Source organism: Argopecten irradians, chromosome 5 (assembly GCF_041381155.1).
Source record: "Argopecten irradians isolate NY chromosome 5, Ai_NY, whole genome shotgun sequence".
NCBI lineage: Eukaryota > Metazoa > Mollusca > Bivalvia > Pectinida > Pectinidae > Argopecten > Argopecten irradians.
In genome coordinates, this window is record NC_091138.1 from 2,732,849 (window position 1) to 2,793,796 (window position 60,948).

At 33.2% G+C, this 60,948-nt stretch overlaps 1 protein-coding gene across 1 annotated transcript; it reads right to left on the reverse strand.

Annotated features, from left to right (window-relative positions):
- Positions 1 to 25,673: 25,673 nt before the first annotated feature.
- On the reverse strand, positions 25,674 to 40,989 carry LOC138324199 (uncharacterized). Its single transcript, XM_069269279.1, has 3 exons — positions 40,882 to 40,989; positions 38,767 to 38,815; positions 25,674 to 26,272 (listed from the first exon to the last, which is right to left on the reverse strand). Exons 1-3 carry the CDS (start codon positions 40,987 to 40,989, stop codon positions 25,674 to 25,676), a joined length of 756 nt encoding a protein of 251 aa, XP_069125380.1.
- Positions 40,990 to 60,948: the final 19,959 nt, after the last annotated feature.

The window sequence follows — 60,948 nt, forward strand, 5'->3', positions numbered from 1 at the left end:
GTAATCTTTCCCATTTAACTTACACTATGTAATCTTTCCCATTTAACTTACACTATGTAATCTTTCCCATTTAACTTACACTGTGTAATCTTTCCCATTTAACTTACACTATGTAATCTTTCCCATTTAACTTACACTATGTAATCTTTTCCCATTTAACTTACACTGTGTAATCTTTCCCATTTATTTTACACTATGTAATCTTTCCCATTTAACTTACCTTGTGTAATCTTTCCTCATTTAACTTACACTATGTAATCTTTTCCCATTTAACTTACACTATGTTATCTTTCCCATTTAACTTACACTATGTAATCTTTCCCATTTAACTTACACTATGTAATCTTTCCCATTTAACTTACACTATGTTAATCTTTCCCATTTAACTTACATTGTGTAATCTTAACTTACCATTATGTTAATCTTTCCCATTTAACTTACACTATGTAATCTTTCCCATTTAACTTACACTATGTAATCTTTCCCATTTAACTTACACTATGTAATCTTTCCCATTTAACTTACACTATGTAATCTTTCCCATTTAACTTACACTATGTAATCTTTCCCATTTAACTTACACTATGTAATCTTTCCCATTTAACTTACATTATGTAATCTTTCCCATTTAACTTACACTATGTAATCTTTCCCATTTAACTTACACTATGTAATCTTTCCCATTTAACTTACACTATGTAATCTTTCCCATTTAACTTACACTATGTAATCTTTCCCATTTAACTTACACTATGTAATCTTTCCCATTTAACTTACACTATGTAATCTTTCCCATTTAACTTACACTATGTAATCTTTCCCATTTAACTTACACTATGTAATCTTTCCCATTTAACTTACACTATGTAATCTTTCCCATTTAACTTACACTATGTAATCTTTCCCATTTAACTTACACTATGTAATCTTTCCCATTTAACTTACACTATGTAATCTTTCCCATTTAACTTACACTATGTAATCTTTCCCATTTAACTTACACTATGTAATCTTTCCCATTTAACTTACACTATGTAATCTTTCCCATTTAACTTACACTATGTAATCTTTCCCATTTAACTTACACTATGTAATCTTTCCCATTTAACTTACACTATGTAATCTTTCCCATTTAACTTACACTATGTAATCTTTCCCATTTAACTTACACTATGTAATCTTTCCCATTTAACTTACACTATGTAATCTTTCCCATTTAACTTACACTATGTAATCTTTCCCATTTAACTTACACTATGTAATCTTTCCCATTTAACTTACACTATGTAATCTTTCCCATTTAACTTACACTATGTAATCTTTCCCATTTAACTTACACTATGTAATCTTTCCCATTTAACTTACACTATGTAATCTTTCCCATTTAACTTACACTATGTAATCTTTCCCATTTAACTTACACTATGTAATCTTTCCCATTTAACTTTACATATGTAATCTTTCCCATTTAACTTACACTATGTAATCTTTCCCATTTAACTTACACTATGTAATCTTTCCCATTTAACTTACACTATGTAATCTTTCCCATTTAACTTACACTATGTAATCTTTCCCATTTAACTTACACTGTGTAATCTTTCCCATTTAACTTACACTATGTAATCTTTCCCATTTAACTTACACTATGTAATCTTTCCCATTTAACTTACACTATGTAATCTTTCCCATTTAACTTACACTATGTAATCTTTCCCATTTAACTTACACTATGTAATCTTTCCCATTTAACTTACACTATGTAATCTTTCCCATTTAACTTACACTATGTAATCTTTCCCATTTAACTTTAACTTACACTATGTAATCTTTCCCATTTAACTTACACTATGTAATCTTTCCCATTTAACTTACACTATGTAATCTTTCCCATTTAACTTACACTATGTAATCTTTCCCATTTAACTTACACTATGTAATCTTTCCCATTTAACTTACACTATGTAATCTTTCCCATTTTAACTTACACTATGTAATCTTTCCCATTTAACTTACACTATGTAATCTTTCCCATTTAACTTACACTATGTAATCTTTTCCATTTAACTTACACTATGTAATCTTTCCCATTTAACTTACACTATGTTATCTTTCCCATTTAACTTACACTATGTAATCTTTCCCATTTAACTTACACTATGTTATCTTTCCCATTTAACTTACACTATGTAATCTTTCCCATTTAACTTACACTATGTAATCTTTCCCATTTAAATTTAACTTACACATGTAATCTTTCCCATTTAACTTACACTATGTTATCTTTCCCATTTAACTTACACTATGTTACCTTTCCCTTTAAACTTACATTATGTAATCTTTCCCATTTAACTAACACTATGTAATCTTTCCCATTTAACTTACACTGTGTAATCTTTCCCATTTAACTAACACTATGTAATCTTTCCCATTTACTTACACTTTGTAATCCTTCCAATTTTACTTACACTATGTAATATTTCCCATTTAACTTACATTGTGTAATCTTAACTTACATTATGTTATCTTTCCCATTTTACTTACACACTATGTAATCTTTCCCATTTAACTTACACTATGTAATCTTTCCCATTTAACTTACACTATGTAATCTTTCCCATTTAACTTACACTATGTAATCTTTCCCATTTAACTTACACTATGTAATCTTTCCCATTTAACTTACACTATGTAATCTTTCCCATTTAACTTACACTATGTAATCTTTCCCATTTAACTTACACTATGTAATCTTTCCCATTTAACTTACACTATGTAATCTTTCCCATTTAACTTACACTATGTAATCTTTCCCATTTAACTTACACTATGTAATCTTTCCCATTTAACTTACACTATGTAATCTTTCCCATTTAACTTACACTATGTAATCTTTCCCATTTAACTTACACTATGTAATCTTTCCCATTTAACTTACACTATGTAATCTTTCCCATTTAACTTACACTATGTAATCTTTCCCATTTAACTTACACTATGTAATCTTTCCCATTTAACTTACACTATGTAATCTTTCCCATTTAACTTACACTATGTAATCTTTCCCATTTAACTTACACTATGTAATCTTTCCCATTTAACTTACACTATGTAATCTTTCCCATTTAACTTACACTATGTAATCTTTCCCATTTAACTTACACTATGTAATCTTTCCCATTTAACTTACACTATGTAATCTTTCCCATTTAACTTACACTATGTAATCTTTCCCATTTAACTTACACTATGTAATCTTTCCCATTTAACTTACACTATGTAATCTTTCCCATTTAACTTACACTATGTAATCTTTCCCATTTAACTTACACTATGTAATCTTTCCCATTTAACTTACACTATGTAATCTTTCCCATTTAACTTACACTATGTAATCTTTCCCATTTAACTTACACTATGTAATCTTTCCCATTTAACTTACACTATGTAATCTTTTCCCATTTAACTTACACTATGTAATCTTTCCCATTTAACTTACACTATGTAATCTTTCCCATTTAACTTACACTATGTAATCTTTCCCATTTAACTTACACTATGTAATCTTTCCCATTTAACTTACACTATGTAATCTTTCCCATTTAACTTACACTATGTAATCTTTCCCATTTAACTTACACTATGTAATCTTTCCCATTTAACTTACACTATGTAATCTTTCCCATTTAACTTACACTATGTAATCTTTCCCATTTAACTTACACTATGTAATCTTTCCCATTTAACTTACACTATGTAATCTTTCCCATTTAACTTACACTATGTTATCTTTCCCATTTAACTTACACTGTGTAATCTTTCCCCATTTAACTTACACTATGTAATCTTTCCCTTTTAAGTTACAATGTGTCCTCTTTCCCATTTATTTTACACTATGTAATCTTTCCCATTCAACTTACCTTGTGTAATCTTTCCCATTTAACTTACACTATGCAATCTTTCCCATATAACTTACACTATGCAATCTTTCCCATTTAACTTACACTATGTAATCTTTCCCATTTAACTTACACTATGTAATCTTTCCCATTTAACTTACACTATGTAATCTTTTCCCATTTAACTTACACTATGTAATCTTTTCCCATTTAACTTACACTATGTAATCTTTCCCATTTAACTTACACTATGTAATCTTTCCCATTTAACTTACACTATGTAATCTTTCCCATTTAACTTACACTATGTAATCTTTCCCATTTAACTTACACTATGTAATCTTTCCCATTTAACTTACACTGTGTAATCTTTCCCATTTAACTTACACTATGTAATCTTTCCCATTTAACTTACACTATGTAATCTTTCCCATTTAACTTACACTATGTAATCTTTCCCATTTAACTTACACTATGTAATCTTTCCCATTTAACTTACACTATGTAATCTTTCCCATTTAACTTACATTGTGTAATCTTTCCTATTGTAATCTTTCCCATTTAACTTACACTATGTAATCTTTCCCATTTAACTTACACTATGTAATCTTTCCCATTTAACTTACACTATGTAATCTTTCCCATTTAACTTACACAATGTAATCTTTCCCATTTAACTTACACTATGTAATCTTTCCCATTTAACTTACACTATGTAATCTTTCCCATTTAACTTACACTATGTAATCTTTCCCATTTAACTTACACTATGTAATCTTTCCCATTTAACTTACACTATGTAATCTTTCCCATTTAACTTACACTATGTAATCTTTCCCATTTAACTTACACTATGTAATCTTTCACATTTAACTTACACTGTGTAATCTTTCCCATTTAACTTACACTATGTAATCTTTCCCATTTAACTTACACTATGTAATCTTTCCCATTTAACTTACACTATGTAATCTTTCCCATTTAACTTACACTATGTTATCTTTTCCATTTAACTTACACTATGTTATCTTTTCCATTTAACTTACACTATGTAATCTTTCCCATTTAACTTACACTATGTAATCTTTCCCATTTAACTTACATATGTAATCTTTCCATTTAACTTACACTATGTAATCTTTCCCATTTAACTTACACTATGTAATCTTTCCCATTTAACTTACACTATGTAATCTTTCCATTTAACTTACACTATGTAATCTTCCATTTAACTTACACTATGTAATCTTTCCCATTTAACTTACATTGTGTAATCTTTCCCATTTAACTTACACTATGTAATCTTTCCCATTTAACTTACATTATGTAATATTTTCCATTTAACTTACACTATGTAATCTTTCCCATTTAACTTACACTATGTAATCTTTCCCATTTAACTTACACTATGTAATCTTTCCCATTTTAACTTACACTATGTAATCTTTCCCATTTAACTTACACTATGTAATCTTTCCCATTTAACTTACACTATGTAATCTTTCCCATTTAACTTACACTATGTAATCTTTCCCATTTAACTTACACTATGTAATCTTTCCCATTTAACTTACACTATGTAATCTTTCCCATTTAACTTACACTATGTAATCTTTCCCATTTAACTTACACTATGTAATCTTTCCCATTTAACTTACACTATGTAATCTTTCCCATTTAACTTACACTATGTAATCTTTCCCATTTAACTTACACTATGTAATCTTTCCCATTTAACTTACACTATGTAATCTTTCCCATTTAACTTACACTATGTAATCTTTCCCATTTAACTTACACTATGTAATCTTTCCCATTTAACTTACACTATGTAATCTTTCCCATTTAACTTACACTATGTAATCTTTCCCATTTAACTTACACTATGTAATCTTTCCCATTTAACTTACACTATGTAATCTTTCCCATTTAACTTACACTATGTAATCTTTCCCATTTAACTTACACTATGTAATCTTTCCCATTTAACTTACACTACAATGTGTAATCTTTCCCATTTAACTTACACTATGTAATCTTTCCCATTTAACTTACAATATGTAATCTTTCCCATTTAACTTACACTATGTAATCTTTCCCATTTAACTTACACTATGTAATCTTTCCCATTTAACTTACACTATGTAATCTTTCCCATTTAACTTACACTATGTTATCTTTCCCATTTAACTTACACTATGTAATCTTTCCCATTTAACTTACACTATGTAATCTTTCCCATTTAACTTACACTATGTAATCTTTCCCATTTAACTTACATTGTGTAATCTTTCCTATTGTAATCTTTCCCATTTAACTTACACTATGTAATCTTTCCCATTTAACTTACACTATGTAATCTTTCCCATTTAACTTACACTATGTAATCTTTCCCATTTAACTTACACTATGTAATCTTTCCCATTTAACTTACACTATGTAATCTTTCCCATTTAACTTACACTATGTAATCTTTTCCATTTAACTTACACTATGTAATCTTTCCCATTTAACTTACACTATGTAATCTTTCCCATTTAACTTACACTATGTAATCTTTCCCATTTAACTTACACTATGTAATCTTTCCTATTGTAATCTTTCCCATTTAACTTACACTATGTAATCTTTCCCATTTAACTTACATTGTGTAATCTTTCCTATTTTACTAACACTATGTAATCTTTCCCATTTAACTTACACTATGTAATCTTTCCCATTTAACTTACACTATGTAATCTTTCCCATTTAACTTACACTATGTAATCTTTCCCATTTAACTTACACTATGTAATCTTTCCCATTTAACTTACACTATGTAATCTTTCCCATTTAACTTACACTATGTAATCTTTCCCATTTAACTTACACTATGTAATCTTTCCCATTTAACTTACACTATGTAATCTTTCCCATTTAACTTACACTATGTAATCTTTCCCATTTAACTTACACTATGTAATCTTTCCCATTTAACTTACACTATGTAATCTTTCCCATTTAACTTACACTATGTAATCTTTCCCATTTAACTTACACTATGTAATCTTTCCCATTTAACTTACACTATGTAATCTTTCCCATTTAACTTACACTATGTAATCTTTCCCATTTAACTTACACTATGTAATCTTTCCCATTTAACTTACACTATGTAATCTTTCCCATTTAACTTACACTATGTAATCTTTCCCATTTAACTTACACTATGTAATCTTTCCCATTTAACTTACACTATGTAATCTTTCCCATTTAACTTACACTATGTAATCTTTCCCATTTAACTTACACTATGTAATCTTTCCCATTTAACTTACACTATGTAATCTTTCCCATTTAACTTACACTATGTTATCTTTTCCCTTTTGAGTTACAATGTGTCCTCTTTCCCATTTAACTTACACTATGTAATCTTTCCCATTTAACTTACATTATGTAATCTTTCCCATTTAACTTACACTATGTAATCTTTCCCATTTAACTTACACTATGTAATCTTTCCCATTTAACTTACACTATGTAATCTTTTCCCTTTTGAGTTACAATGTGTAATCTTTCCCATTTAACTTACACTATGTAATCTTTCCCATTTAACTTACACTATGTAATCTTTCCCATTTAACTTACACTATGTAATCTTTCCCATTTAACTTACACTATGTAATCTTTCCCATTTAACTTACACTATGTAATCTTTCCCATTTAACTTACACTATGTAATCTTTCCCATTTAACTTACACTATGTAATCTTTCCCATTTAACTTACACTATGTTATCTTTCCCATTTAACTTACACTATGTAATCTTTCCCATTTAACTTACACTATGTAATCTTTCCCATTTAACTTACACTATGTAATCTTTCCCATTTAACTTACACTATGTAATCTTTCCCATTTAACTTACACTATGTAATCTTTCCCATTTAACTTACACTATGTAATCTTTCCCATTTAACTTACACTATGTAATCTTTCCCATTTAACTTACACTATGTAATCTTTCCCATTTAACTTACACTATGTAATCTTTCCCATTTAACTTACACTATGTAATCTTTCCCATTTAACTTACACTGTGTAATCTTTCCCATTTAACTTACACTATGTAATCTTTCCCATTTAACTTACACTATGTAATCTTTTCCCATTTTACTTACACTATGTAATCTTTCCCATTTAACTTACACTATGTAATCTTTCCCATTTAACTTACACTATGTAATCTTTCCCATTTAACTTACACTATGTAATCTTTTCCATTTAACTTACACTATGTAATCTTTCCCATTTAACTTACACTATGTAATCTTTCCCATTTAATTTACACTATGTAATCTTTCCCATTTAACTTACACTATGTAATCTTTCCCATTTAACTTACACTATGTTATCTTTCCCATTTAACTTACACTATGTTATCTTTCCCATTTAACTTACACTATGTAATCTTTCCCATTTAACTTACACTATGTAATCTTTCCCATTTAACTTACACTATGTAATCTTTCCCATTTAACTTACACTATGTAATCTTTCCCATTTAACTTACACATGATCTATCTTTCCTATGTAATCTTTCCCATTTAACTTACACTATGTAATCTTTCCCATTTAACTTACACTATGTAATCTTTCCCATTTAACTTACACTATGTAATCTTTCCCATTTAACTTACACTATGTAATCTTTTCCATTTAACTTACACTGTGTTATCTTTCCCATTTAACTTACAATATGTTATCTTTCCCATTTTACTTACACTATGTAATCTTTCCCATTTAACTTACACTATATTATCTTTCCCATTTAACTTACATTGTGTGATCTTTCCCATTTAACTTACACTATGTAATCATTCCCATTTCACTTACACTATGTAATCTTTCCCATTTAACTTACACTATGTAATCTTTCCCATTTAACTTACACTATGTAATCTTTCCCATTTAACTTACACTATGTAATCTTTCCCATTTAACTTACACTATGTAATCTTTCCCATTTAACTTACACTATGTAATATTTTCCCATTTAACTTACACTATGTAATCTTTCCCATTTTAACTTACACTATGTAATCTTTCCCATTTAACTTACACTATGTAATCTTTCCCATTTAACTACACTATGTAATCTTTCCCATTTAACTTACACTATGTAATCTTTCCCATTTAACTTACACTATGTAATCTTTCCCATTTAACTTACACTATGTAATCTTTCCCATTTAACTTACACTATGTAATCTTTCCCATTTAACTTACACTATGTAATCTTTCCCATTTAACTTACACTATGTAATCTTTCCCATTTAACTTACACTATGTAATCTTTCCCATTTAACTTACACTATGTAATCTTTCCCATTTAACTTACACTATGTAATCTTTCCCATTTAACTTACACTATGTAATCTTTCCCATTTAACTTACACTATGTAATCTTTCCCATTTAACTTACACTATGTAATCTTTCCCATTTAACTTACACTATGTTATCTTTTCCCTTTTGAGTTACAATGTGTCCTCTTTCCCATTTATTTTACACTATGTAATCTTTCCCATTCAACTTACCTTGTGTAATCTTTCCCATTTAACTTACACTATGCAATCTTTCCCATATAACTTACACTATGTAATCTTTCCCATTTAACTTACACTATGTAATCTTTCCCATTTAACTTACACTATGTAATCTTTCCCATTTAACTTACACTATGTAATCTTTCCCATTTAACTTACACTATGTAATCTTTCCCATTTAACTTACACTATGTAATCTTTCCCATTTAACTTACACTATGTAATCTTTCCATTTAACTTACACTGTGTAATCTTTCCCATTTAACTTACACTATGTAATCTTTCCCATTTAACTTACACTATGTTATCTTTCCCATTTAACTTACACTATGTAATCTTTCCCATTTTACTTACACTATGTAATCTTTCCCATTTAACTTACACTATGTAATCTTTCCCATTTAACTTACACTATGTAATCTTTCCCATTTAACTTACACAATATGTAATCTTTTCCATTTAACTTACACTATGTAATCTTTCCCATTTAACTTACACTATGTAATCTTTCCCATTTAACTTACACTGTGTAATCTTTCCCATTTAACTTACACTATGTAATCTTTCCCATTTAACTTACACTATGTAATCTTTCCCATTTAACTTACACTATGTAATCTTTCCCATTTAACTTACACTATGTAATCTTTCCCATTTAACTTACACTATGTAATCTTTCCCATTTAACTTACACTATGCACTAAGTTAAATCTTTCCCATTTAACTTACACTATGTAATCTTTCCCATTTAACTTACACTATGTAATCTTTCCCATTTAACTTACACTATGTAATCTTTCCCATTTAACTTACACTATGTAATCTTTCCCATTTAACTTACACTATGTAATCTTTCCCATTTAACTTACACTATGTAATCTTTCCCATTTAACTTACACTATGTATCTTCCCTTTACTTACACTATGTAATCTTTCCCATTTAACTTACACTATGTATCTTTCCCATTTAACTTACACTATGTAATCTTTCCCATTTAACTTACACTATGTAATCTTTCCCATTTAACTTACATATGTAATCTTTCCCATTTAACTTACACTATGTAATCTTTCCCATTTAACTTACACTATGTAATCTTTCCCATTTAACTTACACTATGTAATCTTTCCCATTTAACTTACACTATGTAATCTTTCCCATTTAACTTACACTATGTAATCTTTCCCATTTAACTTACACTATGTAATCTTTCCCATTTAACTTACACTATGTAATCTTTCCCATTTAACTTACACTGTGTAATCTTTCCCATTTAACTTACACTATGTAATCTTTCCCATTTAACTTACACTATGTAATCTTTCCCATTTAACTTACACTATGTAATCTTTCCCATTTAACTTACACTATGTAATCTTTCCCATTTAACTTACACTATGTAATCTTTCCCATTTAACTTACACTATGTAATCTTTCCCATTTAACTTACACTATGTAATCTTTCCCATTTAACTTACACTATGTAATCTTTCCCATTTAACTTACACTATGTAATCTTTCCCATTTAACTTACACTATTGTAATCTTTCCCATTTAACTTACACTATGTAATCTTTTCCATTTTAACTTACACTATGTAATCTTTCCCATTTAACTTACACTATGTAATCTTTCCCATTTAACTTACACTATGTAATCTTTCCCATTTAACTTACACTATGTAATCTTTCCCATTTAACTTACACTATGTAATCTTTCCCATTTAACTTACACTATGTAATCTTTCCCATTTAACTTACACTATGTAATCTTTCCCATTTAACTTACACTATGTAATCTTTCCCATTTAACTTACACTATGTAATCTTTCCCATTTAACTTATACACTATGTAATCTTTCCCATTTAACTTACACTATGTAATCTTTCCCATTTAACTTACACTATGTAATCTTTCCCATTTAACTTACACTATGTAATCTTTCCCATTTAACTTACACTATGTAATCTTTCCCATTTAACTTACACTATGTAATCTTTCCCATTTAACTTACATTATGTAATCTTTCCCATTTAACTTACACTATGTAATCTTTCCCATTTAACTTACACTATGTAATCTTTCCCATTTAACTTACACTATGTAATCTTTCCCATTTAACTTACACTATGCACTAAGTTAAATCTTTCCCATTTAACTTACACTGTGTAATCTTTCCCATTTAACTTACACTATGTAATCTTTCCCATTTAACTTACACTATGTAATCTTTCCCATTTAACTTACACTATGTAATCTTTCCCATTTAACTTACACTATGTAATCTTTCCCATTTAACTTACACTATGTAATCTTTCCCATTTAACTTACACTATGTAATCTTTCCCATTTAACTTACACTATGTAATCTTTCCCATTTAACTTACACTATGTAATCTTTCCCATTTAACTTACACTATGTAATCTTTCCCATTTAACTTACACTATGTAATCTTTCCCATTTAACTTACACTATGTAATCTTTCCCATTTAACTTACACTATGTAATCTTTCCCATTTAACTTACACTATGTAATCTTTCCCATTTAACTTACACTATGTAATCTTTCCCATTTAACTTTACCTTACACTATGTAATCTTTCCCATTTAACTTACACTATGTAATCTTTCCCATTTAACTTACACTATGTAATCTTTCCCATTTAACTTACACTATGTAATCTTTCCCATTTAACTTACACTATGTAATCTTTCCCATTTAACTTACACTATGTAATCTTTCCCATTTAACTTACACTATGTAATCTTTCCCATTTAACTTACACTATGTAATCTTTCCCATTTAACTTACACATGTAATCTTTCCCATTCAACTTACACAATGTAATCTTTCCCATTTAACTTACACTATGTAATCTTTCCCATTTAACTTACACTATGTAATCTTTCCCATTTAACTTACACTATGTAATCTTTCCCATTTAACTTACACTATGTTATCTTTCCCATTTAACTTACACTATGTTATCTTTCCCATTTAACTTACACTATGTAATCTTTCCCATTTAACTTACACTATGTAATCTTTCCCATTTAACTTACACTATGTAATCTTTCCCATTTAACTTACAGTGCGTAATCTTTCCCATTCAACTTACACAATGTAATCTTTCCCATTTAACTTACACTTTGTAATCTTTCCCATTTAACTTACACTATGTAATCTTTCCCGTTTAACTTACGGTGTGTAATCTTTCCCATTCAACTTACACAATGTAATCTTTCCCATTTCACTTACATTATGTAATATCTTCCATTTAACTCACACTATGTAATCTTTCCCATTCAACTTACACTATGTTATCTTTCCTATTTAACTTACACAATGTAATCTTTCCCATTCAACTTACACTATGTAATCTTTCCCATTCAACTTACACTATGTAATATTTCCCATTTAATTTACATTGTGTAATCTTTCCCATTAAACTTACACTATGTAATCTTTCCTATTTAACTTACACTATGTAATCTTTCCCATTTAACTTACACTATGTAATCTTTCCTATTTAACTTACAGTATGTAATCTTTCCCATCAACTTACACTATGTGTCTTTCCCATTTAACTTACACTCTGTAATATTTCCCATTTAACTTACACTATGTAATCTTTCCCATTTAACTTACACTGTGTAATCTGTCCCATTTAACTTACACTATGTAATCTTTCCCATTTAACTTAAACTATGTAATCTTTCCCATTTAACTTACACTATGTAATCTTTCCCATTTAAGTTACACTATATGATCTTTCCCATTTAACTTACACTATGTAATCTTTAATATTTCGTAACGTCTAACGAGTGTCCGACACATTCCCTTTAACACACATAATCATCGCGGTTTAAAAACAATAAATAGATTTCCACCAACAGCGCATTCAGATGTCAATTATTAGAGGAAAAGATACAGTATTTTAAATAAATTAATTGTCTAACGTACGATACGCTGTGGGTAGCTGGACAACCTGTTTACGAGGTATCGTGTATAGATTCCTCTGTATTTTTTTTTTTTTTTTTTTTGGTTTCCGAGTTATGTTAATGGTTTGATTGAAGATCCCAGAATACAATATATATATTACAATATATTGTACAATATGCAATATATCATTTCTAAAGAATACAAATAAATTAATGTTATTTATTATTTCTGGAAAAATAATATGCTTTCTAAATTACAGATTTAGGTTTCTATAAAATTATATTGCTGCTGCATAAAAAGTAAAATTAAACTAGCCGTTATACAGCGTCAAAATTCGTCTAATGCAAGATTGTCAACACATTTGCTGAAATTAAGCAGTATCCAACAATATTGTCATTTTGATGACCAATTACGTATCCCAATTCGTTTATTGTGCTATAATTACCATCGAATTCCAATAAACACTCCTTGCACTTTCCTTCCTAAAGCGAAGTTTGACATTTCTGATTATATGCCAGCAGAAGAAGATTGCCTATTTTATCGAGAAGTAATAGGGCATACAAATGTGGAATTGTTGTTAATATCAATGGCATTAAATCATTGTATGGTAGGCTATTGATGAAAGCACATACAGTCAATTTGAATGGTTTTCAAAGGTTACTGTTTGTTCATGCTGTTTCTTCGATATTTGCATATAGTTTCGTGAAACCCTTGAATTAGTTCACGCTCATACACCCATGATAATTACAAAATGTTAAGGAGAAATTAATTACTAACTACTTCTAATGCACACAAAAAATGAAATATGTGTGCTGAGAACATATTCAAGCGCAATTACGCGGTAACCATTTTTAAAAGTATGAATATTTTGAAGTGTACATCAAATCTCCAGCCGATAGAGCAGTCCAAAACAGTGTGGAACATTTACGGGAGCTGTACATCAATACATCACAACGATACATTACCTTATAAAACATTACATTTCAGTCTGTGTACGATGCAAAGAGCAAAGGGGTCGAACTACACTGTATGAATTCCGGAAATAGCGATTGCCAAAGCTAGAAATGTTGTTTGTTGAAGACAGTGAATTGTGATAAAGGGAGTAAAGAGGTGATAAGGAGATGGATATAAAACAGATATAATTAATGTATTCTAAGACCAACTTATGATAAAACTGAACATATTCCATTAACAACGCTAATTTATATAAATTATACAAATGGATCGAAGCAATGCCGTTATCATGCCTTGAGTTATGTTTTCCTGCTTAATATATACATTAATTTAATTTACACGTAGACCTCAGGGGCGGATTTAGGTTTTGAGGTTAGAGGGGGCGTGGGACAAAGCAAATCAGGCGAGGGGTCTGGGGGCCGCCTAGGCCCCCAGAAGCTCTCGAATAAATGGTGCAAAATCCTGCATTGTGAGGATTTCATGAACACATTTTCCAGAAAATAATTGAAGCCATTTATGGATGTTTATTTATGGTTTTCGTGTCAAGTGTCATATTTTTTATTTGAAGTTTTGATTTATTTTTTTTTTTACTTACAGAATTGCAATATCAAAATCTTAATATTTATATGGACTTAAGCGAAGAAGGGCGGGGGTCTGGGTGGGGGCCGCCTAGGCCCCCAGAAGCCCTCAAACAAATGTACACTTTTTCCAAAAAATAATTGAAGCCATGTAAAAATGTTCGTTTATTATTTTTGACGTCTAATGTCATATTTTGAATATAAAGTTACAGAATTGCACTGCCTAAAATCTGAATATCTATTCATAGAGGCACGAAGCAAAGAAAGGGATGGGGGTCTGGGGGCCGCCTAGAACGAATATACGTACCCGGCCTACTATGCCTTTAGGCCGGGTACGAATTGGTCCCTATATGTATCGTAGTGGAGCACTGCCTCCGAAAATCACTCGGGCACAGTTTTTCATACTTTTTTGAAGGTTTTGAAGTAATAGGGAACAATTGTAGCTCTAAAAAAGACACAATTTTCAGTCTAAAAGTCTTTTGAGCTACAATATTGCAGCTAGGGGTCGCCTATTGAAGGTTTTTATAGGACTAATGAAAGTGTATGTGAACTTTTTAACGATATAAGCTTTTATTTCTATACATTATCTGTCAGATTAGATAATTCATTTTCCCTAACTTACACAATCTTTATAAGATCTTTATAATTGGTCTTGTCTATGGCCATACGGTGCCAGGAACTATTGCTATCATCCTGTTTTCTAATAGGGAGCCTTTTGTCATGTGCATTAATTTTTTAACATCGTTTGCCTATCTTATAACATTATCGTTATAAAAAAATATGTTTTTGTTGAAACAAAAAAGGAAGGCATCTGGCCATGGAGTACACCCAGACCCTAGAGGCTCTCATTTTCTGTCGCATTCCACTTTTTTCTTTACACACATTTTCTTAGGACAAATAAAAGGCTTCTAGAAGCATTCGGCGTCAGTAGTGATCTTGTAACTGGCGTTTTGAAAGTACGCACACATTTGTGAATTGATAGTCGGATTTAATACAGGACTTTAATGCTTATTCAAAAATGTGTAATATATCATTTACAACCTGGAAAACGAAGGGCATGACATATAGTCAACCAGCGAAGACTCATGGCCAGCTACAATTCCTTCCACCCACCCCTCCCCCTTTTCTTTTATTGCTAAGGATATCGAGATATAACCTGTCAATATTGAATATTAATGACAATAAATTATCTAATATATTGGGATTTTATCGGGGTTTTTTTTTTGGAAAAAGTAAATACTTGAAGGGATTTACATTGTACCTTTTAAGCGATGGAGATAAAACCTAAACTTACACGAAAAAAAATATATAATTATTCCATTGTGCCTGGATACAAGTATGTTCATGCATGTATGTACCACAAAGTCGAATACATTTAGATTTTAAAATGATAACATCAAACGGTAATGGTAGGAAATGGAGCTTTCTGTCTAATTCTCACTCTTTATCTAATTCCTTAATTTTTTCCCTTTCTCCCTCTTTTTTTTTCTTTCTTCCTTCTTTTCCTTCCATCCCCTCTTTCTTTTTCCCTTCTTTTTCCTTTTTCTTTTTCTCTCTCTCCTATTTTAGGGGGGGCGTACGCCGGGTCCGCCCCCCCTTGAATCCGCGCCTGGACCTTAATCTAAAAAACTTATGTTCACTTTAATAAATCTTTTCTTCATTTAAAACAGGTATTCAAAGATAATAAAAAGTAGTTTCACTGTATGTTGACAGATATTTCGGCAACAAATCCTAATAGGTTGCTATTGAAAGTCACGATTGTACACAATCCTTGCATTAACTTCATACCAATTACGTTTGAATGTTCCTTCATGTGTTCTATTTTATTATTGTCAATAGTTTTGAAACGTTTCAAAACTCTTTGGATTTATTATTAGATATGCATCAATTTTGGAAGCAGGAATGAAAGTGATGGTGATTAGTGACAGCTTATGTGAGTTTAAGGACAGGATACCAATATTTATCATTCTATATCAATTGGAACAATTAACGACAAGCTCAATGACTAATGACTAATGTTTTTATTAATTTCTGCAGTTGTATTAATAGAGGTTACACAATGGGTGGTTGTTGAATATTGAATTTATTCCACACGAGTGAGTTATTTTTTTAAAGTTACAAAAGACACGAGCTTTAGCGAGTGTCTTTTGTAACTTTTAAAAAATAACTTACGAGTGTGGAATAAATTCAATATTCAACAACCACGAGTAGTGTGACCTGTTTCTACCACAATAATATTCGGTTTTAGCAGATAGAAATACGGCAGGGATACGGTAACGTGTATTTACCGAAATATGCAAATAAGGTGTAGTAATATTTTCATCAGCAAAAAGACTCTAATTAGTATTCAAAAGTCATCGTTTGATTAAAAATCCGTCGATATCAAATTCTTCTAATTGGGAACATCTTTAGGGTCAATTAATACTCATTTAACGCCTTATTGAGTTCAAATCTTCAAAATTGCTTCCAGAAAATAAAACTCAATGTCGGACTACATGTATGCATATAAAAGCATTCGCACGACACGGCATCGTCTATTTCCCGCCAGATAATCATCAAGCCATTACCGTCAAGATCAAGTTTGTTTCATACACGTTAAAACTACATGTACGAAACTCATCAGTAAAATTCTTGTCCGGCAAGATGTATAATTAGTACTAAAGGTCAATTTAACATGTATGAAAACGTCACGTATTTTGACACAATGACCACGGCGCATACGCTTTCCAACAGCAGTTTTGGACGTCAAGCAGAAATCACAACATAGAATGACGTCATTTGATTATTGATGACGTTGACAATGATGACGTGACACTGGGAAAGAAGTAGTTCGGTCAAAGTTCACCGTGTCAGCCAATCAGAATGCGTACAGAGTTTATACCACGTGTGGTATAAACAAATACCACGTGTGGTATAAACAAATTGTTAATCAACAGCTTCAGTGTTTATTCAATGTCCTGAGAGTTGAATAACACCCCCTGTTGTGGTAGAAATCTTTATAATCATTACATGTAACCTCCAAATATCAGTACATACACGCCTCAGGTTTAATCTTTTGGTTCGGCGATGGCTATTTCCAGTATTCCTACAGTGGCAGTTCGACCCCTGTGAAGAGACTACATGGGAAACTTGATATTGTCTGCTGCATCTGTCTTCAAACCTCTTTTTGATATAAAGTGCGGCGCTTGGCAAGAACATCAACTATACATTTGGTGCATAAGTACTTTATCACGTAATCCATTTTCTCAAAGAAATACACATTGCTATGCGGGGAACTAGTATTAAAAGATATGTATGGTCGACATCGACATCGCGTATAAGCTTTTAAACAAATATCCATCATTATTTGCAACAGACTTTTTATAAAAAAAAAACCCGTATCGTTTTGTTATAAAATAAATATGTTCCAACATTATTTTTGGTACTATATCAAAATTCAGATGTAAATACTGTACGACGACAGAACAGTGGCATTAGCAGGTGAGACAAAGCCTAGAAATCGGCATAGTCAGGTAGTCAGGTAATCTTGTGTTTGGCTCTATTGAAGGTTTCATATCATTTTAAATCTTAAGTATGTAGCATAATGTATCTAAACAATTGTCGCTTGATCCCACAGCACCACGATTCATAGAAGCATGGTGCATATTACGGGAGCATTCTAAATCTCTTTCTACCACAATACGTCGTGTTATTAATAAATTCTTTATAGAATTAAGATTTTGAATAGAAATGAGTGCCTATTTGCTTATGATTACATCTCATATGTCAGTAAATAATATTATCTTATCCCGGTCTTATTGTAGATGATTAAATCTGGTGTTATTGGATATGGAATTTATTTCACTCTTATGAGTTATTTTTGAATTTATAAAAGACGCTCTTTAAAGCTTGTGTCTTCTGGAATTTAAAAAAAACTCACTCGTGTGAAATAAATTCCATATCCAACAACCACTTGTTGTGTAACTATATAACACCCTGTGTCATCTGTACTATTGGATGGTATCGTTAATATGAAGCCCTCTAAATGGTCATCTCATCGCGGTCATGCCAGTAAAAATGTTCTTACTTAGCCAAAACTAGCATCTAGATCTATTAAAGGAAGCCATGAATTTGTTATACTAAGACATGTAAAGTAAATAATAACATATTATGTCCAGGTTGGTCTAGAATAGTCCAGTATATGGCTGTGATTGGTGTAACGTTACTACATTAAGGTGACCTGAGTCTGACCTGTTTAACCTTGACACACAGGTTATATGTACCAGGACACCAGATCATTGTCAATAGACATCTATTAAGACTGTTAGAATAAGATTTAGGATTGTTATGTGTATTAGGGGATATACATTTTTCCAGGAGATATCGTCTCAAACAATGTCTTTTTAAATGATCTTACCCCGGTATTGTCTCTTTAACGCCAGTCGACAGCTCGTCCTACCCGTAAACGGGGAATATATCTTATTTCACAATGTTATAGCCTTCATCAACTTCCCTACTATCAGTCAACAGAGAGAAATAAAGAAGGCATAAATTTCTTTGTCTTTTTATTGCAAGGGTAATATTCAACAGAACGAGACAGCAGAGAAAAGGTTGCGATTGTTTTTTTTATTTCTTTTTACAAACAAAGCCCTCATGACATTAATAAAGTGTGTTTAATTGGAATGTTACAGCTGGTCAGCTGAATTGCTATTAAACATGCTTCTGTCAAATTAATGTTAAAAGTTATTGAGTTATGAGCTAACAGTGCAAATATATTATTTTCAAATTTCTTTAAAACTTAACTCATAATGACATAGGAACAACAGTTAATTGTCCATCTGCTGGTTATCACCGGTAAGTTAATTATAATGATGTAGTTATATAACCAGTATACAGTATATCTCTAATGTATCATATACGGGTGTACAGATATCGGTTAAATAATAACATACATCACTCACCACAAATAATTGTTCAATTTATTGTGAAAAATTCACAATGCATCATCTTTCCTAAAATAAATAAGAGACATTTTCGGAAATTTTTAAAAGTGTTATATAATGCTTTTTCGATACCAAACAACCTGCTGTTTTGGCAAACCATAGAGAGAATGTAACAAAATAATAAAACATACTGATGTTTGTCCAGGTAATAGTCGACTCAATGGTATCATAACTTACTTTTTTTCAGAATATCTCTTTTAATATCTTTATCTTCTGGAGTTGTCCGCCCATTTTTGGATTTCAAAATTTAGCCGAATTACTGTCAGTATCTTTTTGTTTGACTCACACAACTGAAATCTATATCAAAGTAATAGATTTTGTCGTTTTACATGTAAACTGCTTAGGATAAAGAACTCTTAATAAGCTTCTATAATTGAGTCAATATATGTCAATATTTGAGTAAATATTAATTATTACGTCAATACTAAGGATAAAAATTGGTGTATGGTGTAGACATCTCCAGAAAGGAGAAGATCATATTAAGGTTCTGTCGACAACCTTGGATACTTTACTCGTACATAATGACTATTTACGAATTGATAGGGACCACAATATTCAAATTATATATAGTCTGAGTCTGTTTCTCCGGTAATTATCTGACAAACAACTGTCATTTGAAATTATAGATAATCGCCGTCTCGTGTATGCAGTGTCAGAATTTCTGAAATCGCAATGCTCATAAAAGGAGCATACAAATGTTTTTGTAACCGACGAAAAGAAATTCAGAATGAAAACTTACCAAGAAATTACTATTTGATCAATATCATAATTATTGTACAGGTAAATAATCTTACTCCGACATGGACCTATTTCTAAGTCTTACAATGTATTTGTATATTAAAGTCCATGTACGTATCGGGGAAGTGATGAGTGAGCTTGTACAAATAATAACTGTCATCACACAAAGTAACAATTATCGAAGTGAAGACCTGAGATTAGGAAACCATTTCCTAGCCATGGGTCTAGACAGGAAGTGGCACACTAGATGTAAACTGGACTAAGAATACGCAAACACGCATTTGGTACTGTGCTAAAGATGACTGATATAATAGAGCGTGAATTATCGGAATAAACTCGCGCCACACTACTGACATTTCACAATAATGAATGTTGTCATTCAAAACATTATAATTCTGATAAGCTTGTATCACGATAAACAAATACGCTTCTATAGTTTGACAAGAAACCCTGAAGCAGTCGAATTATGTTAAAATACATCATGTACAATGTATGTTTGAAAAGATAATGATATATTCTTGAAGTTCATTGTACGATAAAGTCATGACACAGCTACATCACCGACTGAAGTATGTAACCCTGGCTAGGTTCAAATAGAACATACTCATTAGCAAATGCTATTATAATGCTAAGTCAAAATTATCAGGCATTCTTGAAACCATATTTCTATGGCAATTTCTACTGCTAATTTTCAAAAATAATTATCCGGTGTTTTGAAAAACTAATTTAGTGAATGATCGAGACACTGTGCGCCAAAGGGGCTTGGAATCTTAAATAAGATTACACAGTAAAACGATAGATTGAATCTGAAATATAATTAGTGACAGAGTGCAGGTTAACGCCCTAGCCTGTTGTTATTCGGTTTATTTCGGGTACATTTACGTAAGCTATCCTATTACACTCCACAACACGATTAAGGAATGGCGGCGGAAATACTGGGGAAAACCCAAACTAACTAGACTGACGTAGCGCGCGATATTGGTGACGTCGTCTCAAAATACATATATGCTCTACTTAAAGCGTTGTGGCTTTCTTTCTTTTCATATACCTGCATCGTATTATATATCACTGAAAACGGTTTTTAATGTACTTTGATTTTATTGGTAATAAATTCGGAAAAGCGAATCATAAAAACATTTTAATCGCGTTTAATTTTTCCAAAACACCAAGATAACGGCATGTAACGCGTAACATTTACCGGAGTGTTCGTTTCTAAAAATGATCTAAAATCGCACTAAACATACGCAAAAATAAATGAACATGATTCAAAGATGCGTTATTATATGTCAAATGACATTCATGATCTTTCAATGGTGTTAGATGATGTACGATGTTGTAAAACCGTCATTATTCGCCTTTGCCAAAATGTAACGTTTAACCCAGAGAAAACGATGCTCAATTTCATAGCAATATTGAGAGAAAACTGTAAGTTATTTCAAGTATTTGAAATAATATACGAAATGTGTTTTTATTGAATTTATCATACATATGATATAGCCCTGTTATAAGGATGCTTTCACTTAAAACACAGAAAATAAAAAAATTCCGTAATTTGTCCACCCAGTGATTTTCTATTACTTTTTGAAAATCTAGCGATTTTAGTGACATTCATAAGCATATTAGGAAATATTGAATATCGATATAAAATCATATTCGCAATGTGTCATAACTGAAAATTTTATAACACTTTTTATTTTGATTCTGCGATCAATAAAATTCCGTAAATTGTCCACTTATATAACGACGTAAGACCAAACGTCACGACGACGCGTTACGTAACGTCAGTTTGAAACATGTCGAATTACATCTATAGGTCTAGGCCTAGCTAAAACTGGGTTTCATAAAGACAATTACTTAACATTTGAAGCAAGACTATTAGATTTGTAGAAGACATATGCGTTGTCATTCAGTGAAATGCGTTCAAGCGTCCGGAATTGCCTTGCGTATCGTTCAAACCACAAATCACGTGAATAGTTTCAACCAGTCGTATGCGCGTTTATCGGCTCGGGAATAGCGAATAGTTGCACATTCAAAAGCGTACGCAATTTCAATCATTAATACCGCAAAAATTTGGCATACAAAACTGTAAAATAAAAACAGCATTACATTTACGTATATAGCCATGACCTACATGTACATAGCCATAGTCTTAGGTTAAAGTGAGTGGAAATTTGGTATTTGGTATCTTAACTTAATGATACTATTTTATTTGAAATCACATGAGCTAGAGAGTCGTTACTTTATACATGTACATGTATATTCCAAACGTCAAATTATGCTTTCTTGAACTACAATAGAGTGTTTTTAGACACAACTTATCATAGGTTTGAATAGAAATCTACATAAGCATACTTTTAAACATTACAATTCAAGCAACTAACAATTAGACGTGGGATGTCTGCTTCCGGATGAAACATCTACATCAGACAAAAAATGTCTGTTTAGGGTTACCCGACCGACCTTATTTTTTTACCCCCGACCCTAATTTTTTGTACCTAAAAGGATACTCCTATTAATAGTTTTACGCTAGGCCAATCTAATCTGTTAATACCTTCTTTCTTAGTCAAATCTCCAATTATTCATTGTTAAATAAAGAGTCAAGAGTAAAAGACACTTAAATGTTTGATCATTTTATTGATAAATAGGAGCTATATATCTGTTTAGTAAACAGCTCGCTATTGCATCTGAACTTGACAAAAAAAAATATATGAATATATATAAAAAAAAATCGCTACCTACCGACCCTATTTTTTGCCAATGTAACCCTAAACAAACATATTTTTTGAGCTTATATATTCAGCTATAACCGTGTATGTTCCAGGGAACGTTTTACGAAGCTACAATGTATCAAGATATAGTGTTGTTGTCTTTCGTTGGTTATACAATTGTATGGTACTGATTGAATTTAAAAACATGTTTGAAACCTTTTATCTCCAAGTGTATGCTAACAAATCTTTGGTACAAAAGTGTGACCAAGTCAAATCAGTAGATTTCTTTGAAGTCAACATTGTTTGCGCTACACCACATGGAGTCTAACCAATCGAGGCAACTTCCCAGAGATTTCATTGGCTGTCGTACATTATTTTAACCACTCGGCCATCGCGGCTCCGTAAGTTCCAGTAAGCCTCAATAAAAATAGTGAACATAGTCATGAGGAAGTAAAATTCACTCCTATACGCATAGTCTAGCCTGTAAATGTTCGTTATTTATAATAGTGTATCATTCTTTTGTTAGTGGTACATGTATATATTGGATAACGGTAAAATCAGCATTATGATAATAACTCGTCAGAAAAGCACCGTCAAAACGACGTCATTATGTGTTACGCAATATGTCACCAACATCGCGCGTTACGTCTCTGTCTTCAGCCTTGGATACTTCACTTACATAATGACTATTGTCGAAGTAATCAGGACCACAATATTCAAATTATGTAGAGCAGATCCGTACCAGTTGTATCGATACAAAGATGTTGTTTCTCAAATGGAACGCGCCGTACCAGCAGAACTGTACCGGTACAAGTGGTTCGTTTTCAGAAGCGTACCACTTGGTTCCGAAATGGCGGACTCGAGATTTTTCATTTGTAATCGAAATGTTTTCTTTTTTAAAAACAAGACAGAGATTATTTATGATAAAATTACATGGATTATTTATTTCAATGTATTCCGAAACTATTTAGATATTATTTCTATATCTATTTTATAGTTAACAACGAAAATTCATGGCTTTTATATTCGAAGCGTATCTTTCATATGGGTGCCGCCATCATGGAAAAATCCAAACGCGTTCCAATTGGCGGTACCGAATCAATTTAGTACAAATGGTACGAATCCGCAAATGGAGCCCACGGAATAGTTATTTATAATAACAGATGATCGCCGTCTCGTGTGTTCAGTGTCAGAATTCATAGCAATGAGATCAGGATGCGTGACAATGGTCGCCGATTTATGAAATCGTAATGCTCATAAAAGGAACATGCAAATGTTTTTGCAACGACTACACTAATAAAGACTGAATACTTTCTTAGTTATTTCAATACATTCCTACTAGAACAATATCATAATCATTATGTGGAATTTGTTCATCCGTTCTATTGTACAGGTAACTGATCTTACTCCGACATGGACCTATATCAGTTTTATTTCTATCAAAATCTTTGTACGTATCCGGGAAGGGAGAAAGTGATGAATGTGCTTGTACAAATGATAACTGTCATAAATATAAATGCTAGCTAAGAAATTAGCTTATTTTATGCTTGTAACTCATATCAAGCTATATCATTATGTTTTGTAATTATTTTAGAATGTCTAATTTGGATTTCAAAAAATTATTGAAGTTTGACTCTTTAAACTATGATATATACTGTCTTATATTTTGGACAAGGAATCTTTAATAGAATCAATATCTTTTCTGATTGGCTGCTGATGACGGAATGATAATGCAGGCTTTTGATTGGGTAGTGTGGCCTGAGGGTACGCATCCCTATTCTCGATCAGCAGCCATCTTTGATTTTCCTTTCAAGCACTAGAATATTGGAAAAGTTTTCAACCCACCCTTAACCCACCCTGCGGTTTTTGGGTCAACCCCACTTAGGCTAACATAATTTTGATAAAATTTTATTCTTTAGTTGTAGTGATTTTGATTTTGTATTGATAATCGTCATTTCTTGTTTTAATCCACATGGTGGATCATTAACAATAAATTTAAATGTCACCCTTTTTGGGGTGGCCATTTCAATTTCATTTAGTGTTGAGTTGTTCTTGATATGTGTGGAGGGGCATAAAACAACGATTATATTACTGAAGACCTGAGATAAGGAAACCATACAAACATTCGGTACTATGCTATATAAAAGACTTAAAATATTACCTAAATACAATCCCTGGATTGCAGCTCCACAGATGTCATCAGCCAGATCCATCTCTCCCTGAACGTTTCGACTCCTAACCTGGAACGTCCTCAAGATGGCGAGTCGACAGTGATTGGCCAAATCACTGCCAGTCTGTGGATAGCCTCCAGCTCATGTCTTGTCGTCTCCACCACAGCCAGCTGGACGACTTCTCTGCTGTTCTTGACATTCGGTCCACTGCTGGTCTCCTGTCTCTGCCCTTCACACCCAGTGCTGCAAACATTCTCCATGTTGAATGTGCAGGAAATCCTCTGCATCTGATCTCCACTGGGAAGACCCAAACACTCCACCCTAGGGCCCTGATGTCTCCTGCCAATTCTACATACTTCCCCTTCTTGCGCTCGAATGCCTCCTCACATCTTTCTTCCCATGGAACTGTCAATTCCACCATGACCATCTTCTTTCCCTGCGTTGACCATAAGAGGATATCTGGACGCAGATTGGTCTGGATGATGTCGGGGAATAACAGTCTCCTGTCTAGATCGACCCTCATCTCCCAGTTCTGTGCGCCGTCAATGATACCCCCCTGGTGAACAGTTGAAGAAGTGTGTCCTCTCTCCCCGCCTCGTACAAAGTTGATGAATGTACAACCCTTAGCGGGCTTCCGCTTCTTAATCCTCTCCCTCTCCAGTATATCAGCCAGTTCCCTTAGCACCTTGTCATGACGCCATCTGTAGCGTCCTTGCGTAAGGGCGACATTGTATCATGGCCAAACGAATTTCAAACGAATGAGCACACAAAACCCTAAACAAATACATTTGACAAACCAAACTGGTTGTCATAGAAGATCTAAAACAAAGCTCCCACACCAGGTGTTTTCATAGAAGACCTAATACAAAGCTCCTACACCAGATGTTGTCATAGAAGACCTAAAACAAAGCTCCCTCACCAGGTGCTTCATAGAAGACCTAAAACAAAGCTCCCACACCAGGTGTTTTCATAGAAGACGTAATACAAAGCTCGCACACCAGGTGATGTCATAGAAGATCTAATACAAAGCTCCTACACCAGATGTTGTCATAGAAGACCTAAAACAAAGCTCCCACACCAGGTGTTTTCATAGAAGACCTAAAACAAAGCTCCTACACCAGGTGTTGTTATAGAAGACCTAAAACAAAGCTCCCACACCAGGAGTTGTCATAGAAGACCTAATACAAAGCTCCCACACCAGGTGTTGTCATAGAAGACCTAATACAAAGCTCCCACACCAGATGTTGTCATAGAAGACCTAAAACAAAGCTCCCACACCAGGTGTTTTCATAGAAGACCTAAAACAAAGCTCCCACACCAGGTGTTTTCATAGAAGACGTAATACAAAGCTCCTACACCAGGTGTTGTTATAGAAGACCTAATACAAAGCTCCTACACCAGGTGTTGTCATAGAAGACCTAAAACAAAACTCCCACACCAGGTGTTTTCATAGAAGACCTAATACAAAGCTCCTACACCAGGTGTTGTTATAGAAGACCTAAAACAAAGCTCCCACACCAGGTGTTGTCATAGAAGACCTAAAACAAAGCTCCTACACCAGGTGTTGTTATAGAAGACCTAATACAAAGCTCCCACACCAGGTGTTGTCATAGAAGACCTAAAACAAAGCTCCCACACCAGGTGTTGTCATAGAAGACCTAATACAAAGCTCCCTCACCAGGTGCTTCATAGAAGACCTAAAACAAAGCTCCCACACCAGGTGTTGTTATAGAAGACCTAATACAAAGCTCCCACACCAGATGTTGTCATAGAAGACCTAAAACAAAGCTCCCACACCAGGTGTTTTCATAGAAGACCTAAAACAAAGCTCCCACACCAGGTGTTGTCATAGAAGACCTAATACAAAGCTCCCACACCAGGTGTTGTCATAGAAGACCTAATACAAAGCTCCCTCACCAGGTGCTTCATAGAAGACCTAAAACAAAGCTCCCACACCAGGTGTTGTCATAGAAGACCTAAAACAAAGCTCCCACACCAGGTGTTGTTATAGCAGACCTAAAACAAAGCTCCCACACCAGGTGTTGTCATAGAAGACCTAATACAAAGCTCCCACACCAGGTGTTGTCATAGAAGACCTAAAACAAAGCTCCCACACCAGGTGTTGTTATAGCAGACCTAATACAAAGCTCCCACACCAGGTGTTGTCATAGAAGACCTAAAACAAAGCTCCCACACCAGGTGTTGTTATAGCAGACCTAAAACAAAGCTCCCATACCAGATGTTTGTCATAGAAGATCTAATACAAAGCTCCCACACCAGGTGTTTTCAAAGATAGTGCCGCTCAAATCATCAGCATTACTTACAATACCAAAATGGAGTTACCAGCCAAAATGAATTTTCGCAATTTGACTGTTGGTTAAAGATATTCAAACAAACCTTTATAAGGGACCACAAACACGTCCCTGAAGAGTACCTTACTATTATTACTCGTCTAAACTAACACGTTTCTTCTTGAAAATTTCACTATAACCGAGCCTATAAAATTACAAGGAGATTAAAACTATTCACAAACCTCAAATGTAGTTAGTGCTTATCATGTTCCTGGTTTTCATTATTTGCATATTTCATGTTATTCGATAAATTCCCGTTCTTAAAGATTAGCTTTCTATATCATATTAAAAGGATCATGTGGATACCAAACGGAAACCAATTAGCTCTTGTGCGTGGCTCGCATGTCCTGAAATTATAAAAGGGCTTCTGTATAAAAATGCTTTGAAACTTCCTTGTACTTGTAACAAACAACTCATTAATGAGGGTTATTCGTGGGTAGAGTTATTATAAAAGACTCTCTCATAGGTGAATATGAAGGATATGGATATTTTTCTCGAGAGTCACAAGATGTAGAATCTCAGGCTTGCACATATAAAAAAAAGTATTTTTCTCACATACATGAAATGTACCTCGACGTTTTATTGAAGTTTTACAGCAGCTGTGATATTCTGCCATTTTGAAATAAGTCCGATAAAAAGCCACTACAAGTCAATTATTCCTCATACCTACGGGTGTAATACTGCTTGCCCTCGTGCAATACATCCATGCACCAGGAGGCTGTATTACATGGCTACAGCTTTGTGACATCACGTCAACAAAATGACTATTTCCTGGGTAATTTTTTTTTTTAATTTTTATTTTAAAAACTAGGCTGGTTTTACTATAAAACTATAGGTAGGATTTGCGTTGAAAATATAAGGCAATTTTCTTATATAACGAATCAACTTGCAGTCGTGTTTTTCTCGAACTAATTTAAAAATGGCTGGATATCGTAACTACAAAATTCCCAAGTAACGTCGAGGTATGAGAGAAAAATACTCTTTCGTATATTGAACGGAACGATAAGGATATTCTACCCTCGGTATTACAAATTGTTTGATTTGATTGTTTTAAAATCATCGACAAGCCATGGGTTATGCAGATTTTGTGACCCTCGGGTAGAATATCACTATCCTTCATATCCATATATAAAAGAGCCTTATAGTATTGCTTAAGCAGTTTTAACGAATCGTATCTGTTAATGATCGCCCAGGGTCAATACAAATATCGTCACAATGGTTATCAGCCTTGAACTCGATCCAAATAATGTGAAGGTCAATGCTAACCCTGACTGCACTCGTCACCGACCGACGGGGATTTCAACTTCTCGCGGTGCTTAATCAATGCCCAGTGTTATCGACACTTAATTTCTTATTTTGATGACCTCAGCCTAATTTTGTAGTGGTGGTTTAATTTTCAGTGACGAGTCTAATTTTCAGCAGCTGAATCAAATTGGGGTGGCCTCAGTCTAATATTACTGCAATGGCCCAATTTAAGCGATGACCTCAGTCTAATTTTATAGTGGTGGTCAAATTTTCAGCAACCGGGCAACCGGGACTAATGTTGGTGACATCAGTCAAATATTATAGGGACGTACTAGATCTCGACGACACGAACAACTATATATATGTCTGACTAATTATCGTCCTCGATTACTGTTCCCACATGACCTTTACAAGTATAGCGTCCATAATTTCTGTACTCACATGACCTTTACAAGTGTATCGTCCACGATTTCTGTACTCATATGACCTTTACAAATATATCGTCCACAATTTCTGTATTCATATGACCTTTACAAGTATAGCGTCCACAATTTCTGTATTCATATGACCTTTACAAGTGTATCGTCCACGATTTCTGTATTCATATGACCTTTACAAGTGTATCGCCCACGATTTCTGTATTCATATGACCTTTACAAGTGTATCGTCCTCGATTTCTGTACTCATATGACCTTTAAAAATGTATCGTCATCAATTGCTGTAATCATATGACCTTTACAAGTGTATCGTCCACGATTTCTGTACTAATATCACCTTTACAAGTGTATCGTCCACGATTTCTGTACTCACATGACCTTTACAAGTGTATCGTCCACGATTTCTGTACTCACATGACCTTTACAAGTGTATCGTCCACGATTTCTGTACTCACATGACCTTTACAAGTGTATCGTCCACGATTTCTGTACTAATATGACCTTTACAAGTGTATCGTCCACGATTTCTGTATTAATATCACCTTTACAAGTGTATCGTCCTTGATTTCTGTACTCACATGACCTTTACAGGTGTATCGTCCTTGATTTCTGTACTCACATGACCTTTACAAGTGTATCGTCCACGATTTCTGTATTAATGTCACCTTTACAAGTGTATCGTCCTTAATTTCTGTACTCACATGACCTTTACAGGTGTATCGTCCTTGATTTCTGTACTCACATGACCTTTACAAGTGTATCGTCCACGATTTCTGTATTAATGTCACCTTTACAAGTGTATCGTCCTTAATTTCTGTACTCATATGACCTTTACAAGTGTATCGTCCACGATTTCTGTACTCATATGACCTTTACAAGTGTATCGTCCACGATTTCTGTACTCACATGACCTTTACAAGTGTATCGTCCTCGATTTCTGTACTCATATGACCTTAAGAAGTGCATTGTCCCCTGTACTAGTATGATTCCATTTATTTACCGTTGAACCAGGTTACAAAGCGTTTTATGAAGGAACATCTGCCTTCTTATTTCCTTCCTGTAGGCCACAAACAGAGAAAGCCACGTTTACAATGATAGATGTCAGAATCATGCTGGGGATGGCATTAGGACTAATGTTATGTTTATCAGCCTTTTACCACTCAGTTATTGAGTAGTTAACCAATACGAAATACAGATTTAAAGTCACAAAAAATATGTTTATTTTTCTTTATTATTATTTATTCTTTCTTGATAGTTTAGGCGAAATAATTCAGTCTGAAAAATCAAAACTTTAACCTAAGCGTTCAAATAACTTTTTTAATGTAAATCCTGAATGGTGGATTTCATTATATTAATACTTTGTTTGTTAGTTTTGAAGATATTTGGAAAATTTATTTTCACCATTTTCATTTCAATAAGAAATGGTATAATGTCTGTCGTTATAGATTTAAACAATATTTTTCTTCTTGATAAGCGTATATGACGATGAACAAAGTATCCTATATAGTTTGAGAAGAAACTTTGTAAATGACGATTTGTGTTCAAATGTTTTAAAAGAAGATAATGATGTATTGTTTAAGTTCCGCAGTGCGATAAAAACATGACACAGCCCTGGCTAGGTTCAAATAGAACATACTCATTAGCCAATGCTATTATAATGCTAAGTCAAAATTATCACGCATGAATGAACACCATATTTGTATGAAAATTTCTGCTGCTGATTTTCAAAAATAATTATCTGGTGTTTTAAAGATAGGTGATGTAAACTAATCTAGTGAATGATGGAGACACTGTACGCCAAAGGGGCTTGGAATCTTACATAAGATTACACCGTAATACGAAAGATTAAATCTGAAATAAAATAAAAGTGTTTATTGGTGACAGCGTATAGGTTAACGACCTAGCCTGAAGTAACTCGGTTTATCTCGGGTACATACTGGGGGGGGGGGGGGGGGGCAAACTAAATCTGTCGTCAACCTTGGATACTTTGCGTACATAATGACTATTGCCGAACTAATAAGGACCATAGTGTTCAAATTATATATAGTTTGAGACTGTTACTCATGTAATTATCTGACAAACAATTCGAAATTATATATGATCGCCGTCTCGTGTACTCAGTGTCAGAATGCATAGCGATAAGATAAGTATTTGTAACCAAGGTCGCAATTTAAATAACTGAAATTGCAATGCTCATGAAAGGAACATTCAAATGTTTTTGCAACCGACGAAAAAAATGCAAAATGAAAACGTATTCAAATAATTTTCTTTTCAATACATTTCTTCTAGAAAAATATCATAATCTTATTGTGCAGGTAAATAGTCTTCCTCTGGCATGGACGTTTATCAGTTTTATCTTTTATTAAAATCTTTGTACGTATATGTTTGCCCGGGCACAATGGTAAATAGTACCCATATGTGTAGCCAATCAGAATCCAGTATTCTACCACGTGATGTACTAAATGGACATGACGTTACAAATGAAGTACTAATCAAGTGTAGTATTTTGACATGACGTTACAAATAAAGTACTAATCGAGTGTAATATTTGGACATGACGTTACAAATGAAGTACTAATCAAGTGTAATATTTGGACATGACGTTACAAATGAAGTACTAATCAAGTGTAATATTTGGACATGACGTTACAAATGAAGTACTAATCAAGTGTAATAGTTGGACATGACGTTACAAATGAAGTACTAATCAAGTGTAATATTTGGACATGACGTACGTTACAAATGAAGTACTAATCAAGTGTAATATTTGGACATGGCGTTACAAATGAAGTACTAATCAAGTGTAATATTTGGACATGACGTTACAATTGAAGTACTTATCGAGTGTAATATTTGGACATGACGTTACAAATGAAGTACTAATTAAGTGTAATATTTGGACATGACGTTACAAATGAAGTACTAATCAAGTGTAATATTTGGACATGACGCTACAAATGAAGTACTTATCGAGTGTAATATTTGGACATGACGTTACAAATGAAGTACTAATCAAGTGTAGTATTTTGACATGACGTTACAAATGAAGTACTTATCGAGTGTAATATTTGGACATGACGTTACAAATGAAGTACTAATCGAGTGTAATATTTGGACATGACGTTACAAATAAAGTACTAATCGAGTGTAATATTTGGACATGACGTTACAAATGAAGTACTCATCGAGTGTAATATTTTGACATGGCGTTACAAATGAAGTACTAATCAAGTGTAATATTTGGATATGACGTTTCAAATGAAGTACTTATCAAGAATAACATATGGACATGACGTTACAAATTAGGTAATACTCAAGTGTAGTATTTAGACATGACGTCATAAATCTAGCCAGCACTTATAGCTAAACATGGAACTATTATGCTCAGCAAATGTAGATCTTCCTCCGTTATCGCTTACAAAAAGTCAACTTTACGCAGACGTATTGATGAGTTGCCTATTAACAAGCTCTACTTTCATTGTTATTAACTACTTTCTTTGTTCACACCTACGGTCTTAACACGTGCCGTAATTTCACCAAAGATAAATCAGGCCAATGAGTTATCATTATTTCGTATGTTATCAAACACTTTCATCAATGTGCGTATCTAGGATTTCTAGGATTTCAATCCTGCTGTTCTGATAAAGCAGGGAGGCAATTTGTACGAGGTTGCTGCTTTTTCATCACATCGCGGCCATGATTTTAAATATTTGAAATACTTCTGGATATTTGTTTTTTGTCTGTGTCGATCTATTTCACGACTCCCCAGCACGCTACAATAGCATGTTCTTTTCTCCTTTCCTCGACAAGAGTGTGAACCTTTGCCATTGTGAACAGTTTTATGATTTTTAATACGTCTATGTGGATTGTGTCAGCGTTCGACAACCCATCAAATCTGTGTATTATTGACAACTGAGATTGTTACAACAACTTATAACACCTACGTATGTAATGAAACTGTACAAGGTTTACTTTTGTTCTGAAATCTGTAAAAGGTTGCTGAGGGAGAATGTAGAACGACATCCTACGGTCACAGGTGCGATCCCCGCTGGCTACACACTACTGACATTAACCGCGTTACATTTGATTATGTACAAGTAAATCTCCCTCTGTTTTTTCTTCTCTTGTTAAAACATTTAAACGTCGTATTCTAAATAATACATCCATGTTGTTAAATTGTATTTGAGGAGGCTTTATATAAGACGCATAGACATACGCATGTCAATCAATAGCTTTCTAAGCCGAGAATTTATTTATTTATAAATATATGTTACATGTCATGCAGTCAAATGTTGTTTACCATTACAATACTAATACTACGAGTTAACAACAAATGAAGTAGCAACTGTTCCCCATGCTCATCGATAAATAGATATTCCAACTTAACACAACCTATGAGTTTAACTGACGACTGACATTTACTCAACCTTTTGTTATCTTAAATGATCCATTGTTCTCACATTGTTTTTCTTGTACTCATTCTGTTTTAATATCGCCAGGGACAAATTAAAACGCTATGTTTTATCATTCGTTAGAGTGTTAAAAACACTTTCAAACACTTATCTGAGAAAGATCATGATCACAAAGTGCTTGTAACTGATGTAGGTTCTATAAAGAGTAGTTGAATGATTCCACTCTGGCTTTTGTAGCCTAAAACTGAGTCCTTTTTATGAAACTAACGTTTTATTATTTTGCATAATTTACTACCATTTTAATGGTCATTCAAAACAATCCTGGGGGACTTTAAAAATGATAAAAGATATGAGTTTGTTTGAAACTATAGATTCAACGTTCTCAATTAAACATAAGATGAAAACATCAGCTTATTAAGTTAGAGACCATTGATTGATGAGATTGGATACCAGATGTATACATACAATTACAAAGTTAGAGACCATTGATTGATGAGATTGGATACCAGATGTATACATACAATTACAAAGTTAGAGACCATTGATTGATCAGATTGGATACCAGATGTATACATACAATTACAAAGTTAGAGACCATTGATTGATCAGATTGGATACCAGATGTATACGTACAATTACAAAGTTAGAGACCATTGATTGATCAGATTGGATACCAGATGTATACATACAATTACAAAGTTAGAGACCATTGATTGATGAGATTGGATACCAGATGTATACATACAATTACAAAGTTAGAGACCATTGATTGATCAGATTGGATACCAGATGTATACATACAATTACAAAGTTAGAGACCATTGATTGATCAGATTGGATACCAGATGTATACATACAATTACAAAGTTAGAGACCATTGGTTGATCAGATTGGATACCAGATGTATACATACAATTACAAAGTTAGAGACCATTGATTGATCAGATTGGATACCAGATGTATACATACAATTACAAAGTTAGAGACCATTGATTGATCAGATTGGATACCAGATGTATACATAAAATTACAAAGTTAGAGACCATTGATTGATCAGATTGGATACCAGATGTATACGTACAATTACAAAGTTAGAGACCATTGATTGATCAGATTGGATACCAGATGTATACATACAATTACAAAGTTAGAGACCATTGATTGATGAGATTGGATACCAGATGTATACATAAAATTACAAAGTTAGAGACCATTGATTGATCAGATTGGATACCAGATGTATACATACAATTACAAAGTTAGAGACCATTGATTGATCAGATTGGATACCAGATGTATACATACAATTACAAAGTTAGAGACCATTGGTTGATCAGATTGGATACCAGATGTATACATACAATTACAAAGTTAGAGACCATTGATTGATCAGATTGGATACCCGATGTATACATACAATTACAAAGTTAGAGACCATTGATTGATCAGATTGGATACCAGATGTATACATAAAATTACAAAGTTAGAGACCATTGATTGATCAGATTGGATACCAGATGTATACATACAATTACAAAGTTAGAGACCATTGATTGATCAGATTGGATACCAGATGTATACATACAATTACAAAGTTAGAGACCATTGATTGATCAGATTGGATACCAGATGTATACATACAATTACAAAGTTAGAGACCATTGATTGATCAGATTGGATACCAGATGTATACATACAATTACAAAGTTAGAGACCATTGATTGATCAGATTGGATACCAGATGTATACATACAATTACAAAGTTAGAGACCATTGATTGATCAGATTGGATACCAGATGTATACATACAATTACAAAGTTAGAGACCATTGATTGATCAGATTGGATACCAGATGTATACATACAATTACAAAGTTAGAGACCATTGATTGATCAGATTGGATACCAGATGTATACATACAATTACAAAGTTAGAGACCATTGATTGATCAGATTGGATTACCAGATGTATACATACAATTACAAAGTTAGAGACCATTGATTGATCAGATTGGATACCAGATGTATACATACAATTACAAAGTTAGAGACCATTGATTGATCAGATTGGATACCAGATGTATACATAAAATTACAAAGTTAGAGACCATTGATTGATCAGATTGGATACCAGATGTATACATAAAATTACAAAGTTAGAGACCATTGATTGATCAGATTGGATACCAGATGTATACATACAATTACAAAGTTAGAGACCATTGATTGATCAGATTGGATACCAGATGTATACATAAAATTGCAAAGTTAGAGACCATTGATTGATCAGATTGGATACCAGATGTATACATAAAATTACAAAGTTAGAGACCATTGATTGATCAGATTGGATACCAGATGTATACATAAAATTACAAAGTTAGAGACCATTGATTGATCAGATTGGATACCAGATGTATACATAAAATTACAAAGTTAGAGACCATTGATTGATCAGATTGGATACCAGATGTATACATAAAATTAGTCAGACAAAACGAAAAGTACTTTTCAATTTTAATTCCTGCTCCAAGCTTTTGAAATCGGAAGCTACACAAACGTGTGGTTCTATTACTTGAACGACCACAAATGTACATAATTGTGTACAGGATAAATTCCATTGTAATTATTTACATTTGTAATGTAGTTTTTAATGTGAATCAATGCTGCAGTTTATAATGTCAGCAGAGGAATTACGGCTGAAAGTCATAATACAGCTTTAATCTTGTGGGTATAGTTGTTACTAAATATTATCTGGGGAAAATCTTTTAAATATAAAAGTGTGTCTTCCATACTAGAGATAAATCTTTTAGATACATAAAAGTGTCTTCCACACTAGGATAAATCTTTTAAATATAATAAAAGTGTCTTCCTCACTAGGAAAATACCTTAAATATAAAGGAGTGTATTCCACACTAAAATATTTTAGAGATATAAGTACACTAGCCACTATACACTAGATGACGCATATTGAGCTGGTAGGGATAACCCATACCCTAGGGAAACTCAACATATTGAGCGGACCTCGCGGGTAGGGTTACCCAATACCCTTAAGGAAACTCAACATATTGAGTGGACCTGGCTGGTAGGGATACCCCATACCCTAGGGAAACTCAACATATTGAGTGGACCTCGCTGGTAGGGATACCCCATACCCTAGGGAAAGTCAACATATTGAGTGGACCTCGCTGGTAGGGATACCCCATACCCTAGGGAAACTCAACATATTGAGTGGACCTCGCTGGTAGGGATACCCCATACCCTAAGGAAACTCAACATATTGAGTGGACCTCGCTGGTAGGGATACCCCATACCCTAAGGAAACTCAACATATTGAGCGGACCTCGCTGGTAGAGATACCCCATACCCTAGGGAAACTCAACATATTGAGTGGACCTCTCTGGTAGGGATACCCAATACCCTTAAGGAAACTCAACATATTGAGTGGACCTCGCTGGTAGGGATACCCCATACCCTAGGGAAAATCAACATATTGAGTGGACCTCGCTGGTAGGGATACCCCATACCCTAGGGAAACTCAATATATTGAGTGGACCTCGCTGGTAGGGATACCCCATACCCTAGGAAAACTAAACATATTGAGTGGACCTCGCTGGTAGGGATACCCCATACCTTAGGGAAACTCAACATATTGAGTGGACCTCACTGGTAGGGATACCCCATACCCTAGGGAAACTCAACATATTGAGTGGACCTCGCTGGTAGGGGTACCCCATGACCTAGGGAAACTCAACATATTTAGAGGACCTCGCTGGTAGGGATACCCCATACCTTAGGGAAACTCAACATATTGAGTGGACCTCGCTGGTAGGGGTACCCCATGACCTAGGGAAACTCAACATATTTAGCGGACCTCGCTGGTAGGGATATCCCATTCCCTAGGGAAACTCAACATATTGAGTGGACCTCGCTGGTAGGGATACCCCATACCCTAGGGAAACTCAACATATTGAGTGGACCTCGCTGGTAGGGATACCCCATACCCTTGGGGAAGCGCAAGGTGTGCTATTTTTATTGCCCTGAATAAATGTTTCATTAAATTTGCTTTACATCTTAAAGTCAATGCAATAGATTTTAATTCAAACTGTTGTTTTCAGACAGCTCCTCTACAATGATCATACCCAGGTACGTATTTAACACACTATTCTTGTTATTTTATGACCAAGTATCATATATTATAAATCGTAAATATGGTTTATGACACTTTAATAAACAATAGTATTGTTGTGGTTGTAATGTTAAACTTCTTTTACCAACAGTCATCTTGCTTTCCAATGCCTATTGAAAGGAACGTTGCTTTGAGATTTGGTTTTCATTGTCCAAATAATGTTTGAATGTGAACAGTTTGATGAGTACTATTCTACGTTGACCAATAAGCTGAGAGAATACTAGTAGTTATCACAAATAATTAAACTTATATTTCTTCAAAACCTATAAACACGGACGTGATATGTAACATTTCTATAAGATCATAAATTGAATATTACCAATGAATACAAATACAAGATAAACAACCAAAATCTAATCATCAAACAGTTCCTTCAAATCACACAGCTGCCGATCTTTATTTTCAATGGGGAAATTCAGTCTTTTATGTAAATCAATTTTTTTGATAACCATTAGATTTACAAAAACGTATATTGAGAGCCTGTTTTATATGTGTTAACTTAAAATTTTCATCGGAGTTTTAATGTAGGCATTTACACAACCTCGCCTCTTTAACACAATTGTGTAATTACTGTCCTGTCTCCGTGTCGTCTGCTTCAAGGGTTTCATTTGTCGAGGTTTCTGTAATGCAATTGAGGTTATACAAATTAATACATTTAATAAAATAAAATGGTACAAAAGTAATCAGACAATGAAATAAATATCAGACAAACTTTTACACTTACTTCTCTGCATACCAACTCGTGTTGACAAGTGTATTTGATAACAAGTGTTATATGTATATTTAGCTATCACAATGGCATTGTTCCACAGTGACAGGAACAGTCGGTTACGCTGTAGAGAGACGTGACGGGTGAAAGGAGAGACGTAATTACTTGTCTGGGTTCTGTCTTCATGCCTTACATACAAACATCTACTTGATCATCTAGTTCACAAGTACGCTTACAATCGAGATTACCACCTATCTTTGATAACCCATTCTTTTCGCAAAAACACTTACCATCTAATTCATGTTAACTTTATTGAATAAACTTGTTTTTTCTAAGATTTTGTAATCATTTTAATTGACATCCACTTGTACACTATACAGTTTAATGGTATGTTTTATACACACAAACACAGGTGGTTAAGTTCTAGTCTTAGAACAATCACATCCAAACGTTGTCTCACTTTACAGACAACATGTGGACTTGGACAAACTAGGTGTAAGATAGTAGATGAAAAGCTCAAGAGTGTTAGTTACTGTATTTATACCAGGAGGCAAACATATGATGTATTCTTATACAGACACTCCTTCAATGTACAAACGAATTAGTGCCAGGTTATCTAAATAAATGCCTTTGGTTATACCTGCCATACCATTCCTGACAGTTTTTTCAGTGGTTAAAAAATTATCAAAACCACAACGTAAATATACAAACACTTAATTACATAATAGTAATAAATTTTCATTTGTTTTCATACTAAATCCGATTTTCTAATTGGCAGATTTGTTTTTCTTCATATACTATGAAGAAAAATTCCGATAATGGCGCGAAAAACCCGACGTAATCACGACGTCACAATAGAGACGTTGACGTTGCGTATTGATTTAGAAAAATAATCGTTTAGAAAATCAATAGAATCGTACGTTTAAACGTATTTTGTGTTATCAAGTAGTCTGAAAAATTAATTATAAGCATCGATGTAACTATTTCTTAACTTCATTGGGTTATGTAGCGGATTTTCACAAAAGTTTGAAATGCTTAAAAATATTCAAATAAACGATCACATCATAGCAAGACGGTTTAACTTTGAGCTAAATGAAGAAATAATTGCTTCATTAATAATAAGTATAGGAAGATTATCTTAAGCTGTATTAGCCTTATGGTCGTGATGTTCCTGTTCTTAAGAATCTAAAATCCATTAGAACCTAAAATACATTTATAATGTTACGGCGATCATCAGGGACACATTACCTATATTTCTGTGCAGTTGTGGATTTGTTAATTGCCCTTGATGTGTCATGCTATTGTCGTTTTACATTTATCACCGGTTTGAACAAGAATTTTAGGTACGATGTCGATGTGACCTAGATTTTAGGTATGATGTCGTTGTGATCTAGATTTTAGGTAAAATGTCACTGTGACCCAGATTTTAGGTAAGATGTCGCTGTGACCTAGATTTATAAGTAAGATGTCGTCTGACCTAGATTTGCATAGTGTTGTCATTGAAAATAAGCATGCTTAATCAACTGGTACATCATTTTGTACGTTTCCCTTACTTTACCGTACATGTTTCGTGCATTGGGTATTTACATGTGTGCATTCGACTTAATGCTAATAAATTCATGCTGATCTTAATGTACGCTACATCGCGTGTTATAACTATCGATTCAGACCTCTCACGCCCGCCTTTACTATTAGTCCCATAGCGAGTATCTGACCATTGATACCCTATCTCTTTTTTTCAGAATTTCTATGAAATACCCTCACCATGGCTAAATTGTAGTTGATTATGCGGACTCTATCCGTGGAACACTCTCACTAATCCCCCCCTTAAATAAATCTGACTATGTAAGTGTGGAAGTGAGGAAATAAAATACAAGTTTGTCAGTGTATGCTGAAGCTGAATAGCGATTTATACCATAGTGGAATTCCACAAATGGCTTCTGGCAACCTAAATGCATGAATAACGTTGTAACATACTGGTATCAGACGAGTCCAGATTTCCCCGGTGACAGCACCATTCAGTAAACACGTACTTCCGCCAATATAGCCTCGTGATGGATTGTCGCCGGAAGTCTGTCCCGCCATGATAAGTTCCTTTCAACATCGATCAGGCCAGATACTAGATCTGTATGATCCGTTAACCTTTATGTCTTTGTTTGGTCTGTCTTAGTAAATATCTATTAAACGGATAAATACGGACGGGATATTTAATTATTTCCGATACTGCGAACCTTTGTACAAATCAAGTAGCAATTTTGGACTATAATTACACATAAGCTTCTTTCATTTTTTTTCAACTCGGGAGATGTCTGGGTATAAAACGATAGCATGTATGGAGTGCACGTACACCCTCTCATTCCCAAATAGTCGATAGACGTTAATGCACAATCATTTATTACATTTACTGCCGTACAATGGCTATGATTTCTTAGATGCAGTTTACAGTTTAATTTTAAGTGTTTTATTTATTCTCAATATGTTTCAAGCAGTACATTTATCCTGTGTATAACTAAGTTTTTCGAGTAAAATCTAACAACGTGATTGATTGCTTTAAATCCGTCAGTAAGAGAGTACTGTTAAATGAGCAACAGTTCACTGGCTGTTGACAACACTTTTAAAGTATACAGCATACAAGATAAAGAAAACTCGAGGTATATACAGATAAACCTTCTAAGAGTAACACTACAGCCATACGCCTTATGTCATGGTGCTTATACCCCTATAACACTGGCCTATATACAGATAAAGAAATATAGCATACAATAGATAAAGAAATACATGACATATTTTAAGCACCCAGTCGTATCTAAATATAATTTGAAGTATCAATACAAATACATTATGTTCTGTCTTTCATAAACCAATATATAAATCACTGCAAAGTACAAGGGTTCACGATGACCATTAGCACAATACAGTATGACCAGAACTACTCAAGTGTCTGTCGGCTCCTTATAGATTTCCGTTAACTGTCACACATCATCTGGGATTTCGTGATGAATGCAGGAGACACGAGAATTACGTCCCATTTCTTACAGCTAGACTCGTTGAGACAAGACGATACATTGTCAAATAAACAGATTCTAAATTGATGTGGAAGGTAATAATTCACTTGTTGCCGAGTGGCAATTTACCGTCAAAAGTGCAAGAAACCTGTTCAGAAGACTGTGTAGGTCATATAATATGACTGAACTGTCCAGTTGGATTTTCGATGACCCTACAATAACCCTCTAAAATAGCCAACCAAGGACCTCTCTACCATAGAGATGACATGATAATCGAGAGTCGTCTATTGTCGGTATATCCATATTGCTTGTGTAACGCAATGTCATATTGCCATAAAGTATATATTAACGTCCATCGGCAAGTTATTGTACAGGTGACCGGGAGTAGGTTAATAACAATCAATCAGCTAATAGGACTTTTATCAACTTCTTTCATTTCTTAAAGATGTTTCACCGCTAATAAATAGTATTTTTTCTCAATAAACAACAGGAGCAGACGAATTAGTACTTTTTTCTTCAGTTACAAAAGTTGCTTACTTTACACCATTACCAACAATGAAAATTTTACGCTTCTAATTTTACATCAAATTAAAAATATTAAAATTATTGATTGCATCCCGAAAAAATCCATGGCACTATATCCTATATGGAATGAAGTACTAATTCCGCATGCACCAAAAGTAAAATATATGATTTTATTTTTGTTTTAATTAGACATACATATATACGATAAACACCAATTATTGTCCAAATGATGACTATCAGTTCTGCTCTGTCGGCGGAGGAGCATCTTAAAGCATGATTTAACAGTTTCATCAAAGCACTATTAATAACATAGTAATACACAAAACAGAATAGTCTAAAAATGGTGGATGGTAAAAGTTGATAAAAATAAAGTTATTAAATATGGTACCTATAACTACGTTATGTTACAGAATTTAAAAAACAAAACAAAACGAAAATTTACTTCCTTTCGTCCTCATAGCATATCGGAGGTGGTTCATAGTAGAGTTTGGGGGGAATTATCTATCAGGAATTTGAACTGTTTAAATTTTTCTTTCATACCTACAGGTCACCACAATATGGTGTATTGTATTCTGGCAATACACCCAGAATGTCAACTGCGGCTGCATTACAAGGCTACAGTCTACCCATACAATACAACTACGTGACGTCACTGCGTCTACACAATTACTGTTTTCTCGGTAATTACGCGGGTTTTTTTTTCAACATTTGGTTTTACTATAAAGGAGGCAGGCAGCAGGATTTCGTGGAAATACTACGACATTTTCGAGCTTGGATAATTGACTGGCTGTCACTGGCTGTAGCAGAATTCAAATGGCGTGATGTTTTTTGAAACTGTATTTTGAAATTTACCAGATTTTGTGACCCTAGTGTCGACTATCCAGGGATATATAATGTATTAGCCATATCCACATATGAAAGAGTCTTATGATTCACACTCCACAAGACACCAGAATCTTCACACAAACGTCATATATTAAACATGTAAAATTTAGCACAGCAGTGATATTTCTGTGACTATATATGTTGTTAAAATCAACATGTTTCCGGACATCACCTAAATAGAGGTTACCATCATAAAACTCACACTACATTAAAACGTGGACCTTGTCCTCAACCTCATTTAATAAGTAATTTCTACAAATACCGTGTTCTATCACATTGTAACATTTGTCACATATCCACATAATGTAGAGTAAAAACGACTTTACAGCGTTTTATACAGCTGCCTTACATCATTTTGAATTAGACTGCATTGCATCCAGTAGGGAATGATACCTAGACCTTTAATGGAATCTCCGTGTGATGAGTGGACCAAAGGTTATGTTTGATAGTGAAATCCCTATACCATTTTAAGGCTATCATATGGTTTAAATCTAAAGTCAAAATTTTCAGATACTTTAAAAAATTGTTGCCACGTAAAATATATACTAATGCCTACAATGTACTGTTACGTTATGTATTAAACCATCGAGGGAAATGGTTTTCAAGATTTACATACTAGCCTATAAATTACAGCCAGACATTCTCCTTAGTCACACAAATCGCACGAGACAATGCCATAGCGATTCGTCGTCTGTGGAGGCTTTAAATCATAAAGACCAGTGTTTTAATACGTTCACATTCACACCGTTTTATGTGTCTATCATATGTATATAATCAATATCGATCTACCAAACGTTCGGATGAAGGTTTGGAGAAAAAGTTGAAATTGAAGTATTCCCTAATGTAAATAACACCAGCTTGTTATGTAGATAGACCTGCTATTCGCCTGTCTATGTCGAGTTCAATGTGGGATTCTGTGTTAAAATGGACATAAAACAGCGAGTTCTCCTAATTAATAAGTATATTGTGACAAGATGAGATCTTGTGTTTCTGTGATGTGTCACGTTTATTACGATATTATTTCAATCTGTAGGAATATCAGAACATCTGTGAATAATTATTAACTAGAAGATACTAGGAAACGTAATTCAACCATTGGTAAATATATACATGATCTTTAATGCATCGTAACCGGCCGATATTCAGATAAAGTATGAGCGATCCGTTGAGAGAAAGCGTGGTTAGTTACAGGAAGTGTGAACCGGAAATGACGTAGTACGCAAGTTGTCGTGTGTGAAATACTCCTATTTTTAGTACGAGCGAGTATAGCAGAGTTTCGGATGTAAGTACAGTTCGTATGCAAGTTATAACTAATTTTGTAGGTTAGGATGTGTTTATTTATTACGTATAATACAAATGTTGCAAATTGTGTACAATAGTTTTCCAGCAACGCTCCAGCAAGGTTCCGTTACTTCGGGGTTGGGATTTCACTTCTGCTTTGGGAGTCAAGGTGTGAGTACGTCTAGTGATGTTTCTCTGTGTAACTTTCCGCTAGGGATGTAAGAGGTGTTTCCTCGATCCCGATGCGGTTGTCTTGTCATTGTATTGTGTATGTGTACGTGTTAAATGTTTGGAATTTTCCAGTATTTTTATAGGATTTTCGTAACTAGGAAACTTAGATTATTCTGTCATTATTTGGGAATGGATTGTAGTCAACTTAACTGTTCTGATTCTAGAGATTCGTTTTGGGGAAATAGTTATTATCCAGTGATAGATTTTTATATAGAGGTACATTTTTTTTACATTTTTTAGATGTTGGAGATTGCTGGATTTATTGGTAGGAAATATTGTAATGTAACCATAGGATAGCTACTGTGAGGGTGTGTTGAGCAAGGAATAGATCTTCAGAATTGTATCATTGTTTATTGTAATATATTTCAAACACAATTAAATTATTTAACTTTATTTTTATTTTGCAGATGCTGAGACGAAGAAGATCCCTGTGGAAGAAGATGCCTTACAAGAGACTTTTATGACTTATTATAGATTTTAATGAGATAGTCCTTGACCATTAGTCGAGTCCTTTATGGACATGGTATCAACCAATTTGATACCCAACCTATGTAACGGTCAGACACGCTACCTGAATTATAGTGGTTTTGGTCATACCACTTGGCCGTTACAATATAGTATATACGGAATGACACTATAACAGTTCACACAGGCCTTCTACACAGTCCAGTGTCTCCGCGACTAATGGCCACCCCCAAAAAGGGTGACAATTGAATTTATTGTTAATGATCCACCGTGTGGATTAAAACAAGAAATGACGATTATCACTGCAAAATCCAAATCACTACAACTAAAGAATAAAATTTTATCAAAATTATGTCAGCCTAAGTGGGGTTGACCCAAAAACCGCCACAAAGACCTACATGATATACAATGTCATGAAGGTCTTCCCCACACCCTATGACGCCGTTATAGAAAGTAAAGGCAGAAACGTAGCATGGTAGGGTGAATGGTCAAAACAACGATGAAGGTAAGGGATAATTTCATAAATAAGATTCATTCAAGTAATGTCACAAATGCTGAATGTTTTCTTTATTTGATATCATAGAGATGATAGTGGGGACACAAGTGTAAAATTTGACAGAATCACTGGTCAGAATTGCAAATGGATTTTTGTCCCATATAACGTCCAATAGATAGATACCACTTATTGGTAGTGGACCATAGCCAGGAATCCCGTCCACGTAAGTACTCGGGGATCCCTTCATGTTTGGAGAAGTAGAGTGTCAGCCACCGTGTCCATCAGGAACGTTACTGTGATAGAGATTGTTATATCACTGTCACGAGTTCTATCTCGGAATGTGAAATGTAATGCAAGTATGTCCCTATAAACAGGAAATGAAGAACTACTACAATACACACAAATCTAAACTGAAAACCAATTTCAAGTTAATACGCTTCTGCTTTTATAACCTTCAGTTCAAAACAATCTACCTTTTTACATCTGGTACAGCGCGGCATGCACATGTACAGAGGCAAATGGTGTAGGCGAATCGAAGGCCGTAAGCTGACAACTATTTGCTTTAAAATTGGGGTTTTAGTAGAAAATAGGCAACATCAAATACAGACTAAGACAATATGAAGAAAAGATGAAGTAAAAGTAATTACAGTGCCCAGATTCATGACGTTAAGATATATCGCCTACCGTCTTAAACATATCGCGTTTGTTATAACAGAACAAATTCTATTTCTTTTAATGACTTTTGTATTTTGGATGCCGAAATTACATGATAAGAACATTACTGCGCCAACAAACTTGATTTCATCTGTAATTGAAGATCGCTTATGTCCCTGCGTAATAGGTATTATTTTGCAACGATTCATTTTTTCCAAACATAATTATCCAAGCTCAGGATTAAGCTTTCTATCGGAGTAATACGAAGGACCGAAGTAAACGAAGTCACTGTTTATTTTACTGATGTAAAAAAATCATTAAATGAATAATACTGGAGAATATTTTGACTAAAAATGAACTAATATGTTGTTTTTGTGCCACGAAATATATTAAAATTGTTTTAATTTTAGTGGGATTGGACTGGGTCCATCATCGCTGACCAGGTAGCTCAGTCGGTAGAGCACTCGGCTTGTGTTTGGAGAGTACTGGGTTCGAATCCCGGTCTGGCCGCTATATTTTCTCCTCTCCTGTTACAGAATTGGTGCTCAATTAAATTACCCACGGTGGTGATGTTTGGAAGGGTCTCGTATGTCTTGGAGGGCGAAGACTTCGAGAAAGGAGGGTGGAGTGTAGCGTCGATCATCGATGACCAGGTAGAGCACTCGGCTAGTGTTCGGAGGGTCCCGGGCTCGAATCCCGGTCTGGCCGCTAAATTTTCTCCTCTCCTCTTACATCGCTCTGATGAACAATGATACACATGAAGGTCGCCCTGATGAACAATGGTAGATAATAGACTTCGCCTCGGGTGACAGTGATATCCTCGGGGTGACACTAGGCACTGTCAACCTCTAAAACAGGTAGTATTTATATATTATTCATTTTTCGCAAAGAAATATAAGGTTTCGGTGAACATAAAAACGATATGTTTCAATCCAGTAAAAATATCAATATTTTCACCTGTATTTGGTCAATCGGAATGCAGCTTTAACATTGCAAAAATTATAGTTTTGATTGTTACGTCATAAGTTTGTGTCCGAAAATGACGTCATATTTTTTGTGTAGAAGTATGACGTTATGTTTATAAAAATACGACGTAATAATTGCAAGGGCAAATAACTCTCTACAAAGCAATGGCGGAATAACCTTATGTGGAACCAGTAGTGGTGGTTATGTGTAAATGGAATCGAGAAACAAATGTAATAAATAGAATGGTCCTTATTCTTAATGAATACCAATAATATTTCATCTCGAGAGGTTATCGAGCTGAAATCTCGTGCTTCACACTTGTGAAAAATTTCAGAGTTTCTGCCTCATTCGATGAAATATAACTGGTATTCATCAAGTCATTATATTATGCAGAGAGAACGGGGTAATTCCCTTATAAATGTATATAATTACAAAAAAAAACCTGAAAAGTTACGTATAGTGTACCTTAACAGTGCTATGTTCAGATACATTTTTTTTTTAATTTTTGACAAGAAAGCGACGACGACAATTAATGAAAAAGGACGAAACTTTTATAACCTGAAGATCAAACGCCTCCATTTAATAGACACATCTGCAATCGGTGTGAAATACACCAGATACGCCACCGGGGACTCATTTTAAAACTGTCTGAAATCGCAAATAAAATAACTGTCAATTTTGTTTCTTCTGGAAAGTTAACCCTTAGGCTGCCGCAGAACCGATTTGGGCCGATCTGACTTTTATGTTGACTGCCACAGAGGCGATTTGGGCAGATCTGATTTTACGTTGACTGCCACGGGGCCGATTTGGGCCAATCTGACATTTACTTTGAATGCCACAGGGCCAATCTGGGCCGATCTGCTTTTTAACAAATGTTGACGTCACGTCACGTCAATATATGTGTGATGTCCCTGCACCGACATGAGAAATACTGGATAATTGCATATGTGATGACACAGTTTCAAAGTTACTTTACTCCGAAACCGTTCAACTTATCAGCAAAAACCTTTGTGTTTATGTTAGGTTAGTGTCATATTCGTACCTTTTGCTATCCGGAACCTTATATTTTTGGTATTTTTCTGTTACTATGAAAAGATAAATAACAAATTAAAGTTTATTGTAACTCCAAAACGGTTCAACGTAGATGCACGAACATGTTTATATACTGTGTATAGTTAAATTTCACGGACACATGTAAAGTTTCACGATTGAATGTTTGGAACATATTTGCGGGGACTTATCTTTGCTAATCATCTATGTCAAATTTGAAAGCGTCATTCATAAGACATGCTTTAATATGTGAAACCATGATTTTGTTAAATTTTTCGAAGTCAAATAAATTTTGCGAATTTCGATGGGTCCGCGAATTTATGTAAAACCATATAACACTGCGTCAAAGTCAAAAGAAGAAGAATAAAATGACAAAGACTTTGTGTATGTGTGGAAACAATGGCATTTTTAGTGGAATAGACACATTACGAACAGTTTTCAGGGTTTAAATTGGTAGTAACTTATCATAAGTGCTACAAAGAAATGAAAACCTTTACAATTTCGACAGATTTATTTACACATTTTGGCGCCTTCTTATATTACATATACATATACCTGTAAAAGCAAAGACCTTCTTTACAGGTAACAACGAGTTAATGATTATCTCCATAAAGGTCAAGGACGTAATTAACGATTAGTGTATAACATTATCTCCATAAAGGTCAAGGACGTAATTAACGATTAGTGTATAACATTATCTCCATAAAGGTCAAGGACGTAATTAACGATTAGTGTATAACATTATCTCCATAAAGGTCAAGGACGTAATTAACGATTAGTGTATAACATTATCTCCATAAAGGTATGTCAAGGACGTAATTAACGATTAGTGTATAACATTATCTCCATAAAGGTATGTCAGGACGTAATTAACGATTAGTGTATAACATTATCTCCATAAAGGTATGTCATGGACGTAATTAACGATTAGTGTATAACATTATCTCCATAAAGGTATGTCATGGACGTAATTAACGATTAGTGTATAACATTATCTCCATAAAGGTATGTCATGGACGTAATTAACGATTAGTGTATAACATTATCTCCATAAAGGTATGTCAAGGACGTAATTAACGATTAGTGTATAACATTATCTCCATAAAGGTATGTCAAGGACGTAATTAACGATTAGTGTATAACATTATCTCCATAAAGGTCAAGGACGTAATTAACGATTAGTGTATAACATTATCTCCATAAAGGTCAAGGACGTAATTAACGATTAGTGTATAACATTATCTCCATAAAGGTATGTCAAGGACGTAATTAACGATTAGTGTATAACATTATCTCCATAAAGGTATGTCAAGGACGTAATTAACGATTAGTGTATAACATTATCTCCATAAAGGTATGTCAAGGACGTAATTAACGATTAGTGTATAACATTATCTCCATAAAGGTATGTCAAGGACGTAATTAACGATTAGTGTATAACATTATCTCCATAAGGTATGTCAATGGACGTAATTAACGATTAGTGTATAACATTATCTCCATAAAGGTATGTCAGGACGTAATTAACGATTAGTGTATAACATTATCTCCATAAAGGTATGTCAAGGACGTAATTAACGATTAGTGTATAACATTATCTCCATAAAGGTATGTCAAGGACGTAATTAACGATTAGTGTATAACATTATCTCCATAAAGGTATGTCAAGGACGTAATTAACGATTAGTGTATAACATTATCTCCATAAAGGTATGTCAAGGACGTAATTAACGATTAGTGTATAACATTATCTCCATAAAGGATGAAGGACGTAATTAACGATTAGTGTATAACATTATCTCCATAAAGGTATGTCATGGACGTAATTAACGATTAGTGTATAACATTATCTCCATAAAGGTCAAGGACGTAATTAACGATTAGTGTATAACATTATCTCCATAAAGAGTCAGGACGTAATTAACGATTAGTGTATAACATTATCTCCATAAAGGTATGTCATGGACGTAATTAACGATTAGTGTATAACATTATCTCCATAAAGGTATGTCAAGGACGTAATTAACGATTAGTGTATAACATTATCTCCATAAAGGTATGTCATGGACGTAATTAACGATTAGTGTATAACATTATCTCCATAAAGGTATGTCAAGGACGTAATTAACGATTAGTGTATAACATTATCTCCATAAAGGTATGTCAAGGACGTAATTAACGATTAGTGTATAACATTATCTCCATAAAGGTATGTCAAGGACGTAATTAACGATTAGTGTATAACATTATCTCCATAAAGGTATGTCAAGGACGTAATTAACGATTAGTGTATAACATTATCTCCATAAAGGTATGTCAAGGACGTAATTAACGATTAGTGTATAACATTATCTCCATAAAGGTATGTCAAGGACGTAATTAACGATTAGTGTATAACATTATCTCCATAAAGGTATGTCAGGACGTAATTAACGATTAGTGTATAACATTATCTCCATAAAGGTATGTCAAGGACGTAATTAACGATTAGTGTATAACATTATCCCATAAAGGTATGTCAAGGACGTAATTAACGATTAGTGTATAACATTATCTCCATAAAGGTATGTCATGGACGTAATTAACGATTAGTGTATAACATTATCTCCATAAAGGTCAAGGACGTAATTAACGATTAGTGTATAACATTATCTCCATAAAGGTCAAGGACGTAATTAACGATTAGTGTATAACATTATCTCCATAAAGGTATGTCATGGACGTAATTAACGATTAGTGTATAACATTATCTCCATAAAGGTATGTCAAGGACGTAATTAACGATTAGTGTATAACATTATCTCCATAAAGGTATGTCATGGACGTAATTAACGATTAGTGTATAACATTATCTCCATAAAGGTATGTCATGGACGTAATTAACGATTAGTGTATAACATTATCTCCATAAAGGTATGTCAAGGACGTAATTAACGATTAGTGTATAACATTATCTCCATAAAGGTATGTCAAGGACGTAATTAACGATTAGTGTATAACATTACTCCATAAAGAGTCAGACATAAGGATTAGACGTAATTAACGATTAGTGTATAACATTATCTCCATAAAGGTATGTCAAGGACGTAATTAACGATTAGTGTATAACATTATCTCCATAAAGGTCAAGGACGTAATTAACGATTAGTGTATAACATTATCTCCATAAAGGTATGTCAAGGACGTAATTAACGATTAGTGTATAACATTATCTCCATAAAGGTATGTCATGGACGTAATTAACGATTAGTGTATAACATTATCTCCATAAAGGTCAAGGACGTAATTAACGATTAGTGTATAACATTATCTCCATAAAGGTATGTCAAGGACGTAATTAACGATTAGTGTATAACATTATCTCCATAAAGGTCAATGACGTAATTAACGATTAGTGTATAACATTATCTCCATAAAGGTATGTCATGGACGTAATTAACATTAGTGTATAACATTATCTCCATAAAGGTATGTCAAGGACGTAATTAACGATTAGTGTATAACATTATCTCCATAAAGGTATGTCAAGGACGTAATTAACGATTAGTGTATAACATTATCTCCATAAAGGTATGTCAAGGACGTAATTAACGATTAGTGTATAACATTATCTCCATAAAGGTCAAGGACGTAATTAACGATTAGTGTATAACATTATCTCCATAAAGGTATGTCATGGACGTAATTAACGATTAGTGTATAACATTATCTCCATAAAGGTATGTCATGGACGTAATTAACGATTAGTGTATAACATTATCTCCATAAAGTCAAGGACGTAATTAACGATTAGTGTATAACATTATCTCCATAAAGGTATGTCATGGACGTAATTAACGATTAGTGTATAACATTATCTCCATAAAGGTATGTCAAGGACGTAATTAACGATTAGTGTATAACATTATCTCCATAAAGGTATGTCATGGACGTAATTAACGATTAGTGTATAACATTATCCCCATAAAGGTATGTCAAGGACGTAATTAACGATTAGTGTATAACATTATCTCCATAAAGGTATGTCATGGACGTAATTAACGATTAGTGTATAACATTATCTCCATAAAGGTATGTCAAGGACGTAATTAACGATTAGTGTATAACATTATCTCCATAAAGGTATGTCAAGGACGTAATTAACGATTAGTGTATAACATTATCTCCATAAAGGTATGTCAAGGACGTAATTAACGATTAGTGTATAACATTATCTCCATAAAGGTATGTCAAGGACGTAATTAACGATTAGTGTATAACATTATCCCCATAAAGGTATGTCATGGACGTAATTAACGATTAGTGTATAACATTATCCCATAAAGGTATGTCATGGACGTAATTAACGATTAGTGTATATAACATTATCTCCATAAAGGTATGTCATGGACGTAATTAACGATTAGTGTATAACATTATCTCCATAAAGGTATGTCAAGGACGTAATTAACGATTAGTGTATAACATTATCTCCATAAAGGTATGTCATGGACGTAATTAACGATTAGTGTATAACATTATCTCCATAAAGGTATGTCAAGGACGTAATTAACGATTAGTGTATAACATTATCTCCATAAAGGTATGTCATGGACGTAATTAACGATTAGTGTATAACATTATCTCCATAAAGGTATGTCAAGGACGTAATTAACGATTAGTGTATAACATTATCTCCATAAAGGTATGTCATGGACGTAATTAACGATTAATGTATAACATTATCTCCATAAAGGTATGTCATGGACGTAATTAACGATTAGTGTATAACATTATCTCCATAAAGGTATGTCAAGGACGTAATTAACGATTAGCAAAGAACAAACCAGGAAATGTCATTAAGGAAACTCATTAAAGAATTGGAAGATCAGGAAAATGTTAATTTAGAAGAATTAGTAAAAGCACAGAAAGAACTAGAATCCCTCAGAAAACATAATCTTAAAGGAAGTATACTAAGGTCAAAAGTGAAATGGGTCGGAGAGGGGGAGAAACCATCTAAGTATTTTTTAAATTTGGAAAACAGGAACTTTGTCACTAAAATTATACCAGTAATTGAAAAAGATGATGGAGAGATTATAACAGATCAAGATAACATTTTAACTGAAGTTAAACAGTTTTATGAAAATCTATATTCAGAAGAATTAGAATTACATGATATTAACCTAAATGATTATCTTGATTATGATAGTATACCAAAACTGAACTTATCTGAATCCGACAGTTTAGAGGGCAATATAACTTATGAAGAGGCAGGTGTTACTTTAAAAAATATGAAAAATAATAAAAGTCCCGGATCAGATGGCTTCACCGTTGTAGAATTTTTAAAATGTTTTTTGGAAACAGCTTGGTCATTTTGTAGTCAGGTCGATTCAACATGGGTTTAATACTAACAAACTTTCAGTAACACAAAGGCAGGGAATTATAACTTGTTTACCTAAGGGAGATAAGCCAAGACAGTATATTAAAAATTGGAGACCAATTTCACTCTTGAATACCATATATAAAATTGCATCAGGCACTATTGCTAATAGAATTAGAAAAGTTTTAGACACTATTATAAACTCAGATCAGTCTGGATTTATATCAGGAAGATATATTGGGGAGAACACAAGAATTATATATGATATTATGCATTATGCGGATGAAAATGATATTCCTGGTATGTTGTTAAATGTGGATTTTGAAAAAGCATTTGATTCGGTCAGTTGGAATTTTATTGATAGAGTACTTATTTTTTTTTTAACTTTGGAAATGACATACGAAAATGGGTAAATGTTTTTCAAAATGGTTCTAATTCAACTGTTAACCAGGGGGGGAATTTGTCTCCTTTTTTTCTTATCAATCGAGGATGTCGCCAAGGTGATCCTATCTCCCCATATTTGTTTATTCTCTGTGCTGAAGTTTTAGGAATTAGAATAAGAAATAATGTAAACATTAAGGGTATTAACATTGATGACACTCCTATATTACTATCCCAATATGCTGATGATACATCAGTTATATTAGATGGGTCAAGACAAGCATTAAGGGAAACATTGAAAGAATTGAAAAAATATGCAGAAATATCTGGCTTAAAAATCAACAAGGGTAAGACTGAAGTAATTTGGATAGGGAATAAGAAATATAGTGATGAACAATTTTGTCCAGAATGGAACTTGCATCGGGGAAAAAGGAGTTTCACAGTTTTGGGTATTGATTTTAACGTAGAATTACATAGAATGGTAAAAATGAATTATGACAAGAAACTTGTTAAACTTAAATCAATTCTGAATACTTGGAATAAAAGAATTCTTACACCTATCGGCAAAGTGCAAGTTATTAAATCGCTACTAATTTCACAGCTTAATCACCTGTTCATAGCACTGCCAAATCCTGATATATATTTCATAAAAGCACTTAACTCAGAAATATATAAATTCCTTTGGAACAGTAAAGTAGATAAGGTTAAGAGAGATATTATTATAAAGGAATACAGTGAAGGTGGTCTTAGAATGATAGACATATACTCTTTTATCAGGGCTCTCAAGTTAACATGGATCAGAAGATTATACACAAGGTCATGTAAATGGCAAGTGATTCTAGAAACCAATATTAACACAAACATTATGGCTAATTGTGGAGTAGGATATATTGAAGAATGTGAATCTAAATGTAACAATCAATTTTGGAAAGATGTTTTTAATTCTTGGAATTGTCTTATTAAGAAACAAGCACAGTTAAATGGTCGTGATATATCGGGTATTTTGAAAACACCCATTTGGTACAATAAAGATATAATAATAAATAGGAAAATGGTATTTTTATAAAAACTGGTACGAGAACAATGTTATTTTTCTTAATGACCTGTTGAAATGTCCACACTCGTTAAGTTTTTACAATTTTCATGAATTTACAGAAAAATTTAATGTAAATACTAACTTTGTAACTTACCAGGGAATTATAAATTCGTGTAGAGAGTACTTATCTCACAAACAGTTTGATAATTTCAATCTGTCTTATCCATTTATACCAAATAATTTAGAAATTTTTATTAAACATAAAAAGGGATCAAAAGAATTCTACCACATACTATGTCAAAATAACACTAGGTCTTCTGGTAAAGGAAAATGGAACAATTTATTTGAAATTAATGAGGAAACTTGGAAGCAAATATACTTGACCCCTTTCCGAGCTACTTCAAGCTCAAAATTTCAATGGCTACAATACAGAATAAATCAACATATCCTCACAACAAACTCATACATATTTAGAATTGGCTTATCTGAAGATCCACATTGCTTTTTCTGTAAGACAGAAATAGAAACAATAACACACATATTTTGGGAATGCAGAGAAGTGCAATTATTTTTTGAAAATTTTGAATTTTTGCTAGATTTATTATTTATTCCTTTTTCTTTCAATAAAAAGACTATCATTTTTGGTATACCCAACGATAGAAACATATATTACAAAACTGACAACCTAATTTTACTCATTTTGAAACAATACATTTATAGATCTAGATGTCTACAACAAAAGCTATCAATAGCATCATTAAAATCTATTATAAAGGAAAACTATGATATTCAGAAATGCATTAGTATTGGCAAAGGAAATAAATGTGAAGAAGAATTCAATCAAGATTGGAAAAAATGGATTAAGCTTATAGAAATCACACCCAATCTCTGACAGCACGACTTGAAATACAATGAAATAATACATCTGATAATTTTAAAATGTTAACCAATAATTCTACGGAACTGCAAACCTCCAGCGAATATATACCATACTACTCTCTCTCTCTCTCTCTCTCTCTCTCTCTCTCTCTCTCTCTCTCTCTCTCTCTCTCTCTCTCTCTCTCTCTCTCTCTCTCTCTCTCTCTTCCCCTATCCCCTATTGTACATTTATGTATATTTGTATAATTTGTAAGTGTGTGTAAATTTTTTGGTATGTGTGTATAGGATAAAAAAGAATTGACCAAATTGAGTATGTATAAGTTTGTATATCCTGTAAGTGTGTGAGTGTGTGTGTAAGGGAAGGGTGCGATAGTGTGTGTGTTTGTGTGTGTAAGATAAAAAAAAAAGAGAATAAGGATATGATAATTCATATTGAAAAGTGTTTGTTTACCAAGTAAGGATGAGGAAATGTATTACTGTTGTATGAGAATATGTCTGGAAAAAAATAAAAAAGTTACAAAAAAAAATTAACGATTAGTGTATAACATTATCTCCATAAAGGTATGTCAAGGACGTAATTAACGATTAGTGTATAACATTATCTCCATAAAGGTCAAGGACGTAATTAACGATTAGTGTATAACATTATCTCCATAAAGGTATGTCAAGGACGTATTTAACGATTAGTGTATAACATTATCTCCATAAAGGTATGTCAAGGACGTAATTAACGATTAGTGTATAACATTATCTCCATAAAGGTCAAGGACGTAATTAACGATTAGTGTATAACATTATCTCCATAAAGGTCAAGGACGTAATTAACGATTAGTGTATAACATTATCTCCATAAAGGTATGTCAAGGACGTAATTAACGATTAGTGTATAACATTATCTCCATAAAGGTATGTCATGGACGTAATTAACGATTAGTGTATAACATTATCTCCATAAAGGTATGTCAAGGACGTAATTAACGATTAGTGTATAACATTATCTCCATAAAGGTATGTCAAGGACGTAATTAACGATTAGTGTATAACATTATCTCCATAAAGGTATGTCAAGGACGTAATTAACGATTAGTGTATAACATTATCTCCATAAAGGTATGTCATGGACGTAATTAACGATTAGTGTATAACATTATCTCCATAAAGGTATGTCAAGGACGTAATTAACGATTAGTGTATAACATTATCTCCATAAAGGTATGTCAAGGACGTAATTAACGATTAGTGTATAACATTATCTCCATAAAGGTATGTCAAGGACGTAATTAACGATTAGTGTATAACATTATCTCCATAAAGGTATGTCATGGACGTAATTAACGATTAGTGTATAACATTATCCCCATAAAGGTATGTCAAGGACGTAATTAACGATTAGTGTATAACATTATCCCCATAAAGGTATGTCAAGGACGTAATTAACGATTAGTGTATAACATTATCTCCATAAAGGTATGTCATGGACGTAATTAACGATTAGTGTATAACATTATCCCCATAAAGGTATGTCAAGGACGTAATTAACGATTAGTGTATAACATTATCTCCATAAAGGTATGTCATGGACGTAATTAACGATTAGTGTATAACATTATCTCCATAAAGGTATGTCATGGACGTAATTAACGATTAGTGCATAACATTATCTCCATAAAGGTATGTCATGGACGTAATTAACGATTAGTGTATAACATTATCTCCATAAAGGTATGTCATGGACGTAATTAACGATTAGTGTATAACATTATCTCCATAAAGGTCAAGGACGTAATTAACGATTAGTGTATAACATTATCTCCATAAAGGTATGTCATGGACGTAAATAACGATTAGTGTATAACATTATCTCCATAAAGGTATGTCAAGGACGTAATTAACGATTAGTGTATAACATTATCTCCATAAAGGTATGTCATGGACGTAATTAACGATTAGTGTATAACATTATCTCCATAAAGGTATGTCATGGACGTAATTAACGATTAGTGTATAACATTATCTCCATAAAGGTATGTCATGGACGTAATTAACGATTAGTGCATAACATTATCTCCATAAAGGTATGTCATGGACGTAATTAACGATTAGTGTATAACATTATCTCCATAAAGGTCAAGGACGTAATTAACGATTAGTGTATAACATTATCTCCATAAAGGTATGTCAAGGACGTAATTAACGATTAGTGTATAACATTATCTCCATAAAGGTATGTCAAGGACGTAATTAACGATTAGTGTATAACATTATCTCCATAAAGGTCAAGGACGTAATTAACGATTAGTGTATAACATTATCTCCATAAAGGTATGTCAAGGACGTAATTAACGATTAGTGTATAACATTATCTCCATAAAGGTATGTCATGGACGTAATTAACGATTAGTGTATAACATTATCCCCATAAAGGTATGTCATTGACGTAATTAACGATTAGTGTATAACATTATCTCCATAAAGGTATGTCATGGACGTAATTAACGATTAGTGTATAACATTATCTCCATAAAGGTATGTCAAGGACGTAATTAACGATTAGTGTATAACATTATCTCCATAAAGGTCAAGGACGTAATTAACGATTAGTGTATAACATTATCTCCATAAAGGTATGTCATGGACGTAATTAACGATTAGTGTATAACATTATCTCCATAAAGGTATGTCATGGACGTAATTAACGATTAGTGTATAACATTATCTCCATAAAGGTATGTCATGGACGTAATTAACGATTAGTGTATAACATTATCTCCATAAAGGTATGTCAAGGACGTAATTAACGATTAGTGTATAACATTATCTCCATAAAGGTATGTCATGGACGTAATTAACGATTAGTGTATAACATTATCTCCATAAAGGTATGTCATGGACGTAATTAACGATTAGTGTATAACATTATCTCCATAAAGGTATGTCATGGACGTAATTAACGATTAGTGTATAACATTATCTCCATAAAGGTATGTCAAGGACGTAATTAACGATTAGTGTATAACATTATCTCCATAAAGGTATGTCATGGACGTAATTAACGATTAGTGTATAACATTATCCCCATAAAGGTATGTCAAGGACGTAATTAACGATTAGTGTATAACATTATCTCCATAAAGGTATGTCATGGACGTAATTAACGATTAGTGTATAACATTATCTCCATAAAGGTATGTCAAGGACGTAATTAACGATTAGTGTATAACATTATCTCCATAAAGGTATGTCAAGGACGTAATTAACGATTAGTGTATAACATTATCTCCATAAAGGTATGTCATGGACGTAATTAACGATTAGTGTATAACATTATCTCCATAAAGGTATGTCAAGGACGTAATTAACGATTAGTGTATAACATTATCTCCATAAAGGTATGTCAAGGACGTAATTAACGATTAGTGTATAACATTATCTCCATAAAGGTCAAGGACGTAATTAACGATTAGTGTATAACATTATCTCCATAAAGGTATGTCAAGGACGTAATTAACGATTAGTGTATAACATTATCTCCATAAAGGTATGTCAAGGACGTAATTAACGATTAGTGTATAACATTATCTCCATAAAGGTATGTCATGGACGTAATTAACGATTAGTGTATAACATTATCTCCATAAAGGTCAAGGACGTAATTAACGATTAGTGTATAACATTATCTCCATAAAGGTATGTCATGGACGTAATTAACGATTAGTGTATAACATTATCTCCATAAAGGTATGTCATGGACGTAATTAACGATTAGTGTATAACATTATCCCCATAAAGGTATGTCATGGACGTAATTAACGATTAGTGTATAACATTATCTCCATAAAGGTATGTCATGGACGTAATTAACGATTAGTGTATAACATTATCTCCATAAAGGTATGTCATGGACGTAATTAACGATTAGTGTATAACATTATCTCCATAAAGGTATGTCAAGGACGTAATTAACGATTAGTGTATAACATTATCTCCATAAAGGTATGTCAAGGACGTAATTAACGATTAGTGTATAACATTATCTCCATAAAGATATGATAAGGACGTAATTAACGATTAGTGTATAACATTATCTCCATAAAGGTATGTCATGGACGTAATTAACGATTAGTGTATAACATTATCTCCATAAAGGTATGTCAAGGACGTAATTAACGCGTGGTCATATCAAGAAATATTAAGGCATGATGGCAATGAAACTAATCATACATATAAAACCACCAAGTCAGAGTCATTGAACCAAAATCCAACCCTTTTATCACCATAGTTGCCAGCAGACTCTATTGTAATCGCTATAACAATAATAAACATCTAATCACAGAAATGCCCTTATACGTTTTGCTCGATCATACTGTTGTTAGTTTTGAAAATAGAATATGTAAACTGCTCTTATCAGCGTTACTAAATATACAACCGAAACCATCAATGTCCAAACCGTAGATTAAAAAAAAACCCGATCACAATTTATACGTTCTGAACATCTAATCACCAGACAGATTTTAATTATCCAATTAGAAATTTAGAATGTTCAGTGATATTCAGCATTCTTAAACAGTTCAGTCAGACTGCTTTAACGGTGCCCTACATTCATACATTGTATTATTTCCCACTTAACAGGTTAAGGTTACCATTTATCAGATCAAGTGTGTAACAAGTTGATATTTAAATATGATCACAGTGACCATCGCTTGCGTAAACTCTGAAACGGTCAGAGAGTATTCACGAAAAAAAGAGAACATATTCAGACGACACTGTTCGAACCAAAATAAGAGATCAATATTGTAATACAACACATTTTATCCATGTATATCAGTATGTT

What these genes read in the sequence shown, in the direction of transcription:
- LOC138324199 (XM_069269279.1), bottom strand. Translation starts at nt 40,989, where the DNA reads ATGGCGGGACAGACTTCCGGCGACAATCCATCACGAGGCTATATTGGC. An exon ending in TCTGGACTCGTCTGATACCA is followed by an intron (nt 38,816 to 40,881) that starts GTATGTTACAAC and finishes ATTGCATTACAG; the next exon opens with AAACCTCGACAAATGAAACC. An exon ending in GACGACACGGAGACAGGACA is followed by an intron (nt 26,273 to 38,766) that starts GTAATTACACAA and finishes CCCTTACGCAAG; the next exon opens with GACGCTACAGATGGCGTCAT.